We start from the raw sequence: 58,951 nt of genomic DNA on the forward strand, positions 1-58,951 counted from the left end.
TCATATGGAAAAACAAAAAACCCAGGATAGCCAAAAGAATCCTGTACAATAAAACAACCTCTGGAGGCATCATGATCCCTGACTTCAAGCTCTACTATAGAGCTACAGTAATAAAAAATAGCTTGGTACTGGCATAAAAAACTGACATGTGGACCAATGGAATCGAATTGAAGACCCTGACATTAATCTGCACACCTATGAACATATAATTTTTGAAAAAGAAGCCAAAAGTGTACAATAGAAAAAAAGAAAGGATCTTCAACAAATGGTGCTGGCATAACTGGATATCAACATGTAGAAGGCTGCAAATAGATCCATATCTGTCACCTTTCACAAAACTTAAGTCCAAGTGGATCAAGGACCTCAACATAAATCCAGCTACTCTGAACCTGCTAGAAGAGAAAGTAGGAAGTAGTCTTGAACATATTGGCATAGGACATTACTTCCTAAATAGAACACCAGTAGCTCAGACACTGAAAGAAACAATCAATCAATGGGACCTCCTGAAACTGAGAAGCTTTTGTAGAGCAAAGGATACAGTCAACAAAGCAAAGCGACAGCCTACAGAATGGGAAAAAGTCTTCACCAACCCGACAACTCACAGAGGACTGATATCTAGAATACATAAAGAACTCAAGAAATAAGACATCTAAACGACCAACTGTCCAATTAAGAAATGGACTATAGAACTAAACAGAGAATTCTCAACAGAGGAAACTCAAATGGCTGAAAGACATTTAAGGAATTGCTCAACATCCCTAATCATCAGGGAAATGCAAATCAAAACAACTCTGAGATACCACCTTATGCCGGTCAGAATGGCTAAGAACAAAAACACTGACGACACTTTATGATGGAGAGGATGTGGAACTAAGGGAACTCTCCTCCCCTGCTGGTGGGAATGCAAGCTTGTACATATATTATTTTATTACATATATATAAAATATATATATTACAGGTTCTTGAAATATTTGCTAATCCAAACTCAAGTTCTGTAAAATAAGGCAATTTCTGTGTATGGCTCCAAAAATATCTCAGGGATGTTTCAATGGTCTTTGAAATTGAATAATGATAACATCTGATGGCCAGTCATTGTACTCTAGTTTTCCATGTCAGATTGTTTAACTGTAAATCTACTAACAGACTTTGTAATTTGTGGTGATTAAAACAAATGATATGGCCAAATTTTTCATTTTAAAAGTAGATCATTTAGAGTATCTTGAAGCAAAACAAAGTTGAGAAATGATTTCTAAAAGAATAGTTAGCAATTCCATGATATTCTGACTCTTCAAATGAGAACTTTTTGGCTGCTTGTATGTAATCTTCTTAACTGCACACCACTTGTGAATATAAGAACATTCCTTTTTTCTCTAGAACAACCACAGTCATGATCTAATTTTCCAAGGTATTAGAATTACTTTTCCTGATTCAAGGTATTCAAAGAGCCATCAGAGTATACACAGAACCAAAAGGGTAGACACAGAACCATCAGGGTAGACCCAGAACCAAGATACTATGATTATTTTCCCAGGATAATTCAAGGGGAAGATTTAGTCTGTTGTTGTGATCATGGAAACTTAAGAGAGGGATTTCTGAATTATCTTTTGGCATTGTTCCATTTGCTATCTTGAATGAAACAAAGAACTATGAAGAATGATTTTTCTCCTGAGTTTCTCATAGGTTTTTGTGCATAAATTAAGAAAGCACCTATGCAGATGACACATAATACCATATTCTTAACTATTATCATTCCTTCCCAGCATATTACAAAAAGATCGAGAAAGTGGTCTGTTAAAATGTCTTTATGAATACTTTACATACATGCATGAAAAGGTCATAATGAAATCTATTATTTTATACAATTAATATATTGTAATGAAATTTAAAATTGTTTAAGAAAAATATATTCAATGACAAATTTCACTTATAGATTATCTTGGAAAACTTAATTGTAAATATCCCTTAGAAAATTGTTTATATTTTTGAAATATCCTCAATTGAGTCTCCATTCTAAACTTCCCCTAATATTAATGCTTCTAAATATTTCACAGTTGGAACAAAAGATTCAAAGGCTGCCTACATGGGACTTGATCAACCTGTTATTCATACTAATTATTCCTCAGCCCAACTGAATGAATGATATACAGTGAGAAAGGACGAGAGGAATCACCCTTGTCCAGTTAACATTGTCTCTGATTCTACCTTGACAGAAGTTACCATCTCTATACTGGAAACAGCCTACATACCCCAAACTTATAACATTATCCAACAATATGGTGTCAACATTCTAAAAGCAGAAAGACATAAATACTTGTGCTTAGTTTATTCTTACATTTGTGTTTGGAACAGGACACCATCCCATAGGAACAGTGTTGCGAACACTTAGGGTGGGGCTTCCTAACTCAGTTAACCTACTCTAGAACTTCTCTAACAGGGATGCCCAGAGCCAAAGCTGATCTAAATAGTCCTTCAAAGGCATGCCCAAGACTCATTACCCAGGTGAGTCTAGGTCATGCAAATTAACGACCTGTGTAAACACAGACCACAATCAGAAATTTATTTTACACTTGAACAAAGAGCAGTGGGAAGTGTGAGGATAATCCCAGAGTGAGGAAATGCATAGGATAGAAGTTAAATTGGTCAAATCTGAGCCTGGAATATACCTCAGGAAGAGGAAGGGAAATTTTAGATTTTTAGGATTCTGGAATCTAGGAGTTTGGTCCTGCCTCTCTCCTGGTTCCCTCTGAATCTCAAACACTATCTTTAAAAGGAATCCCACTGAAGTTCTGCCATAAGCACACAGAAGAAGGCTCTATACATGCCTGAATGGATAATTCACTTCTCTTCAAGGTAAATGAATCAATCTACATTGATTAAGAGAGTCAATAAAAAGACATAAACTGAGACAGAGGAGTGATATTGTTGATTTAAATGACTGAAATATTAAAGTAGCTCAGGACCAGAGTGACTATTAGAAGCTGAAATAATTTTGAAGTTAGTGCTGAAATGGTCTGTATTTCTAAGAATAATTAGTGACATCCCAGCTTCAAAAAAAATGGACCAGCCATAGGGAGAGTATGAGTCAGTGATCTGCATTGAAAATGACACTTGAATTACAGCAATAAAGAAAAACTGCCTTGGTGATGTCATATGGGACAATGAGCAATGAGCTGATGGAAACTAAATATCAACTTTGTTGTTAGTAACAAAGACCTGTCTGACTGTATCTATACTTGAGGATGTCTGGAAGGGAGCACTTTCCTGTGATGACTCTACACATGTCCCTAGAAAATATATGAGCAGTGAAACATTTAGAAAGCTCCATAGATTCCTACCTGCTTATTGTCAATGCAGGAAGACAGAAATGATAAGACATGGAATCAGTTTGCAGCGAGCAACTGACCAGAAATTTTTGAGAAACTCCAACCAGGCTGTACATGTGCATGCCAGAAACAAACACATTTTGTCTCTCCACAATGTTCTGATGTCTTGACTAACAATCAATACACAAATGTATGTGGAAAGATTCCAGTGTGTTTTGTTCAAATTTGCTTTATTTAAAAAAAAGGTTATTACTCCCATATATAAGCCAGCCATGGCATATCAAGTTGCAGTAAGACTAGGTACCTCCTCTCCTATTAAGGTTGCATGAGGCAACCCAGTAGCAGGGAAGGGTCCCAAAAAGCAGGAACCAGAGACAGAGACAGCCCCTGCTTCCTCTGTTAGGAGTCACACAAGAAGACCAAGCAACACAACTGTAACATATGGGAAGAGAGCCAAGGTTAGTCTCATGCAAGTTTTCTGGTTGGCAGTTGAGTCTCTGTGAGTCCCTAAGAGCACAGGTTAGTTGATTCTGTGGGTTTTTTGTTTTGTACTTGGCCCCTCTGACTCCCATAATTCTTCCTCCCCATTTTCCACAGGATTCCCCAGGTCTTCCTAATGTTTAGCTGTGGGTCTGTATCTGTATGAAGCCTATAAATCTGGACTAGGGAATGACCTATGGGTATAGCAGAATATCATTAGGTTTCCATTTCATTAACTTTTTCCTTCTTTTGCCAGTCATGTGTGGTTCTATCCTAGGTCTCTGGGCTGTCCAGCCTCTGGGTTGTTGCCCTCCATCCTGTGTCAGGGGTGGAATGCCTCTCATAGTATCAGTCTCAAGCTCGATCAGTCAAATTATGTTGGTCACACCCATAATTTCTGCTCTTTCTTTGTCCCAGCATGCCTTGTAGGCAGGGCAAATTTTAGGTCAAAGGCTATGTGGCTGGGTTGGTGTCCCAGTCACTCCAATGGAAGTCTTGCCTGGTTACGGGAGATGGCCAGTTCAGGCTCCATATCCCCCAATGCTAGGAATCTTAGGTAGGATTACCTTTATAGATTCCTGGGAGTTTCCATTCCACTAGGTTTCCAGCTCATCCCACAGGTGCCCTGATTCCAGTTGTCTATTCCAGTACTCCATCCTCCCCCAACCTGATCCTTCCTGTTCCCATGCCTATCCCCCAATCCAGACCTTTTCCCCATCCACCTGTGATGTCTGTTCTATTTGCCCTTCACAGTGAGATTCAAGTGTCCCTGCACTGAGCCTTCTTTGCTACATAGGTTCATTGGGTCTGTGGATGGAAGCACAGTTATCCCTTATGTTATGGCTAATATCCACCTTTGAGTGAGTACATACCATGTTTGCCTTTCTGGGTTACCTCACTCAGGATTAGTTTTTCTAGTTCCATTGATTTGCTGGATATTTTCATGATGTTATTGTTTTTAACAAATGAATAATACTCTGTTGTGTATATGTACCATATTTTCTTTCTTCATTCTTCAGTTGATGGACATCCAGGTTGTTTCCAGTTTCTAGCTATAACAAATAAAACTGCTGTGAGCACAAAAAAAAAGGTTATTAAGCACACATTTTCCCTCTCCCAGGAACCCCCAGAACCTCTGCACCTCCCAAAAAACTAACTCTACAGTCTCTCTCTGTCTCTCTCTTTGTCTCTCTCTGTCTGTCTCTGTCTCTGTCTCTCTCTCTTTCTCTCTCTCTCTCACACACACACAGCAATCACACACACACAGCAATCACAAGAACACCAAATCAGAAACTAAAATATACAAATAAATGTTGACAAGACAATAAAAAATGCCCAAACACACCTGTATGAGACAAAGACACTACAAAACATCACTGTGATGGTTTTGTTTTGTCCAATCCCTGGGCATGGAAGTTACCCTAAAGTGTGGTTATTAAAGTCAGTGAGATTTCTTGGAAGACTACTAACTTTTCCCTTGTAAGTGGGTACAATTAACAGGTAGCTTCTTGGTTAGAAACAAAAGCCCAAGTCCTCTTCCTGCTCTCAGCACTGGGACCCATCTGGTTTGAGGCTATTTAAGTGCTGCACTTGCTTCCACAGACTCTGTGAGTTCATATGAGCATCAGTCCTAGTGTGATGGAGGACACTGTTTCTGTGGAGTCATCCATCACCTCTGGCTCATGCAATCTTCCCACCCCCTCCTCTATACTGGTCCCTCAGTGGTTAGGGGACAGTTTGATGAAGACAACCCATTTAGGACTAAGTGCTCCCATATCTCTTACCCTGTACATGGTGTCCATTCTGGCTTTCTAAGATAGTTCCCATCTACTGAAAGAAGTTCCTCTGATGATGGATGATTTGGCATTTATTAAGTGTATTTATGGGAATGTCATAGGAAATATTTTATTGCTATATTCCTTTATCAGAAGAGTAGTATTTGATTTTCCTCTAAGTCCATGGCCTACCTACTTCGATTATTAGCCATGAGTCTTATATCAGGAAGTGGGCCTTAAATTTAATCACAGAATGATTGATGACATCACCAATGTTTGGAGCACTGTTGTGCCAGCGTGTCTCACAGGCAGGTCACCTTTGTAAGTCACAGGGTTTGTAGCCAGGTTAATTATTAACTTTCTCCTCCAATGGCATGCAAAGTACCTTCCCATACTCTGCATATTAGTCAATAGAAACAAGCATCTAGTTAGACACCAGTTCTACTTCTCTGCATTCACTAAATCCAAAGTGTTGTCTTCAGTCAGGTGGTCTTATCATCAGTTTGTGGAGAGCAACCAATAGCCTTGGCAATATCCTGAGGTATTTGGGGGATAATGGGTCCGTGGGACTCCTATGTTCAAAGACTCAACATATGTGTGCTGATTCACTGATGCCATCTTCCCCATATCGACTTGTTAACTGAAGGCAAACATTACAATAAATTGGAATAAACTACTGTGGGGATGTGACACCAAAACCTGGGTGAAACCACTGATCTGAAGCACCTGGTTAGGCACCAGATACCCTTTATGTTTATAAAGCCAAACAAAGGCAGACACTTATTTCTGAACATCTGAAAAGGGACCTAGCAGGAAACCAGGGCTCTGAAGCTCAAAGTCAAGAGGAAACCCCAGAGGCTAGCAGGAAAGATGTGCTGCACCCACTACCACCTGGTCCTGTATTAGGAAGAAATGGAGCTGAGAACCAGCCTGAAATATTGTACAGCTGACAACCGAGGCTGTGTCAATGTGCTGGCGAGCACAGTAGTATGTGGCAGTATCTGCAGTGTCCACACTGGTGATCTTGAGGAATACCTGGTTTTTGGAGGTGTCCTTGGAGATTGTGAGCCTGCTCTTCAGGGATGGGTTGTAGTACTTATCATCATCCCACCAAATACGTGCCAGCCACTCCAGACTCTTTCCTGAGGGCTGGCGGATCCAATTCACACCCATACCAGAAGTGCTCAGTGAAAACCCAGAGAAAGAGCATGTCAGACTGAGAGTCTGGGAGGGCTGCAACAGCCCAGGGCCAGACTCCCTCAGGGTAACCTGGGACAGGACATCTGTGGGGAAAAGAAAGCAGAGGGTAAAGTTGGAACAGGGTGAGCATATGGAAGTTCATCCCTTAGAGCCTTGGCACTCACAGGCAGGGACAATCAGCAGCAGGAAGGAGGAAGCAAGCTTGGCCATGGCTGCACACCAGTGAGTACCCAGGCCCAACTTTGGCTTTTGAACCCAGGGATGGGTGGAGCCAGCAGAGATTTGCATTCCCTCTCCAGGTGCTGACTCTGATGGTGGATTTAAGATTTAGGACTCAAGAAGAACCAGTCCATGATGGGGCACACAGGAGTCCTCTGGGGAGTTCATGTCTGCACCCCATAGAGAGTAGGTAACACATGAGACCAGGGTCCTCAGTACACAACACTTCCAGTGAGTCAAATGCAATGCAGCAAAGTTGAGAGCAGAGACCCTCACTCTAACATGAAGGGTTCTGACTCTGTCACTCGTCCAGGGTTTGTTACACTGCATTTTTGAATGGAAAACATGAAGAGCTCAAAGTGTTGATGTTTCTGCCGCTTGTATGATGCACTGTGACTGGGGCTAAAGAAGAGTTCCTAAGTGTGTCCTCTTAGTATATTTTTTTTTCACAAAAAAAGGTAGAGATTCTAGACTTCCTGTATAGGGTAAGAGTATGTGCAATCTGCAGACTTGCAATTACAAATGCTATCTTAGAATGGAAGAGTGAAGTTTTGTTGAATTTATTGATCTATCAGTTTCCTGCCTCATATATTTGTGATTTCTGTTTATTCAGTGGTCAGTGCCTTCATCTTGATCCTGGCTGCTGTTTCTGATGACTTTGAAAATAATAGCAGAAAATACAGACTGCAGACAGAAACGTGGTTTGTTTGCTCAGTTCTCTCTGATTCCAAGGAGAGCAGGTCAGAGAATGCTGTAAAGTCACGGCTCACAGGCCGTGATTTGGATGTTCTTAACTGATGCAGAGACATTCACCCACGATGTACTCTTCTTTGTTCTTGTCACTATTGATGTTTTAAAACTTAAAAGAAATAGATTTGCCTAATGTTGAGCAACTTGTGCAGTGACTTGTTGGTGTGAGCATGATTGAATATGTGGAAAGATGTTTGAATGGTCTATTGATTTTATTAAAGTAAGCCACACCAAACACAATCAACTCATTTTATGACTAAAACTTACTCATGTTCTTAAAATGTTTAAAAGATAAAGATATCAATATGTGTCCAAACCATGAATATATACTTGCCACAAAGTGTAACAACACTGAAAAAATTAACCAAACCCATAATGCTGAGTGCAGGCCGAGGCACTGAACTCCTTGGACAGGATGGGCAATTAGAGCTGCACTAAACTTGGGTTCCTTTTCCAGGGGATGTCAACATTACAATGACTTTTAATCTATGATTAAATTATGTGTCTTGAAATAGGAGATTATCTGATTTTTCAACGAGATTCAAAGATCATCACAAACATCCCCATCAAAGACAGGCAACAAGAAGGGTCCATAAGTAGGAAAAGATCCCGGAATGGATGATACAGAGATGAAGTTGCCAGGTTTGAACAAAGGGTCCAAATGGACAGAGATTCAAGGACAGCTGATTCCTGAGTATGGAAAAGGCAGGCACTGACTTTTCTGGGGAAAGAACTTAATTTCTAGCCAGGAACACTGATTGTATTTCACGTGCTTTGTCTATGGAGGGAATAAAAGTGTAATGTTCTGACTTAAGTCTGTGATATGAGCAGCAGTGGATGTAGACATTTTCTGAATCTTTCAAATATACATGGAGTACTTCGGGGTCTGAGTCTTAAAAGTGCAGACAGGTATGAATTACACAGTCCAAAAATTAAATTACCTAATTTTAATCCAACAAGAATTTATATAAATGTAGATGGTAAGCACCTTGCCATTGAGAGCTCAAAATTGAGAAGATATTGCTCTAAATTTGGAGTAGATTAACTCATCTGTTCAGAACATTTCATTGAACTGCTTTATAGCTTTGAAAATTCCAAGCCTCAGATATATACAGGTTGGGATTTTACTTACTATATTTCCAATCTCTGCTGTAGGCATGATTGCCCCCCCCATTCATCACAGTGACATGTGAGATGAAAAGCAGTGCACAAGGGACAATTGTTAGATAAAATGGAACCACCAGTTCATCCTTCAGAAATTCTCAATCACCTGGATTGTAAATGATGGTACTACTTTGTGATTCATGTGAACAGCGCATGCTATATGTTGTTTATATGAGTAATGGGATTCAACAGATGCACTGTGTAGAGCAGCAACCAAATTCACTTTTAAATGACATGTAAAGTCTGCCTTCAGAGCCAGGATCTAATCTAATGTCATGCAAAATCATACAGCCATTAATTGCTGAGTCTAGAAAGAAGGGAAAGAAAGTAAATCCCTATGAGAAATCACCACTGATCTCAGGAATCTCTCTAGTAATCTGAAATTCTACATATCCAACATTGGAGCTGGTTCTTAACCAGATAATGAAATGTTCTGGGCGTAAATCTGAACACTAAGATGGATGCAGTACATACACCTGGGACATCACACCAGTCTGAAGAACTCTTGTCCTTAGCCAAGACAGGACAGTGATGAAGCTGATCCCATGTGAGGGAACAGATGGAGTTGGCCTTGATATCCAGGAACCAAGTACATAGGGAACATTGTCTAAACACACTTGTGTGGCAGCAGCAAGTTGTATGGGGGAGGACATCACTTTCTCCAACTTCAGGATCCTCAATATCCTCAGGAACAGTCTACAATTAATTTACTTTCTTCTAATCCCTTCACCTAAGTCACAAAAACTGTATGTTACAGTTTGATATTACAAATTTAACTAAAAATTTTAAATATTTACAAAAAATGGGTGATCAAATGAAAATATAATGAAGTCCAGACTATGCAATTATGCCCAGCTTCTCCTTCTCTCCTTCCCCTGAGCTGAATACTTCCCATGGCAGCAGATGATGCAGGGAGATGTCTTCTGTATACTTTGAATATATGCTGTACTCTTTGGTTAATAAAGGAATGAAGGAACAAAGTCTGTCACTACAAAAACATGGAGAGAAATATAGAGCCTCCACTCTGGGATCCTGTTCTGAAGTCCTTCCATCTCTCTAGTCCTGGATATGACTCTCTACTGACTGGGGTTGATACTGGATGAAGAGCCTTGAAATTGCCTCTCCATGAGACCAGGTTGTCAGGTCTTAGTTTTCCAGTTGAGGGACTCACTCTAGTATGAGATAAACTGTCTTCAGGGTGACTTGTAGTAGGCAGCTGTTCCAGTTTTGACCTTGAACCTCCAGGGAGACATGGGGAGATCTGCTGCCACCATGCTGCTGCCTCCACTTCTCCACACAAACACACAGGATACTCTGCTCCCACCTGCAGCTGAAGCCAGCCAGTCTTCAGCAGGACCTTCTTTAATGCTACACCTGTGACACCTGCTGGCCAAAATGTGCTACTACACCCAAAAAAAAAACATTGCAAGGATGGTAATACAAGCAAGCCAGTGTTTTATTTCAGGAGAGCTATGGACATCTGTATGCTGTGAATGTGTTGCTCTGTTTGGTTAATAAATGAAGTGCTTATTGGCCTGTAGCCAGGCAGAAAGTATAGGCAGGACAAAGTAGAGGAGAATGCTGGGAAGGGGAAGGCTGAGTCAGGAGACGCTGCCAGTCACCCCCGCCAGGAGAAGTAAGATGTAAAGTACCGGTAAGCCACAAGCCACATGGCAACTTATAGATTAATAGAAATAGGTTAATTGAAAATATAAGAACTAGATAGCAAGACACCTGAACCATTAGGACAAACAGTTTAAATAATATGAGCGTCTGTGTGTTTATTTGGGTCTCAGTGGCTGTGGGCACAGGTGGGACTGGAGAAAACTCCAGCTACACAGGTAAGAGTACTTGATAATATTACACCTTGAAACTGATTAACAAATTTTGAATATTTCTTATAATATAGCAAAAAAATATTACTTCACAAGAATTTTAAAACTTTTTTGCCTGTCTGATGAATGACATTTTACTAGAAATATACGACCTTCCTAAGGCATATCTGGCCTGTACCATTTTGCCATTTAACATAATAATTCACACAGCACTCAAATACTGGTTTAACAATAATATCAAAAATGAGTCATTATTGTGACTGATACAGGCTTTACAAGATAGCAATGAAGGCTTACATAAAAAGATTCTTTCTCTGGAATCTGCTAACAGGAAACACAAGGTAGTAATAAAGATTTACAAAATGGGCTCCTTAGTTTGGAATCTGCTAACTTATTATAAGAACTTCAGTCCATTACTAATAAATGTATAGCCAGATTTGATTTTACTGATAAAAATGTGAATACTTGATAGAACAATAACTCTCCATGGTGAAGTTGTCACTACTCAGACACTTTATAAGGAAGAAAGATTATCATTAACTGATAAAATAAGGTCCATGGGATCACATGTTTCAGAAAAACATGAAAGGTTGCTTGATTCCATGAAATCTCTGGAATCTCTTACAACAGAGGAGGTACATTCGCTAGAACAGACCTTAGGTGCTCATCTGCAAGTCCTGGAAGAATCTCTTAGTAAAGATGAGAAGGGACCTAATAAGCAGAGGGCATGACCATACATGTTGTAACATCTCCAAATGGGTCTCATAAAATGGCTTATCCTGTCATCATCCATGAGAAGCCAGCAGATGATAGACACCCTGAGCCGTATGTAAAATATACATTACAACCTACTCCAATGAGAGATTTTTTAAAAATATGAAGGAAGCAGTAGTCATGTATAGCATACACTCAACATTTGTAAGACATGTTAAATTTGTGATCTACCTCAAATAGAATCATACCAGATGACTGGAAACAGTTAATTTCAGCTATTCTAGACTATAGCCAGCAGTTGCAATGGAAAAGCTGGTTGAGAGAGGAGGCTAGGAACCTGGAATAGCAGAGTAAGATCTGAGATTTTGAGATCTCACAAGATCAAATTCTTCATGAGGGATGTTTCACTAACAGGAATTTACAAGCCACTTATGATAAGCATACAATATCCCTAGGCTGTACAGCAAATGCACATACTTGGGAAAAAATTCCAGTATCAGACACCAACTAAGATATACACAAAGACATTCCAGAGACTGCAAGAATCTTTCAATAATTTTTTACAAACTCTGACCACAGCTATAATGAAAGCTGTGTCAGATAAAGAATTAAGATAAATATTAACTGAGTCCTTGCCATTTAACAATGCTAATACTGAATGCAACAGAATACTTGCCATTAAAGGTCAGATCAACTCCTTTGGAAGAACGGATTCAGTATATTAATGGTGTTGAGTCTCTTAACTGTAGTAATGAGGCTTGGATAGGAGAGGCAATTTGCAGAGGTAGATCAAGGCCCTGGGGTACCAAATACTTTAAATGTGGTACACCAGATCATATAAGTAAAAACCGTACATAGGGTGCTCCTAGAAGAAATGTTCCTTCTACAAATAACCCAAATGGGAGACCCCAAACCTTCTGGATTATGTAGAAGTTGCAGCAAAGGCCAACATTGGATCAATGAGTGCAGATCAATAATAGATGTATGAGGCAACCCTTTAACATTGGGAAATACCTCAGGTGCCTCTTGCAGACCCCCAAACTGAATGTGGACCAAACATTTCCAGCCACTGTGGAAGAAATTCCTCTCCAGGACAATTAAATAACCCAGTGTCTAGTGTAAAGAGCAATACTGCACTGGATGATAAAACAGCTCTGATAAATAAATCAAAAGTTCTAAAGAACATAATAAAACAAATATTTTGGCAGACTTCCATAAATGAACAAAGACCAAAGCTTAGAATTCAAATTAATGGCATTGTTCTGGAAGGCCTGGTAGACACAGGTGCAGATATGACTATAATTACATCAAAATCACAGCACCTGAATTGACCTCTTCAAGAGGTAGATGTCCAATTCGTAGGGATTGGACCCTATCTCAGATAAAGCAGAGTTCGAGATGGGTTGAATTCATAGGGCCAGAAGGACAAAGAGGAAAGCTGAAGCCATATGAAGCAAATGTAGCAGTGAATCTTTGGGGCTGAGATCTGTTACAACAGTGGAATACCCAGATTAAAATTTCTACACTCTAAGAAAAGGAATACAGACCAATGCATGTTTCTAGGAATAATATCATAACATGCTATAAGAAACAGTCACCAGCCATTCAGGCTGTACACAAACAGAGCACAAGTGCTGTTGAACTCTCAAAAGTACCAACTGTCTTACCTTTAAAATGACTAACTAACAAACTGTCTGAGTTGGACAATGGCCTTTGACAAAAGAGAAGCTACAAGCTTTAGAACAGCTGGTTCAAGCGCAGTTAAATGCTCAACACATTAAAGAATCTGCCAGCCCTTGGAATTCTCCTATATTTGTTATAGAAAAAAGTCAGGTAATTGGGGAATGGTGGTAGGTCATAAAGCTATTAATAAAGTAATTCAGGCAATTGGCTCCCTACAGACTGGGATACCCTTGTCCTCTCTGCTACCCAAAGAACGGCTTATTGCAGTTATTGACTTAAAAGAATGTTTCTTTACCATAGCTTTACAAGAAAATGATAGAGAAATATTTGCCTTCATAGCACCTAACTATAATAATTCCCAGCCACTCAAGAGATATCAATGGAAGGTCCTCCCAAAGGGAATGTTCGAGAACCCTACCCTGTGCCAATATTTACTCCAAAAACCATTGGAGATAATTTGTGTGATGTTTCCACAATCCATAATTTATCATTATATGAGTTATATCTTATTAGCTGATCCAAAGTTGGGCATATTAGAAAGCATGTTTGAAGAAGTAAAAAAAGTTTTGCCTCTCTGGGAACTGCAAATTGCTCCTGAAAAAATACAAAGAGGAGATTCTATTCATTACTTAGGATGTAAATAAAGCTACAGAAAATTAGACCCAAAGATACAACTAAGGAGATATCAATTGTAGACTCTTATGATTTTCAAAAGTTGTTAGGAAGCATTTCCAATTTGCTGGTATCATGGGAATACCTAAAGATGGACTACAAAATTTGACTAATACTCTAAAAGGGACAAAGAATTAAATAGACCAAGAGAATTATCGGCAGAAGCCGAGAAGGTATTGGCTCTAGTAGAAAAGACAATACAAGAAATACATGTGGAACATGTGAATCTAGAACTTAAATGCATTCTGGTCACACTCCCATCCAGACATACCCCCACGGGTATTTTGATTCACAGGTAAGATACTATATTGGAATGGATATTTCTACCACATAAACCAAGTAAGAAGTTAAAGACTTATATAGAAAAGGTCTCTGATTTGATTCAAAGAGGAAAATTAAGACTTCACCAATTGACAGGAATGGACCCAGCAGAAAGTGCAGTACCTTTAACAAATGAGGAAATTTCCTCACCTTGGAAAGATAATGAATACTGGCAGAGAGCCTGCAGTGACTTTTGGGAGAGATTAACAACCATTATCCCAAAAGCAAGAGAATAAAATTCATAAAGATGACTGAATGGGTCCTTCCTCACATTGTATGACAATAGCCAAATTCTGAAGTCCTCACATTCTATACTGATGCAAATAAAATAGGGAAAGCAGGATACAAATCAAGAGACTTAAGTGAAGAGCTTCAAAGTCCATACAACTCTGTGCAAAAAGCAGAACTGTATGCCATTCTTATGGTACTGATGGACTTCACAGAACCCCTCAATATAGTCACTGACTCCCAATATATAGAGAGAGTTGTTTTACATATTGAAACTGCTGAATTTATTCCTGATAATACAGAATTAAGTTCATTATTAATACAATTACAGGAAATCATCAGAAATAGGGAACATCCTATATATATAAAATCATATATATATATATATATATATATATATATATATATATATATATATATATATATAATATACACATATCAGATGCCATCCAGGTCTGCCAGGACCTCTAGAACAAGGTAATGATGTGATTGATCAGTTACTAATAAGAAAAGTTCTAGAAGCCTCAGAATTTCATAAGAAACACCATGGAAATAGCAATGGTTTTGTTGTTAGTAACAAAGACCTGTCTGACTGTGTCTGTGCTTGAGGATGTCTGGAAGGGAGAACTTTTCTATGATGACTCTGCACATGTTCTGAGAAAACATCTGAGAAGTGAGACATTTAGGAAGCTCCATAGATTCCTACTGGGTTATGGTCACTGCAGGAAAACAGAAATGATAAGACATGGAATTGGTTTGCAGCAGGCAACTGACCAGAAATTTTTTTTGGAAATTCTCCAACCAGGTTGTACATGTACATGCCAGAAACAAACACATTTAGTCTCTCCACAATGTTCTGATTTCTTGAATAACAATAAATACACAAATGAATGTGGAGAGATTCCAGTTTGTTTTATTTAAATCTGCTTTATTGAAAAAAATTTTTTAAGCATTACACATTTTCCCTTCCCAACTACTCCCAGAACCTCTGCACCTCCCTACAAAACAAACTCTACAGCCTCTCTCTCTCTCTCTCTCTCTCTCTCTCTCTCTCTCTCTCTCTCTCTCACACACACACACACACACACACACACACACACACACACACACACACAAAACATTCACAAGAAAACATACAAAAAATATTGACAAGGCAATAAAAAAATGACCAAACATACCTGTATGAGACAAAGACACTACAAAACACCGTTCTGTTGATTTTGTTTTGTCCGATCCCTGGGCATGGGACTTACTCTAAAGCGTGGTTATTAAAGCCAGTGAGACTTCACTGAAGAATCCTAATTTTTCCTTTGTTAGTGGGTACAAAAAACAGGTAGCTTCTTGGTTCAGAGTGAAAGCCCAAGTCCTCTTCCTGCTCTCAGCACTGGGACCCATCTGGTTTGAGGCTATTTAAGCCCTGTGCTTGCTTCCACAGTCTCTGTGAGTTCATATGAGCATCAGTCCTGCTGTGATGGAGGGCACTGTGTCTGTGGAGTCATCCATCACCTCTGGCTCTTGCAATCTTCCCACCCCCTCCTCAGTACTGGTCCCTCAGTTCTGAGGGGACAGTTTGATGAAGACAACGCAATTAGGACTAAGTGCTCCCTTATCTTTCACTCTGTACATGTTGTCCATTTTGGCTTTCTAAAATAGTTCCCATCTACTGAAAGAAGACCCTCTGATGATGGCTGATTTGGCATTTTTCATGTGTATCTACAGGAATATCATTTGGAATCATTTTATTGCTATATTCCATTATCAGAAGAGTAGTATTTGATTTTCCTCTAGGTCCATGACCTATCTACTCTCTGCTTGTTGGCCATGGGTCTCATCTCAGGAAGTGGGCCTTAAATCCAATCACAGAATGCTTGGTGACATCAACAATGTTTGAGCCCCTATTGCACCAGCATCTCTCAAAGGCAGGTTACTATTGTAAGTCACAGGTTTTGTAGATAGGATGGTTATTACCTTTCTCCTCCAATGGCATGCAAAGTACCTTCCCATACTCTGCATATTAGTCAATAGAAACAAGCCTCTAGGTAGACACCAGTTCTACTTCTCTGCATTCACTAAATCTATAGTGTTGTCTTCAGTCAGGTGGCCTTATCATCAGTTTGTGGAGAGCAACCAATAGCCTTGGCAATATCCTGAGATATTTGGGGGGATAATGGGTCCATGGGACTCCTATGTCCGAAGACTCAACATATGTGTGCTGATTCACTGATGCCATCTTCCCCATATCCACTTGCTAACTGAAGGTGAACATTACAATAATTTGGAATAAACTGCTGTGGGGAATTGACACCAAAAACTGGGTGGAACCACAGCTCTGAACCACCTGGCTTAGGCACCAGATACCCTTTATGTTTATAAAGCCAAACAAAGGCAGACACTTATTTCTGAACATCTGAAAAGGGACTTAGCAGATATGACAGGAAACCAGGGCTCTGAACTCAAAGTCAAGAGGAAACCCCAGAGGCTAGCAGGAAAAAGTGTGCCCCACTCACCACCACCCTGTCCTGTATTAGGAAGAAATGGAGCTGAGAACCAGCCTGAAATATTGTACAGCTGACAACCGAGGCTGTGTCTCTGTGCTATCCGAGCACAGTAGTATGTGGCAGTATCTGCAGTGTCCACACTGGTGATCTTGAGGAATACCTGGTTGTTGGAGGTGTCCTTGGAGATCGTGAGCCTGCTCTTCAGGGATGGGTTGTAGTACGTATTATCATTCCACCAAATATGTGCCAGCCACTCCAGACCCTTCCCTGAGGGCTGGCGGATCCAGCCCACACCAATACCATAAGTGCTCAGTGAAAACCCAGAGAAAGAGCAGGTCAGACTGAGAGTCTGGGAGGGCTGCAACAGCCCAGGGCCAGACTCCCTCAGGGTAGCCTGGGACAGGACATCTGTGGGGAAAAGAAAGCAGAGGGTAAGGTTGGAACAGGGTGAGCATATGGAAGTTCATCCCTTAGAGCCTTGGCACTCACAGGCAGGGACAATCAGCAGCAGGAAGGAGGAAGCAAGCCTGGCCATGGCTGCACACCAGTGAGTACCCAGGCCCAGCTTTGACTTTTCAACCCAGGGTTGGGTGGAGCCAGGAGAGATTTGCATTCCCTCACCAGGTGCTGACTCTGATGGTGGATTTAAGATTTAGGACTCAAGAAGAACCAGTCCATGATGGGGTACACAGGAGTTCTCTGAGGAGTTCATGCCTGCACCCCATAGAGAGTAGGTAACACATGAGACCAGGTTCCTCAGTACACAACACTTCCAGTGAGTCAAATGCAATGCAGCAAAGTTGAGAGGAGAGACCCTCGCTCTAACATGAAGGGTTCTGACTCTGTCACTCGTCCAGAGTTTGTTACCCTGCATTTTTGCAAGGAAAACACATGAAGAGCTCAAAGTGTTTATGTTTCTGCCACCTGCATGATGCACTGTGACTGGGGCCAGAGGAGGCTTCCTAAGTGTGTCCTCTTAGTACATATTTTTTTTTTCACAAAAAAAGGTACAAGATTCTAGACTTCTTGTATAGGGTAAGAGGATGTACCATCTGCAGGCTGGCAATTACAAACGCTAGCTTTGAATGGAAGAGTGATGTTTTATTGACTTTATTATTCTGTCAATTTCCTGCCTCACATGTTTGTGATTTCTGTTTATTCAGTGGTCAGTGCCTTCATCTTGATCCTGGCTGCTGTTTCTGATGACTTTGAAAATAATAGCAGAAAATAAAGACTGCAGACAAAGACATGGTTTGTTTGCTCAGTTCTCTCTGATTCCAAGCAGAGCAGGTCAGAGGATGCTGGAAGTCGTGGCTCACAGGCCCCTTGGATGTTCTTCACTGATGCAGAGACGTTCACCCATGATGTACTCTTCTCTGTTCTTGTCACTATTGATGTTTTAAAACTTAAAAAGAATATGATTTGCCTAATGTTGAGCAACTTGTGCAGTGACTTTTTGGTGTGAGCATGATTGAATACATGGATAGAAGTTTGAGTGGTCTATTGATTTCATTCTCACGTGGGCACCAGATATAGTCGCAATTAATGAGGCAAAAACACATAGTTTACCTTGTAATTAAAAGAGGTTTATTTCAGGGGTAATTTACAACCAATAAGGGGTTGATTGCTGGATCCAGAAGAGATGATGTATAGTCCAGCATAGTTCTCTGGTGAACTCTGACTTAGTCTGCAAATCCAGCCTCCAGGACCATGAGGAGCTAAGAGCGGGAACACATTCACATCTCCTGTCTTAAGGGGTCTCCTCTTGGCCACACCCCAGGTGCAGGTCATATGCAGGTTTGGCAGTTACTTGCTGCCACACTAGGGGCAGTGTTTCAAGGTGAAAGTTGGAACAGGTTCCCACTACACCAGACTATGCAATTATGCCTGGCTTCTCCCTCTCTCCTTCCCCTGAGCTTAGGGCTTCACATGGCAGTATATGACACCTTGGGACCAGGTCTCCTACACTTGTCCAGCAGAGCTGCATGAACTCAACACTGTGGATAGAACATCAAAGCCTGAGACACCAACTCACAGTCATATATTCCAGCTGTGAAACTTCTTTCAGGAGAAAGAAGTTACAGATAGATTTACAAATGCTGTTGCTGGTGGTTGTGACGATGATGACTGGATGTTTGACACCTCATGTTTGAAAACTTGTAGCCTTTTTATATGTATGTGCACTTGATGTTTGTCCTTCCAACAAGGTTCCATGTAGTGATTAAACATACATGCAATATCACGTAACAAAGAATTTTTACTGTATTCACACGCAGAATAGTCACAGTAGCTACTTCACATGTACTATATGGTCTCTGAATTTATATGAGGTTAGGACAGGAAACCTTAGAGTCTCCTAGGACTCACTCCCTCTCCAGATGTTTCTCTGCACCTACTACCTTTTCTATCCTGGTGAAATATGGATCTACAGCTCCCCCTGCTGGTCCTGAGCATCCTCAAAGTGTGGTTGTTACTGAGCACACAGTGAACCTGCTCACTGTGTCTGCTGCACAGTAATGCAAGGCTGTGTCTTCAGTGGTAGAAGAGCTCAGCTTCGGGGTGACCTGGTTCTTGAATGTGTCCACTGACATACTGATGGATTTTCAGTGATAGCTCTTCACTTTCTACAGACCTTTATCCTTTTTTCTTTCAGGACAGGCTCTTCCTGAAGGTTCACAGCCAGGAGAAGGCTCTCAGCTCCCAGCAACCAGAAGCCACAATCACCCAGCATAGGACCCAACCGTACTTTATTTTCTGATAGGAGACAAGGAATTATCTCAATTTTTTCACATTTGTTGAGAGTTAACTTGTATTCTATGATGTGATAGATTTTGAGAAGTTTCCATATGAGGAAAAATGTATATTCTGTATATGTTAAGTGGAATAGTCTGTGTGTCTGTTAAGTCCAGTTCCTCCTTCGTACATTTCAGCTCTGAATTTTCTCGTTTTTAGTTTGGAAGACATATCTAAATTTTAGAGTGGGATATTGAAGTCCCAAATTATTATTGTGTCAGGACCTATGTGGACTTTTGTTATTTAGTATTTGTTTCATGAAATTGGGGAATCCAAAACTTTATGCATAAAGGTTTATAATTGTTACATCTCCTGGATGAATTCTTTATTTTTCTAATACGTAGTGCCCCCTTTTAATGACTTTCAGTTAATTTTAGTTTAATGTTTACTTTGACTGATATGAGGGGAGCTCTAGCAGCCTTTTTATGTTTTCCAGTTGCTTGGCAATTTGCTTCTCATCCTTTTATATTGACATTTTAGGAATCTTAACTGATTAAGTGTTTCTTGAACACAGAATGTAGTTGGTCCTTATTTCTTTTTAATCTCATCCATTTGTATCTTTTTGTGGTGATGTTTGAGGCCATTTACATTTAAGGTAGTGTAGAACGAGGTTTGCTATCTACCATAAATTTGATGGGTGGTGTTCTGTTTTCCTAGGATACTGGGTATTTCTTTTCTTGTTTCCTTATTAGGTTGACAGTTTGATGAGCTGCTGTGTGCAGCATGGCTGTTTCCTGCTCATGTCTAGTTCGTTTATCTGCAGTCAGCCTGCCTTTGTTCCAATAGTGTATCAGCTAAGGACTTCCTGCAGTACTGACTTACCTGTCATGAGTTTCCTTAACTTGTGTATGCCTTGAAATGCCTTTTTTCCCACCAGCATTGAAAGAGAGTCTAGCAGGATATAGCATTCTTTGTTCAGAGTTGTTTCTTTTCAGAGCTTGAAAAACTGCATTTCATATCCTTCTGGTCTTCATGATTGCTGATCAAAATTCTGGGGTAATTCTGATATTTCTGCTTTTGTGAGTTGTTTTTTCATGTTTTTAGTATTGTTTCTTTACTTTGAATATTTGACATCCTGATTGTAATATACTATGGTTATGTCTATTTGGAGTTCTACACACCTCTTGTATTTCTCTCTACATTAGTCAATCTTTTTCATTCAGTTTTTCCTCTGCTTCTTCTTCTACACCATGAATTCTTAGGTTTGGCTTCTTAAACATATCTTGGACTTCTTAGAAATATTTTTTTTCTTTTTTTTTTTTTTTTTTTTTTTTTTTGGTTTTTTAAGACAGGGTTTCTCTGTGTAGCTTTGGAGCCTGTCCTGGAACTCGCTTTGTAGACCAGGCTGGCCTTGAATTCACAGAGATCCGCCTGCCTCTGCCTTCAGAGTGCTGGGATTAAAGGCGTGTGCCGCCGCCGCCGCCGCCGCCGCCGCCGCCGCCGCCGCCGCCGCCACCACCACCGCCTGGCTATGGTCTTGTGTGTTAATGATAACATCTGTTGTGGGTTTTATTTGGCTGATCATCTCCTTCATTTCTATATTCATTTTTATAGTGATTTTTCAATGTTTTAATCTCCTTGCTATTTTTCCTCCATATTTTGAGCTTTGCCCTCAAATTTATTTAATATTCTTATTAAATTTTTTAATAAATGTATTAAATGTTTCATTCACTTTGGAGGCTGTCTGGTCAAGATCTTGGATATATTTCCTTAACTCACATGTCTGTTGGCACTTCTGTGTGATTGTTAGTTCTTTTGAATAGTTTGACTCTGAATTCTTTCTAAGACATTTCAGCTATTTCTGTAATTTTGCATTCCCTCATAGAGGAACTGGCTGCTTGGCATTGGATCTTGGGTGATGGTTGTGTCATGGTTTTTTTATATTGCTTCGTGTCTTATACATTTGTTTAAGTGAGTATGTTTATTTCATCTTCTTCAGAGCTTATTGTGGTATTAGGGTTTTTATGACTCTTAGAGAAATATTTACACAAAGTTCAGCTGCAAGGACTGGAGAAAATGGTGTTGATTATCAAAGGAGTTGTTTAAGTGATCGCATCTTGGCATGTGTCAGAATGACTAAGTGAGGGTTATACACATGCACCAAGGTAACTAGATGAGGTCAAATCTGATCATCCCTGAATTCTATGAACCTGCTGGAGTCAGGCTACCAAGCTTCATACCCATTGAAGTCCATTTACTATAAGGAGTCTGTGATTAGAGTTACAGGACCCAAATATGTCTGGAACCACAGAATGTAGCAGGAATCTTAAAGAGTCTTATTAATAAAATCAAACCTGGAGCTGGGTATTTGGGGTGAATGCTGGAAGATCAGAGAAGCAGAACAAGCCACAGCTTCCTCACCTTGCCAATTCCTCAGCTGATACTGTTTCCTCAGACTGGAAGCCTCTGAGTCCTCATCCAGAATGGCTCTCAGCTGAACTGCTGCTAAAAGCCTAAAAACTTAACCAGGCTTTAGTTCCTGGTCCTCACACCTTATATACCTTTCTGCTTTCTGCCATCACTTCCTGGGATTAAAGGCATGAGTTACCATGCCTGGCTGTTTCCAGTGTGGCTTTGAACTCACAGAGATCCAACTGGATCTCTGCCTCCCAAGTGATAGGATTAAAGGCATGCACCGCCGCCGCCACCACCGCCTTCTTACCCCTCACTGCCGCTGCCGTTCTTCCCCTCAGAAAGAGACCTACTTCCTGTATATCTGTCTTTTTATTGACTTTCTGTTCTGCCTTCTCATTGGTTGTAAACCCAACCACATGACCTCCTCGTCACTGCCTGTCTGTACAGACCTCCAGGTCTTCTATGGTTGGTATTGAGATTAAAGGCTTGTGTCTCCATGCTGGTGGTATCCTTGAACACACAGAGATCTGACTGTCATGTGATTGGGATTAAGGGCGTGTGCTACCACTGCCAGACTTCTGCTATGGCTTTCTATTAGCTCTGACCCCCAGGCACTTTTACTTATTAACATACAAATAAAATCACATTTCAGCACAAATAAAATATCACCATAACAGAAAAATAAACATCAGATTCTGTAGTGACATTTAGCATGTCAGATATCAGAACTCCCCAGTATTCTCTATTCATTCTCTCTCTATGTTTTAGAAGGAGATGAGTTGTGTTCAAATGTCAGTCAACATATCAGATTTGACTGAGGGCCTTATCATTTCCTATTTCATTCCTGTACTTCATTTTAATATTTTATTTGATGATACATGAGACTTCTCAGCTAATGGAGATGATTTATGGCAAACTCAAGAACAGTATGGATTATGACTCCACCACAAATGCAAGTCAGGAGAATTCCTTCCACAGAAGTCTCTCTAGAGCAGGCTATTGGTGTATTTGTGTGATTAGCACTTTCTTGCCCATATCAGAAACAATCAACATTTATTCCATTCTTTCTAGCCTGCATCTACAATCTTTACTCTGTAATCTACAGTTATTTGCATGTGCTTATACATTCTATGATTCTGGCAGGCTATCGATGAGGTAATAATGGATTGATCAACCAGGTTCTCTATGTCACATTTTTACCTACCAAAGATACCATACTGTAGTAAACCCTGATGTATAGACCATCATATCCAGTATGATGCCTTAAGATCTAGGTCCACATTTGATGTGATTCAAGTTGAATTCAGCGTGTATCCCAAGACTATTTACAACTAGGTATTTATTATGTTGGCTGGACTAGAAGTCTGACAGACTGGAGTTGTGTCTGTCCTAGAGGCCTCCCACTGGCAGGCCTGACACTATGGCCAATACCATTTACAGATGTTCTGATCTTTTTAAACATTTTTGAGAATTTCATACATGAGAACTATATTTACATCACTTCTACTCCTGTCTCCTTTGACTCCAATCCAACCTCACTTTCAAATTTTTAACCTCATCTGTAATTATTATTGCTTCATGTCATGTGTGTGTGTGTGTGTGTGTGTGTGTGTGTGTTCATGCACGCACGCGCATGCGCATGCATGTGCATGTGCATATGTGCATGCTGGCCAGTTGTGAGTTTTTACATTAATCATCATCAACTTTACTAATCTACAGGTAGAGAGATACAAATTTAGAGGTCAGTTTGATAATATGTCCATTTAGTGAAATAATAGTAACAAGTTAACCCAGGGACTCTGAGGTACTCAACCATGGGTTCTTGGCCAGATTTATGTTACCAGGCATGTTGATGGGGTGTTAAATCCAATCAGAAAGTGTTTGGTTATACTCACAACATTGCACTTATTCATTACTTATTCTCCAGAAAAAAAAAATATCTATTTACAAAATCTTCTAATTTCTCTTCCAGAATGTGATGAACATAAAGTTGAAGCTTTTTGGTTGGGACAGCAGGGACAGGAAGTGAGCAAATGTTGTTTCTAGTGGTGTTACCCAGTGCAAGAAAAATGACTCAGCCTAGTTGGCGTGGTGGACACCAACTCCTGGTACTCATGTAGACTTTGCAAGGTGCCGGAGATTAGAATATATGTATACATACATATATATATTCTATATAGAGAGAATTCTCTATAGGTAGAATATATATATATATATTCACATACATACTCAGGATGATCTAAGAAGTATTAAAAAGAAAACAGGTGAAAACCATGTCTTGAGAAGAGACCAATATGACTGGTAGTTAAGAAAATATTGTAAACTTTCAGCAAACTGTTATATGTTTATTGAGTTAAAAAGTGATCTTGAGGTTTATGGGCACAATATGGAATGGTTACATCAAGATTATTAATGTATCTGTCACTTTAAATGGCATAGGCACATTTAAAACAAAAAACTCATTTTCACAGTATAAAAAACACTATTAAAGTGGAATATTTGAAATAAACTTGCATAGAGAGAAGTCACAGAACAAAGTTCTGTATGAGTCAGATAATTTATGTTTATTTAAACATTAAATTTTATTGTTTAGGAAAAATTTAAATAATAGTTGTGTAAGTTATCTAAAAAGTCTATAACTTTATTCATATATTTATTTAAATATCTATTTACATATGGATATAACCCATATATAAAGATTATGTACTCTCTGAGTAATTTAGTAGATGTTGATAGATTTCTGTAAATAAATATAGACATATAAATTAACATTATCAGAAATTACTAGTGCGTAAAATGCATATTCTCCCCCTTAAAATGCATTTTGCATCTTACTTTTTCTTTGACTTAATACCCAAATAATAAAGATGCATTGTAATAGCAAAAACAGTTCATAAACTTATGACCCTAGCATACAAAAGTCATGAAACTTACATCCACTTCCTGTCCCACCTGTGGCTACAGCTAGTCCCGAGCGCCCCCTGCTGGTTTTGAGCGTTCACTGGTGGCGAACACCACTTGAGGGAGGTTTTTGTCTGGGCTCACACTACCATCTACTCACTGTGTCTCTTTCTCTGGCACAGTAATACATCGCCGAGTCCTCGGCTCTCAGACTGCTCATGTGAAGGTAGGCAGTGTTCTTGGAATCATCTCTTGAGATGGCGAATCTCTGTTTCACAGACGCAGCATACTCCGTTGTGTGCCCCCTAGGTTTGTCTCTGATGAAACCCACCCACTCCAGACTCTTTCCTGGAGCCTGGCGATGCCAGTGTATGTAGAAGTCACTGAAGGTGAACCCAGACCCTTCACAATAGAGTCTCAGGGAACCTCCTGGCTGAATAAAGCCTCCTCCAGACTGCTCCAGATGTACTTCACAGTGAACACCTGTGAACATAACATTGGTGTGCTTAAGAGGTGCTCTCTCTCTCTCTCTCTCTCTCTCTCTCTCTCTCTCTCTCTCTCTCTCTCTCTCTCTCACACACACACACACACACACACACACACACACACACACACACACACGCATGCACTGGATCCTCTATTTCCCCATTAGATTACCATACAAAATTGTCAAAGCAAGAACCCAGCTCTGCCCAAGCTTCATGGTAATGTCTTCTGAATTAATCCAGTGAACAACGGGAGGCTATGGAGACCTCAGAAATACTGGCCTCTCTCTCTTTCTCTGGGCTGTAGGAACAGCTGCTGAGCTGTTTATTAGAGAATAGAATGTTTTATTTGCATATGCTCCTCCCATTCATTTCAAACAGATAAAACTCCTGGAGGAAGGCCCAGAGGTTAACATCATCTTGAGCAGCCCCAGGATAGTGGCCAGTTGGCACTACAATGTATTTTCCTTAGTATTTCAAAATAGAACTAGTGTCCACTTCAGAAATTTTATGTTTTGTCTTCTGATGCTGACAGTATCTGACTTTCATCTGAACATTTTTGCACACAATTCTCCACTGCTCATCTTCACCATCCAGTTTGCCTGCTCTCACATTAATCCCATTCAATTAAGACATTTTACTCAGTTCAATAATAATTTCCTTTCTCACCCTTTAGCATTTCTGGGCAGTATCCCTTTCATGGAGCTCAAGGGCGATGAATGATGGGGTCATTCTATTTCTGTCTCCTTGGAGTGACTTCCCCTGAGAAGTTCCCATTGTATTGTGTGTCCTCGTGTGTATTGGTGTGTGCGGTCCCTCTCCAGTACCTATGTCCTGTTCATCTTTGTAAATACCACCACCATTCATTTGGGATTGAGCACATCTTTGCATTTTCCAGCACCCTTGAAGAGAAGTAAATTTAGTTGTCAATGTCAGCCCATAAACTGAAGTTATGAGAAGCATGAAACCACAGCACACCTTGCTTTGAAATGTTATAGCCAGATTTTCAGTCCCTCTGTGCACCTGAGAATGGCCACATCTGGAGAAATCTCAGGAACTAATCTGTAGATGCCTTCAACCTGAACAAGCCTGGACTTATCAGTCCATTACTGATCCTCAAAAGCAACTGAGTATTGGTGTGTTCTAGGCACTCTGTGCCCATACTGCCCATGGTCTACCTCAGAATGATGCTCAGGACGCCTACTTCTATTCTTAGGTGCCTTCTTTTAAAGCACAATTTTCACAGGAATTCAAAAGTTCCTCAGACAAATCTAAGTTTTGTCTTCCTATGAACTTCACTCCAGAGTCCTCTGTTAAATACTCCATGAGGTATTTATAAACTTTCTTCTCCATGCAGAAGGGAAACAGCATTTCAAAGTTTAATTAAAACTTAATTTAATTTGAAATTTTGTAATTTGTACAAGTACCAAACATTACATCTCTTTCTCTTCAGATTTTCCTCATCTTCTCAAATTTCATTACAGGCTGTACTGGTATTTCAATTAATTAGGATCACTTTTTTACTATGACCTCTGAATGTCTCCAACTTAGTAAGACCAAATGAGACCCTGTCTAAGCTCATGTCGATTTACATCTTACAACTTCCCACTGATATTAGTAAACTCACAACAAAGAAGTCTAAAGCAAGCCTGGGTACTCACTTTTCTAAAATCTTGCCACATGATTTCACATTATTGCCAAATCAGGCTTTGGGGCACATGAAAGTTTACTCCCGCTGCACCCCAAAACTACACCTCTATACTGCCCAACTTTGAATTAATTTAAGTATATTTAGAGATAAAACAAAACCCCCTACACTTTTGGAGACAATTTGTTAGTATTTGAGGCAAATACTGGTCAACTTATGCAGAATATCTCAACTCTAAAATCGCAGTCCAACATAGATGGAACATATATGGGAAATGGACACCCTCTAGTGGTTCAGGGTGGTACTACAATGATACATGCATCTTTCTAAATTTTGCATCATTCCAAGGGACATAACATCACAGTTACTCCTTTTGTCAAGACTAGGACAAACGTCACACATCCAGTATGGAAAATGTACACTAATTTGGTTGAGAGGATTTCAAACTATCAATCAGGCAAATGGCAATGTCATATGTATATCCACTGTTATATAAACAAACTTACAATGCTTAATAAAACCAAATTTATTTGAACTAAAACCTGAGGCTGGGGTTCAAAACAACCCAGATAATACCAACTAGAGCAGGTACATAACCTGATAATTACAGACCTCAGAGCCCTAACTACCAAATTTCATATGAAATGATCATATAATGAATCCTTCATCCATTAAAACTCAGATTACACCCCAACTACATTAAAAGGAGCCACACCATATGTGGCTTCATGGATTAAAATATTCAAATTTATGGCACTCTGACTCTGTGCCATAAATGGTATGAGAATTGGCTAGTCTAACTGAAAAATCATCATCTATATTCAGCTACAATCATTATCACAGGTCACCTCAATAGAATTCAATGTAACTTATTGCCATACTCCAGATGATTCTATTATAACCTATAACATGGGCCTAAGGTGCTTAATTAAAAAGAAAATGTCTTGGTGGGATCCTTTGGACTTAACTATGACAATTTAATTACTAGCTTGCTAACTGCGTCTTCTTATAAATTTAATACCATCCAGCCTTTTAATGGTAATTGGAGTAAGATATCCTGGATAACACATGTACCAACTACAGGTATTCACTCTTCCCACAACTTTGTTACACCTATGTATTTTAAATACACATCCTTCACAGATTGCCTATTGGGGAAGGCTACCCTGAACCCTGAGGGATGATGTACAGGGGATGTAACCAGACAATAAATTATGTACTAAACATTGAAAACCAAGATATGCCCACAGACAACATGTGAACCCTAAAATGCTATTACAATACTGGACTATTGTAATATTCTACAGCTCCAATATGTATTTTTCTGCAACATATTTTGATATACAGAACATTTACCCTAAATGTTCAAATTTTCTCAGTCTTACAGAATTCCTAGTTTCCCTATTCAACAAAACTGGAAAAGATGGTTACTTCAGTTTGATATTGCTGCTACATAGCACTTAGAGCTTTAACCATCTCCAAAGCACACTGTCTTAGCAAGTTGGGGAGGAAAGGGTTTATTTGGCTTAACTTCCAGATCATAGTCCATCTTTGCAGGAAGTCAGAACAGAAATTTAAGCAGAGCTATAACCTGGAGGCAAGAGCTGATGCAGAGGCTTTCTCAGCCTGCTTTCTTATGGAACCCAGGACCACCATCCCAGGGATGGCACCACCCACAGTGGGCTGGGCCCTTCCCATCAGTCATCAATTAAGAAAATGACCTCCAGGCTTGCTTATGATCTGATCTTGTGGAGGCTTTTTCTCAACTGAGGCTCCCTCCTCTCAGATGCCTCTAGAATCTAGCCTGTGTCAAGTTAACATAAAACTATCCAGCACATGGGTATAAAAGAAGGTAAATAATTCCTTTCTCAGGGCATAGAAGATATTGTTCAATGAAGTCTTATGTCCCAGTTTCTCTTTCCCTGGGTCAATGTAAACAATGCCTGCTTGTTCTAGCATTGCACTAAAGTCCGTTTTGCGACACCAGTGAGTTTATTGAACTTGTTTGTAGAGGAACGTGTGTGAGGGGTACTTTTTAACCCTTCGGTGAACTGACAGTGAAGGACCTTATTGTCTCTTGCTTATCTGTGACTCTCTGTGAGGTCTAAATGCACCTCAAACTGGAAATGTACCATAGATATTTGTTTCTTTAGATTCTCTCCTCTGATTTACTTTAATTTTTAAAGAGCTGATTTAGCATTCATTGACTGTCTTCATCACAGAACAGACAGTCTGTTCTAATAACTAAAACATTGATTGTTATGTGGATTTCTGTGGGCATTTGTTTGCTGATTATTGTTTCAATGACTTTTTCCTTTTGTTTTAGCTCCTTTATACAAGAAATAATGCAGCAGCCTGCTGCAGTTCCTATTTGCATTACTGTTTATGAGAGAATTTAGGACCAAAGGCATGAGCCCTTGCTATTTTCTAAACCATCCTCCTAGCCATAGTCTATAAACTGCTCATCAATTACTAAATTTTCTACTAATATATTGGCAAGTGTCGTTAACCTTGAAGGGCCTTCATAATGTTTCCATTAGAAACTGTATTACGTGAAATTAAAATGCAGCATCTTCAAGCAAGCGTAACACAAACAGCCCCTCTCGGCCGGCCGGCATCATTTTAGGCGCAATCCTGTTCCCACCGCCTGGTTGTGGGACCCACGTGACACTTCCCTTTCTTAAACCTGATGTTACTGGAGGGGGGGGGGTCTCCTCCTAAGCTGATTGTGAGGGAAGGGTCCATCCTCACTGGCCTCTGAGCACGTTAATGCCTGTCTAGCACCTGGATAAGAACCGTGGTCTGGCATAGGTAGCTCTTTTAATTTCAGTTTCTAAAAGTGAACAAACACTGGAATATTTTAAATTGAACCTCTCCCTCTCGTTCGTCTGCACTGGACATTGCTGACTCGGGAATGCCTTCCCATCTCAAACCCAGGAGGCAGTCTCCATCAGAACAGAGTCCAGGCAAGTCCTAGGGAATGGAAAAATGATCGTCGTTATGTTCTCTGCACTGGTCGATCATGTATGTGTTACACGTACAACTGATGACTTACGTGACATCACACAGAAGGGGAAAATGACAGGTCCCCCTGGGAACTAAATCCCCAGAAAGCCCTCCTCTTAAAAACAGCTGAGAACTTGTCATTCCGACCTCATCCAGCCACGGGTGCCGTGCGATGTCAATCAAGGCCCGGGGGCAGTCGCCTGAGTCGAAGTGGTGTTGGTTGAAAAAACTGCCAATCAAGCTCACAGAGCGAGGGGGCGGGCCTTGACAGTCTCGCGAGCCTATACCCTTTGTGTTTGAAAATGTCTTAGGGCGGGTCCCAGCTTGGAGCCCCGGGTGTCCCTGACGAAGTCGCTGTTGCTCAGGGAGCGGCGGGTGCTGGAAATGCACGAGGACCATGGAGCCGGTGAGCGACGGTCGCCAGGCTGCGCGGAGGGTTAGGTAGGGGGGAGTCTGCGCTCCCGGGGGCGCCGGGCCAGGTCCCCCTGGCCTTGGGCGCAGCTGGGTGGCTGCGCGGACCTCGTGTCCTCCGGTGCCCCGGAAGGGAGGAGCTGGGCTGGAACACGGATTTTGCAGCCTCCAGTCCCTTGCCCTGCGGCGGCCTCTTCCCCTGTCTGCAGCCGGCTTTGCAGACTGCTGGAGACGGTCTGAAGGAGCGTCAGAAAATCCAGTCTCCGTGGCGGACGTTCCCGCCGGAGAGCAGCTGGGTTCTTCCTCCTCCCAGAGTTTTCCCTTGAGCTCTCGGAATTTATCGGAAGTAGGACCTCAGATCCAAAACCCTTTCTCCAGCCTACAGGGCCTTAGTCTGGTAATTAAATCCTAAATCCCAAATATGTGTGCCCTTCCCAAGACGGTATTATCAGTTGATGTATTTCAGTTGTGTGTATTTCAGTCAGACAGCTTTATGTCACTATTCTCCAGATAATAATAAATGGCACTTTATTGTTTTAAAATTTTTATATTGGTATATATTATACTTAGTAATGGGTTTCATTATGACATTTTCCTACATGTTTATGTATTTTGAGCATGTCCTCTCTCTCCCTCCCCCCTCCCACTAATCTTCTTCCCTAGTAATTATACTTTCATCTATCTTTTGGGGAACCCATGAGCTTCGTTAGGGTTATTTACTGAGAGGTTATTTACCGGAGCCTGGGCATCTAGTTAGTGGCAGCACTAATAGAGAAAATATCTCTCAACCCCTTATCAGCTGTAACGTGCCCACAAATCCTCAGGGAGGGGTGAGGCCCCATGACACCCCACCCCTCCACCCCCTACACACAGAGTATTGTCAGGTCCAGTCGTGTGCACTTAATCACATCTGACATTTTGGGTGCAAAGGCCATGTCCTGCACGTGGCATTTCATGTGGGTGGCATTTTATAAGGATTTGTCTTTTGTTTGTTAACAATTCCCCTTTCAACACCTGTTTCTAAAAAAAAGTATTTTTTGTTGATTTGATTTGATTTTGTACTCTCCTCTTTTTGTCTTCTAGGCGACAGACATCTCAGTGTTTTGGGATTGAGTTTTCCCCTTGGAGAGTTTACATGCTCTGTGCTTTAGTTATTTCCTGCACCTGGGCCTGGCACCACATGTCCACAGCTGCTGTGTGCTTATCTAGCGCATATTACCACTGCATCCTCTCCTCAGAAAACAACCTGAGGTGTGGGGTGCAGTGAGGGAGCAGCTGGATGCCCTGAGCCTGGAGGACTCTGATCTAAGAGGCCCTTTTGTGGATGCATGTCTTGGCCACTGAGAACGGTGTTGTAGTCAGTATGGTGGAGTAGCCATGTCTTCATCACTATGACCTCAGTCCTTTTATGACTGCTAGGTCACGGGGTCATTCTGTTTCATGTTTTTAAAAACAACTGCACTGAATTTATATCTTAAACAATTCCAGGCTAAGGTTTCCTTTCTAACATACCCATGGCCACTGGAACACTTTTTTTTTTTTGTCTCTCTCATATATTACATCCCATCTGCAGTTTCCCCTCCCTCCTCTCCCCCCAGCCCCTCCCCTCCACCTCCCTTCTCCCACAGACCCGCTCCTCCTCTGTTGCCCTTCAGAAAAGAGCGGGCTTCCAGGGATGTCAGCACAATATGGCATAACAAGTTACAGCAAGACTAGGCACTTACCCTCATTTCAAGGCGAGCTGAGGCAACCCAATAGGAGGAAAGGGGTCCCAAAAGCAGGCAAAAGAGTCAGAGACAGCCCCTGCTCCCACTGTTGGGAGTCGCACAAAAACAAGCTACATGCACAAGAACAAGCTACACAACCATAATACATATGCAGCAGAAGACCTAGGTCAGGCCCATATAAGCTCCCTGATTGTCACTTCAGTCTCTGAGCCTCTGTGAACCCTGATTAGTTGATTCTGTGGACCGTGGAACGCCTATTCTTCAAGCTGGCCTGTCACCTGTTGGCTGTGTTTTGAATCACTGATTCAGGTTATTAGAATCCATACTGTCAGGTAGCCAGTGGCAGAATGCATTGTACAACTTCTTCCTGGAATAAGCTTCAGTTGGTGCTTATTCCATGGAAAATGTGTCCATCAATTTGCATGTACTTAGTTCCTCTTTCTCCCAGAGCCTAGAGGCTCAGGATATAGCCCACTGGAAGGTGTTAACTTGGGTCCTTCACTGCATGAACAAACTGCTTCCAGGAAGAATTGGTAGACCTGGAGTCAGTAGTGTGACCAACTTGAAAGGGCCTGGGGAGTAGGGAGATCGCATTCAGGCTTCCAGAAGCCTGTTATTGAGTAAGACACAGGGATTTAGAACTGAAGGCATGCCTGGGGCCTACAGGTGAGACTGCATCTCAGACCAGTAAAGACAACCTCACGAAGCTGACAGTGAGGTCGGTGACCCGACAGACTCAGGTAGCTGAGAGAGTGGTAGCAAGGAGGCTCATTCGGATGTCTGTCACAAGTGCTGACTTAACTCAGGGCTCCAGTCACGGAAGACTCGGCCCTTCTTCACCTCAACCCTGAAAGCCTTTTCTTTCAAAACCTCCATACTTGGTTGCATTTCTTTTCCTTGGCAGGTGTGAACAAAAGTGTGATTAACCAAGATAGGGCATCATGAGTACAGTAAAACATAAGTTCCACTGAACCTCACTTTATAAACCATGAATCCGTTGAGTTTATAGGAGCGTGAATTGCAAAGCTGCTGTACCATCAAGAAGTCTTATCCCAGAAAGTGTGTCCAAAACACAAGAGTTGCATCATGGAATCCCACTTAAACTTTTCCGTTCCTATATATTCTAGCATCTTCTATGGTCTTGTGCAACTGAGAGGCAAGAGGATGGGGTGGGTGGAATCCTGAAATCAAGTCCTGAGATTCTCCCACCTCATTCTGTCTTTTAGGGAGTATGAACAGCCACATTGCCGTTGTTATAGACCTAGTGGTCACTGTACTTCGTTTTCTTGTCATGCCTTCCTGGCCACTGTTGACTTAGTCTTGGTTATCTGTCCTGCACCATGATAGTGGAAGAGCTACAGAACACCCTCCCCTCTTGCCTTCACCACTCATGTGGATTTTACGTAAGACACTAGGGCTCCTGGAGCTGTGGGCATGCTTAGCAGGTCTCAGAGACTTCAGTGTTAGCTTACTGACTTGTGCTTCTCGGTTCAGGATCCTTGAATTCTTCCATCAGCTTCATAGTTCACAGTTGGTTCTACTTACTATTCATTCTGTGGCCTGGGGTTGATAGTCACCTGACAGCAGCAGTAGAGGACTTGCCAGCAAGGGGAGGGGAACATGGCTAAAGCAGAACGTAGGCTTCTTCCCTAGGTTTGTAAGTCTGGAGGACTCCCTTTCTGGAATACGTCTATCTTTGTTGAGATAGGGGTCTTAACTGTCTGTTGTTTATGCAAACTGTGTGTTCTGTATCTTATATATGAAAAGGATTGTATTGTCAGTATAGCCTCATCTGAGCCATGTTCTGACCTAGGCCTACATCTTAGTCTATGAAGAACTGAAGAAACACTAATAAAATGTCTATTAGCTTGAGAATGTATCATGTGGGGATGGCCTTGATATCTGATGTAGGATCCAGCTAAGTAAACTGGAAACTTCCTGAGAATTCCCTGCCTGTTGCAGTGAACCTCTACAAATTGATCCCCCTCTCCCTATGTCATGAGAGTGGTTTGTCAGAAGCATAGATGGACACATTTCCAAAGTTGCATTTAAAAAATAAGCCAGTCTTATTAGCTGCATCTACCAGGCAGTCTGATATTCTTTGATAGCTGCCATTAGCAACTATAGGTTCTCTTATAATATGAATTACTATTATAACTATGTGTAGATATAGATTACATAATGGTTACAGAAGGGTTAAAGCTCAGAGTTCAGAGGAGCCAGAGATAAAAAGCTGATACATATTAAAAGGCCTTGAAGATATTAGCAGCAATGGGATGTAGGCAGGAAACACAGTTCATGCTGATTTTTGTAGCAGAAGAGAAGTTCTTCTCAGTGACCTCTACTCTGGTAAAGGGGGGATACTTTTATCACAGAAAGAAATTTCTGGATGAGCCAGTATGAAGCAGACTTAGAATTTGTTAGAGGTTTTAACATAGATTTTGAGCATGAAGGTTAATAGAAACAGGTTCTTAGATAGACCCATGTGTGAATGTAGAATTCTTTACAGTCTCCAATAATTGCTGTACAGTAAACAGTTACTTAAAAGATTTCAGAGCATTCTGAACGTGCATCGCAAAGGGTTGCTGAAGAAGTTAAATAAGATCTTAGGCTAGTTCCTGATATGCAGTGGATAACAATATAGCTTATGAGGTGAAACCCTTAGGCATGAGGATTGCTTGAATAGTTAAGTGTTTTTAATGTGAATAAAAGTTAATAATCTTGTGAAATTCTCAGAAAATACCTGGGAAAGGTCTTAAGACCTATTTGGAGGTTGACTATACTTAGGTCTTAAGCACTGTTCATTGCTGTTGTAATATTTTATTTGATCTGTATAAAAAAGGAATTGTGTCTCTGTGAAGGCAGCTTTCATAGTAAATTTTAATTGTTGTAATTTGTGGCCTTTATCTGAGTAGAGACATTGAGCAGACTCCTTTAACTTTCTTTGTTCCCTCAATCTTTTCAGGATTTGTTTCCCCCTTCTTTTCAGTTTGATACTGATGAACCCAGTAGTAGAGCTGCTGGAGACACTTGAGAGCCCTGCGGTGGAGGCGTGGCTCCTTTTTGCTAAGGAGCAGGATTATGTAAGAGAGGGAACGACTTGAGTGGCCCTAGTCATGGAGTGGGGACCATGGAGAATAGAACCCCAGAGAGCCGTCTGGGCTCTTTGGTGGTCCCTTGACACACACTGAGTGCTCCTGGTAGCTTTTCTATCTTAGTGCTTTCACTCAAAATGGAGCCACGCAGGACAAGGCACAGCTTGGAAGCCTTTATTTTACACGTTATATAGTGGCTTAGAGCAGCTTGATGTCCATGCCTTGTCTCTAGACTGCAGGAACCTGACTCCCTAAAGTAGCAGGTCTTTACCCCAGAGGGATTCTACTCTCATGAACCAACCCACCTCCTGATTATTCACATTATGTACATTGCTGTAACCTTGCCATCACGTACAGAAAGATTTCTGTTTCCCCTCCTCTTTTCTGTCTTTTCCTTCCCTTTCCCTTTTTAAAATTTTATCTATCTCTGTGTTTATGTATTGTTTTTGTTCCCAGAGTTGGTGTAGAGTGCTTTGCTGCCCTGTAGACAGCTGTCCAAATTCCCAGAGAAAACTGTCACCCAAAGCACAGAGCAGCATGGAGTGATGTGAAGCTTGTTTGACCAAGCTAACAGGACGGTGACAGAGAAGGGAGTAGATCGTTGCACAGTTACTGCCAGACTAAGGGGATCTAGCAAAGTGCAGGGGAAGCTTGGCCCTAGGACCCCTCTGTAATGTGTTGTGGGGCTGGGACAATAGCTAAGATGCTTGATACGGTAGTTTGAATGATGACGTACCCCAACGGGCTCACATGTTTACATGCTTAGTCCCAGGTGATGAACTGTTTGGAAGGATTAGGAGATGTGTCCTTTTTGGAGGAGGTGTGTTGCTCGGGGTGGACTTTAAGGCTTCAGAAGCCCTTGCCTGGCTCAGTTCTGACTGCAGATCAGGAGGTAGTTCTCAGCTACTTCTCCAGCACCATGCCTGCCTTCCTACCAACATGCTCCCTGCCATGTTGATAATGGCTCACCCTCTGAAACAGCAAGCAAGCCCGCAATCAGATGCTCTCTGTAATGAGCTGCCTTTGTCGTGGTGTCTCTTCCCAGCAACAGAGCAGTGACTAGAGCACCTGGGCGCGCTGGCCCTGCACCACTGCTGCTGGGTGCATCCGTGTCGCAATGACAGTGAGAAAGAGATTTCTTCTTAGAATACTGTCCCGGGAGCAAGCCCAATTTTGAATGTCTTTCTCTCCCTGTATCTTCCATATGTATGGTGTGGCTAGTGGGCTGTTGTGTCTGGTCTGTGTCTGATGTCTGCCTGCCTGCCTGCCTGTGTTGCGTGTGTTGTGTGTGATGTCCTTGTTGCCTGCCTGCGTTGTTTATCCCTAACAAAGGGCTTTGCTTTGTATCTATTGAACAGCATAGAAAACATGCTAAGAGACTGGAGAGATGGCTCATTGGTTAGAAGAGCACAGACTGCTCTTCAGAGAACCCAGGTTAGATTTTCAGCACCCACGTGGCACTCACAACTGTCTGTAACTCCAGTCCAGGGGATCTGATGACCTATTCTGACACACACATATAAAATAAATTTTTCAAAAAAAGAATGAAAACATGATATGGGAAAGGAATGAGGAATACTTCTACTGGTATCTTTAGCAGAATTTTACAAAGGAAGAAGTTACTGTCGTGAACCCAACTGACTCAAAATAGAACTCAAAACCACTAACAGATTTTATCAACCTATATCCACATAATGCTTCCAACATTTATGGGGTTTTTGTTTTGTTTAAGGCCTTCAGCAAAAGATCACAACACACCAAACACACATACATTATTCTGAATCAGGGATGTGAGGAATACATAATGTAAGATTAAAACTGCATTCAACTTAGGATATAAAAGCTGATAACATGTGAAATGCAAGGCATAGTAAGGCTGGTTACCTTGTTTTCTTAAAGGCAGGGTAAACTTAAACAGGCTGAATACACAGCAGGATATCAAATTGAATAAATAGTCTTAAAAAAAAATCACCTCTCAAGGCATAGTACTGACTTGCTTGCAAGAGAGTTTAGTCTCTGAAAGCAAGATATATTTTCAGGAAAATATGTTAGTACAATTGGGTACAACTGTGTTTCCCCAGATTGTGTGATTTCCACAGGATATATCATGAAGGGAGAATCCATGTGTTTTGACTTTCACCAGCCTATGCAGATCTGTATGTGAGACCTGGATTCTGAGAACCTGAAAGAATGGGGGCTTGGGGAGGGAGAACCTATGGTAGATAGCCTTACTTCAGTTTCAGTGCAGTGTACTTTTATACAGGAATGTAACTGAGAAAGCAATGATCCAAAGGTTGTTCGATTCAGAAAAACATGTAAATAATGGTCAGTAAGCACATATTAAATTTTAACAGAGCAGCCCTTTCCCAGAACTTTATCAGGAAAGTTTAAACCAATTTAAACACAATGTCTGGCTCTTACTATAGATTATATCTTCTTCAGAAAATACAAAAGCAAGGCAGAAGACCTTACCCAGATTCAGGGTACAATGAAGATTGGGTTCTAGAGCTATGTCCTCACATCCAGCAAGAATAAATATCTTATAAAATGAATGTAAATGATTGTCGCAGGAGGAACGAAATCACATCTAAGAACTGTTCAGGGAACAAAGTGCACCTGAGGTAAAAGGCCCTTTGCCTTTTTTCCTCATGGTCCCCAAGGCATTGTTCACCATGGCCATTCTTTTGACCCCTGTTCCTACACATATGGTATATGGGGTTTCTGTGTGTGGCGTTGAGGCCCTAATTTCTTATTAGGAATTAGAATCTTCTTTAAATAGAATATAATTCAGGTTTACACAAGTTGGCCTCTAACAGTGTGGAGTTAAGGATGGCCTTGAATTTACATTCTCCTGCCCCACCTCCCAAGTGCTGGGGTTAAAGGCGTAACACACACACACACACACACACACACACACACGCACACATATCTTGGTTAAGCAGTGCCGGGAAGTCAGCCCAAACCTGTGTGCATGCTGGGCACACTCTACAGACTCAACTACGTCTCCAGACCCATATTTCTCATGTTTGATGTGAACATTTCTACTCTTTTTATGTTTGGTGTGTGTGTTAATCTGTCCTCAGGAAGAGCCCAGGGCCTTGTATGTACTAGGCAAGAACTCTGTGACTGGGAAATGCACACAGCATAGTGTATTGCTTTGGATTTATAGCTACTGTTTTTATGTGTAGAAATAAAATATAAATAATATTTGATCAGTTTTGTTTTGCTGCCTTCTTAACACATTTCCATTCCCAATCTCATGTGAAAGCTGCTTGAAAGTTATTTTATTTTTACTTTATGTTTCCATCTGAATTCTGCAACAGGTACATTTGGTCAGAAACTAGGCTTAACCATTTGCTATAGATTTGGCAAAATGATGTAGAAAAAAGAAACATAAAATCATGGAAGACAGTAGTTTTAAATAATCAAAAAGATTATTCTTGCTGTACTTCCTATTATAATAAAATGCGTGATTACTTTAAACGTCAAATTTGCCAGTGAATTCTTCCACTAGTGTCTGCCTCGTGGCTGCTGGTGAACAGCACTTCACTACTGAGCTGCGTCCTCAGAAACGCTGCCTCCAGTCCAGAACTCCTGAGTCAGAGCCATCATCCATGTAATTCACTTTGACATTCTCATCTGAGAAATATACGCAGTGTTGTAGAATATTAGTTTATATCGTGAATATTTTGATGGTAATGCTTTGCCTTGACATGTTAAATGTCATAAAGCTGGAGTGTTGACACTGATTCAGCAGGTGCTGTGCCATAGTTAGACTCGGTCAGGTAAGGTCTTGTAGAATATCAATGTGATACCAAAGCACCTTACTGAACAATTCTAACTGCCCACGTCGTCACCAGTTCTAACTCTTCCTTCTCCTTAGGTGACACTAAAACTCTGATCAGCGTGGTATTTATTTCTGTTCATTTTTATTTCAGGACCAGTTGACATTCAGCGATGTGGCCATTGATTTCTCTCCAGATGAGTGGGAATGCCTGGACCCTCCTCAGCAGAATCTGTATAGGGATGTGATGTTAGAGAACTACAGAAACCTGGTCTCTGTGGGTGAGGACAGCATCCCTGCAGAGCTCCCGACACACTGCCAGCATTTAACAGTCTTTCCTTTCAAAAATGTCTGTTGTAGCCTGTGCTTTTCATGACCAATACAGATCTGTGCTTTAAAGAACAGTTGCGGGGTCCTGGGCACACCTAGAGTGTTCCCTGCTTTCGTAGACCCTAGGTAGGACCACCTGCCAGGAATGGTACCACCCACAATGCACTGGTCTCTCCTAACATCAATCACCAGGCATGAAAATGCCCTCCAGGGTTGTCCACAAGCCAGTGTTATGGAGACATGTTCTCAGTTGAGAGTCCCTCCTCTTGGAAGACTCTAGCTTCTGTGTAGATGAGGGGGGAAAAAACTTGCCAGCATGGTTATTTTCTGGCTTAAATTGTATCTTCTTATCACACAACTGTTTTTGTCTAAAATGTTTTTTATAAGATAATTATGGCCATGCCAGCTCTTTTTGTCCCTTACTTCATGATTTTTAGCATTCCTGAATCCTTACATCTAAAAGAGTCTCCTATGATACAGCATAATTTTCCTTTTTTTTTTTTTTTGTATTTACTAATGACAGTGTAATTTCCAGTGCATAGAAATTTTCTTTGTAAATACATTTCCCTTTCCTGTGATATTATTGGTATTAGCTGTTTTATTTAGAGTGTGTCTGTGCATGTTAACAGAGGTTTATTATAAAGCTTTTACACTTGTCTTTTAAATTCTCTTTAGAACCTTAAAGTGTTTTTTACATCCTCATAAATCTGTGGAATTCTGATGCTCTGTATTTGATTTTCCACAGAGCTTGAATTTTTCTTTATTTGTGTTGCCTGGTAACAGTCGGGCAATCTAGTGTTTATATATCCGTGAATGAGTTACTTTCCTTCACTTTGAAGATGGGTTGATTTTGTCCCTGCAGTGTATTCTCTGTGTTCTCCTTCTTATGTCTGTGTCACAGTGCGTCTTCCAAAGCTCCTCTGGGGTCACAGAGAGCATCCTCACTTTGCTCTCCAGATTACCTTTGTGACTTGTGAAACGTGAACTCCAAGCGTGCATCATTTTCACTCTCTGTCTTTCAGCCTGCAGCAACTAATTAAGCTGCTTGAATTTTGATGTGTTTCTTCATCATATTTCTAGTATTTCCACCACTATTTCTTACTAAATTTATTATCTATGCTATTTGCTTATGGTGTCTGTTTCTTTATATTCTCATTTTCTTGATTTTAGTGTTTTATTAATCCGTTATCTTTCAGATGGTTGTTTTGTTTATATAATTCATAAATCTGTTTTTGAATGATGGGTTTGCAGTATTTTTCCTGTCCTTCCCCCTGAGTCAGCACCCTGTTTCTTTGTGTACTGTGTTAGCATTCATGGAAATTTGTCCTTTAAAAAAAGAATCAGCAAGAGATTATAGCAATGGGAGTTGACAGCATGGAGGCACCTTAAAACTGTAAAAACCAAAGGTGCATTTGTTCCAGCCACCCCAGGGACTGAATATTTCAGCAAACAAAATTAAATCATTCGGTTGAGAAGATCGCCAATAGTGCAGCATGATTTGAAGTAGCCAAAAGTTAATTTCAGTACAAACAAATGATTTGGGGGATGAAGAAAGAACACATACTAAATAACAACTAATACTAAATAATAACTTAATAACACAAACTGTTCTTGCTGAGGACCAGAATTTGGTTCCCAGAACCCACATTGAGCACCCACATCACAACTGCCTGTAACTCCAGCTCCAGAGGGATATGATGTTTCTGACATTCACAGGCATCTGCGCTAATATTTTAAAAAGATTATGGGGTTCATATGCACAGTGGTTTACTATTGAGCTATATAAAAGAAAAAATCTCATTTTATGCAATATGTGTAAAAGTGCAAGACTTAAAATGAAATCAAGCAGGCACAGGAAATGAACACCTCAATGTGCAATCTGGAAAGTTAATCTCAGAAATAAAAAGTGAGTGTGGCTGTCAATTTGGGGGTTACTGAAGTAGTAGTGATCAAAGGTGAAAAAACTTACTAAGATAAACATAAGGCTACTCTACCATAGCTGTTTATTAGAGATCTAGATTTAATTGAAAAAAAAAAAGGATAGGCATAAGAACATACAGAATTGTATAGGTCATGAGTATATTTAATATGTTTTTGAGAAAATACTATGGAAATTGATAGGATGTGTCCAAGTACAAAAATTATAATTATATGAAATGATAATGTGTTAAGAAGATAGATTTAGTCATTCCACCATAAATCCATACTTAAAATAGCATGCTGTATGTACATGATGAGTAGATTAAATTTACTTTTCAGTGAATTGATAAACAGCAGTAATTTGTTTACATTCAGAAAGTTACTTTTTCTCTATAGGATGTCTTCATCATGTTTTTGATTATTGAGGACTCTGAAACCTGTTCTCAGGACATCTGTTATATGGAGTTATGTTTCTATACAGATTTCATTAGCTACTGTGGGCTCTCTACCCCTGATCACAGTTTGGAGTATAAAAACACTATTTGCCTTTGGTCTCAATTGTACAAAGCTGTCATGTAAAATACACCTGGTATCTCCTACACTCTGTCATTGTAGGTAGCCAGGTTTCAGACAGCCCCTACCAAAAAAAAAAGCCTCATTCTCTTTTCTCTGTTGGAGATGGAGGTTTGGATTTCCCTAACTGCCTGTGCTGTAGAGGGAGAGAGGAGCTGTGGTTGACAAAAGTAACAACTTTGCTTCCAGCTACAATCAAACTGCCCTTGGTTTTCTGCTTACTTGGGGTGCTGTGATTTCTTAACTGGTTATGGGAGGGTACACAAGTTTAATTTGGTCGGTATTTTTTTTCTAAAGTTAATATGCAAGAGAGTACTAAGAACCTTTGGTCCTGTGGTTTCCCACTGATGTTCCAATCTGGTATAACTTTACATATATTTATAAACCGTAATCACCAGAATCCATTAAATTAATTTGTTTGTTTTTATTTATTTCAGCCCTCTCTCATCATTGTACCCAGAACTTTTCACCAGAACAGATCCTAAAATATTCCTTCAAAAAAGTGACTCATGGAAGACCTGGAAGTTATGGCCTTAAGAGTTTAAGAAACTGGGCAAATGTCAGTGAGAATAAAGGTCAAACAGCCTGCCGTGGTAGACGTAACCAGTGTGCGATCACTAGCAATAGCAAAGATGTCATTGACAACAGAGGTCAAGAGCAGAAAACAGCTGTGAAAAAAACCCATGCTGGCTCAGGTGCTTTTGATGAGCCATGTATCTATAAACAAAAATACCCACAGGACATTGTTCAACATAACTTAACTTTGAAAAGAAGTTTGGAAGATCTGAAAGAGGGATTAGTCTTTCACTCAAACATTTCCATAGACCAAGAATTGAGAAACAGAGAACTGATCTCTAAAATTGATCAAATAAAGACTTCCTGTCCTGAAAGATCCTCACTCTTCAGTCAACAAGTAGATCTTTCCTATAGCCAAATGCACAATTGTGGACTGCTTACTACGGATCCATTATTGCACAGCCAAAATTCAGATACAGATATTTGGAAAACCACATATATGTGTAAAGAAACTAGCAAAACTTTCAGTAATGGCTCTACACTAAATAATTGCAAGGATATGGTTATTGTAGAGAAATCTGGTCAGTTTAACCAAGTGCATAATAACTTTGACAATGGCTCAAGTTCCAACAAACATGAGTGTACTCTGTTTCCAAAGAACCTTTTCAATTGTGAAAATTTATTTACTCAGTGCTCAGAGTTTACCATCCATCAATGTAACTATATTCAAGATAATCATTACAAGCATATTGATTGTGACACAACAGTTAACCACACCGCAAACCTTACTACACATAAAATTCAGAAGGCCCAGAAATCCTACAAATGTAATGAATGTGGCAAAGCCTTTAAGTATTGCTCAAGTTACAATAAACACAGCATAATTCACACGGGAGAAAAACCCTACAAGTGCAAAATATGTGGAAAATCCTTTACACAGTGCGCAAGCCTTAAAAAACATCAGAGAATTCACACTGGAGAGAAACCCTACAAATGTGAAGAATGTGGCAGAAGCTTTAATCATTGCTCGATTCTTAGTCAGCACCAGAGAATTCATACAGGAGAGAAACCCTACAAATGTAAACAGTGTGGGAAATCCTTTACCCAATGTGCAAGCCTTAGAAAACACCAGGTAATCCACACTGGAGAGAAGCCCTACAGGTGTGCAGAATGTGGCAAAGCTTTTACCCAAAGCTCAACACTTAGTGAACACCAGAGAATTCATACTGGAGAGAAACCTTACAAATGTGAACCATGTGGAAAGTCTTTTACCCAATGTTCAAGTCTTAGAAAACACCAGAGAATTCACACTGGAGAGAAACCCTACAAATGTGAAGAATGTGGCAAAGCCTTTAACTGCCGTTCATCTTTTACTAAACACCGGAGAATTCACACAGGAGAGAAACCTTACAAATGTAAGGAGTGTGGCAAAGCTTTCATCCATTGTACAAACCTTACTCAACACCAGAGAATCCATACAGGAGAGAAACCGTACAAATGTAGTGAATGTGGAAAATGCTTTAGTCAGTGTTCAAACCTTAGAAAACATCAGCGAATTCATACATGAGTAAAACCAACAAATGTAAAGAATGTAGTAAATCCTTTACCCATAGTCAAAAACTTGTTTAATGTCATAATTCAAAGTGGGGATGAGTCCGACAGAAGCAGTGAATGTAGCAAAGTCTATGACTTACCATTCACAAGGTTCTCAGTATCAGAAAATTAATTCTTCCTGTGAGAAACCATACAAATATGAACAATACCAAATCCTTAAATGTTTAATAATTCTTTACTAGGCACCACCATCACTTTAGAAACACTAATGGTATTTTTTAATGTGGAAAAATCTAAATTGTTGCTCATCTCTTACTGAACATTGGATTCACATATGAGACAAAAACTAGCAAATATCAGAACCTGGCAAAGCCTCTATAGCTCTTCAACTCTCACTAAACACAAAAACTCACCCCTGAGACAAACCCTACAAAGTGTAGGAAAAGTGCCAAAGACTTCTACCATTTTGCACACTTTAACACCAGAGTTCATACTTAAATGAAACACTATAAATATGCCAAATGTGTCAACACCTTTAAATCAAGATACAAAGTTTTTCTAATATCAGAGAACTTTCAAAGAAAGTTCAAAGAATTTTCAACTTTGTTCCAAATGCACAAGGGTAAATAATGTTGGAAAACCCTTTGTTGCTTCAAATTTGCTAGATGATATTAGTTGATCTGGTAGAAAAAAACAGCTCTGAAAGAATAGTACCAACAACTCACTTCTCAGAATATATTATTATATTATATATTAAAAGTTTCTAAATAAGCTCACTCATGAAAACTGGAAAAAGCAACGTTCTTACATGTCAGCAGAACAAGACTCATTTCTGAGTGTAATGAGTTTTTTTCCAAAGACTATACAACACACTTTCCTTATTAGAGATAAAGTTCTAGGTGACAAATACTACTAATATATTATTGGGTAAACAATGGAATGTTGTTCATTTCCCTCAGGAATTTTTTCCTAAATGGATAAAATGTGACAGGCTGAGAGGTTTCAGAGTACTGTGGACTGAACCTGCTGTCTGCCCAAGTAGGGAGAGAAAAATACTCATGAGGTTCTCATGCAGTGCCAGCCTCTGACTGTGACTAGCTCCAATGCAGGCATCTCCTTACTGAACGTCCTTGTTAGAGTAAAGGCCACACACCAAGGATAAGAGCAATTCTGAGGTCTTGGTGTTTCTTGGACAAACCAAAAGGTGGTACCAACATGGCAGCTCAATATAAAATAGTTGCTGCTGCTACTATCTGAAGTCAATTATCCTAGTAGAGTAGACAGGCTCAGTCCACTGCGAAATATACGCATATGACTGTTCTGGATTAATGCCACATGCAAGATTAATATGCTGTGATGCCACTTACCTAACCAGGAAACCAGAAAGGACCACACATTCCAAAGTGTCCACAAAGGAAGGATGCCAGGGCAGCACAAGCACCCAAGACCTGACTCTGCTGGCCCAGGTAGTTTTGGATAGGTGAGAGGTGCGAGTTGTTTTGAAATGTAAAAAGCCACCTGCTTGAAATTTCAACTGACCTCACAGCAATGCAGTGACCATCAGAGCCATTGGTTCTTCGTTGTTGTTTTGTTTTGTTTTGTTTTTGTTTTTATCTAGAAAGGCACTGGAAGCAAAGGTGCATGGAGGAGAGGATCAGATGGATTCACCTAGTTAAACCCTGATGAATGGATGATATGTAGGATCTGGCTAGGTGGAAAGGTCGGATGTGGTATTAAATATGCCTCTAGGTTGGGATAAGACTACAAGGGTCCTGATCTGAGCCTCAAGTTTTAGGGCATCCCAAGAGGTGCCCAGTCTATTTGGGGACACTGGATGTGAGACCTAGTCTAGATGAGGGTGGAAGGGAGGATCAGGTGGTCAGCCAGGCTTACCCTGGTGAAGAGTGTAGGATCTGGCTGGCCAAGACGTTGGGTATGACATGGGAAGGGGCTATAGGTTGGGAGCAACTGACTAGGGTCCTCCAGGCTGTGAAGTTGTACAACTTAAAACATTTCCTCCTCTCTGTCTCCCTCCCTCCCTCCCCTTCCTGCTGTTGTATTTTCCCTTTAAGTTTTGATCAAGGAATTTTACCACAGCAACACAAAGGAAACTAATACAGGGTCCTTGGGTCAAACACCCAAAACAAACAGCCGAGTTTAAAGACATTTGGCCTTTTAACAAAAAAAGTTATAAAAACAATGATTATGTCTCATTATTCATAAGTATGAATCACAATCATGATAAATGAAGTGCAGGTGGACTCAACCCTTTAAAGTTGCAAAGCTTGAGAAACTTCCTTACACAGGGTTGCAGGGTAGTGTCTGTTGCCACTGGTTCCTGTTAAATAGTATTTAAATGAGACTAATAAATGAATCCACTAGCATCTCTCCCAATAAGATCTGAAATGGATGAGCACATGTGCACTTGATAGGTGGGTTGGTTTTTTTGGTTTTTTTGGTTTTTTTTTTTTGTTTTTTTTTTTTTTTAGCATCAGTAACAATAAAAACAATGTAGGAACCCATTAGAAGGGATGGAGTAGAGTGGTGTAAAAAATGTGGTCTGTTTCTTTTAACTATGAAGATTAGCTGTTTTGTTTTGGTATTTTTTATTTTGTGTATGAGTGTTGTCTGCATGTATGTATGTCCATCACTTATGTGTCTGGTACCCACAGAAATTAGGAGTATTGCATCCCTTGGAAGTGGAGTTACAGATGGTTTTGCACTAACGTGTGGGTGCTGGGAATTGAACCTAGGACATCTGAAAGAGCAACAAATGCTCTTAACAACTGAGCTATCTCACCAGCTCCTATTTTTTTAAATAAAATATTGCATGTGTAGTTGTTCCTGATAACGTTATTAGGGGACACAGTTTACTATCATAGAGGTTTTCTTGTTCCCATCTTGATATTCAACACATTAAATCTTAAAAAAAAAAAAATAGTTAAATGTGAAATAAAAATTAACAACTTGGACTATTAACTCTAGAAAGAGTGAGAACACAATGTCTTTTATATTCATGAGACAGTTTATATTTTTGTCTAGATACCCACATATTCAATAGAAAGAAAGTAAAATTGGAGAAAAATAAAATAATAAATTATAGAAGCTATTTTCACTTGAGCAAAATATGTATGAATTTTGTACTGATTTTGGACTAACATGTATCATTGGGTACATTAATGAGATTCAAAATTGGTAGCTCCACACATGCACACAGTGTATAGTCATCTGACCAACTCAAAGTATATAAAAGAAATATATTCAGGCCGGGCAGTGGTGGCGCACGCCTTTAATCCCAGCACTCGGGAGGCAGAGGCAGGCGGATCTCTGTGAGTTCGAGGCCAGCCTGGGCTACCAAGTGAGCTCCAGGAAAGGCGCAAAGCTACGCAGAGAAACCCTGTCTTGAAAAACCAAAAAGAAAAAAAAAAAGAAATATATTCAGGATGAGGTCTGTCCTCCATACTTGGGATCTCTAAGATTAAAATAGAGTTGTGCCACTATACCTGTAGTCTGCTATCACTGGGAAAAGATCAGTTCATTTAAGGAAGTAGAATCTGATTCATGGCTGTGGTACTGCAAATGAGGGGTGTCAGAAGTTGGCCTCTCTATGGTCCAAGCAGTTTTGTAGTAAATCATAATTTTCTGGAAGCTAAAGAAAGGCAAAAATAATTTTTGGCAAAGTCTAAGGAGCCAATTTGAAACTGATAGGTTGTCGGCTAAGAACATTTCTAGACCTGGGCTCTAGTATTTCGAGTAGAAGCCAATGATAACAATATGAAAGATTTTTCTGTATTAAATTTGAATCACACTTGCCAATGAACTTTCTGAGTAGTTCACACAAGAACAGGCAAGAGGTCTTTGTGGGTAAACTGCTACGGTGTTTGGTTTTTAGTTTGTGCCAGTTGTCTAGTTTTATTTTCTAGGATTCAAGTGTTTGTCTTTCATGATACCAAGTCAGAGTAGTTGGAGAAAGTGGAAAGTATTTTTTGGAGAGTAGCAGCAAAGTTGATACAGGGGAATTGTCCACATGGAAGGTAAATAAAATGTCTGAAATAATAAGGAAATCAGAGTAAGGTCAAATTGTTGGAAAAATAAGTTTTAGACTTAATTTCTGTATTAGTCACTTTTCTGTTGCTGTGCTAAAACACTCTGACTACACAGCTTGAGTGTCTTTGGGCTCACAGGTGCAGAGGTGCAGAGGGCTGGAGTCTGCAATGGCAGGAATTGCATAAATAGCAGGTAGCAGGCGTGCGAAGGTAAGAGCTCACATCTTGGAGTGTAAGCACAAAACTGAGACTAAGCCCTAAGTAGTGAGTGGATCTGGGCTCTGAAAGCCAGCCCCAAGTGACAGGTTTCCTCAAAGCTGTACCTCCTAAACTTCACTGAAACAATGCCACCAACTGAGGACCAGTCATTCAAATATGGGAGCTTTTGGGGAACATTTTTATTCAGACAGTTATATTCGACTCCCATGAGCTGTTGGCCATGTCATAATTCGAAATGCATTTAGTTCAGCTTCAAAAACCCTCAGTCTTTCACAGACCCAACACTGTTTAAAAGTCTAAAGTCTCTTCTGAGATTCAAGATAACATTAATTGTAAACATACTGTCAAAACAAAACCCTCACAACTTATTTCTAATATATAATAATATGGAATACACATTACCATTCCAAAAGGGAAGAATTGAGGCATAGTGAGGAAGTAATAGACCAAAGCAAGATGGAAACCCAGCAGAGCAAACACCAAATCTTTTACCTTCGTATCCAGTGTCTGGGACTTGAATTTCAAAGAGCTTAGATGGCTGCAACTATCCTGTTTTGCTGCTTGCATCATACATCTCTCTCTTGGGATGTTTTCACTCTATATGAGGCTGTTCTTGACAGAGATCTCATGGCTCTGCCATGTCCAATGTCTTAGGGTCTCCACTACATCCCAGACTTCACTTACACAGCTTTACACAATGGCATCTCATAGCCTCTTGACCTCTCAAGGATTCCACATAGGGTCTTCCCCTACCACATTTTGCTGGGCCTCGGTGGCTCTCTAAAATCATGAAGAAAGAATACATGAGCCCTTCACTCTTGCATCCTTCATGCCTTTAAAAGCAGTACTATGTAGAAAACACTGCCAAGTTATGCAGCCAGCTTGGGATGAATCTCACCCCTCTTGAATCTCATTAGTAGAAGCAGTTTTACTCAGTTGCTTTTTAGGAGCAGAAAGTGCCCTAGGCTCTTCCACAAATTAGAACCTTAGCTGGATGGGCTCTTGACCTGAGAGCACCTTTTCCTTTATTGAAGTGCAGAGAAGGAAGCCTCTCCATAAAGGTACTAACCTTATCTCCTTCAGTACATGCTTGGCTGCAACATTAAGTTTCCTGGTGCTCGTCTTCTCTTCACACTGTATTTTCTGGTTTTTTGAGCCCCACTTTCTATTCCGCATTGTGGAGCTGCATACCAGTCATTCATAATAGCCACGCCACAGATCAATAGGATGCTACCTTGAGGTTCATCCAAGAAATGAGTCCATTACTTTTTAATTTACCCTCAGGCGAGTTCTTGGGAAAAAGACAGAGCAACCAGAATCTTTGCCAGAACAATCATATAAATAGCCTCTAAGCCCATTTTTAAGATCCTTTTTTCCCTCTGAAACCACTTGACAAGCCTCTAACATCTGCATTGCTCTCAGAAATACTGTCTTCCAGGCTCCCACTAAAATGTCTATTTAAACTCTGCTTACAACATTCAACTGCTTTTCTAGTTCAAAGGTCCAAAGTGTTCTACACTCCTTTAAAACCCCACATGGTCAGGTTCTTCACAGAAGCAGCCCACACTCTCTGGTACCAACTTCTATATTGGTTACTTTTGTTGCGATAAAACACCATGACCAAGACAACTTACAGAAGAGTTGGGGGTTGATTGGTTTTGATTTTTGCTTTGTTTGGCTTATTGTTCCAGAAGTTTAGATACTATAATGGTGGGAATTGTATGGTAGTGGGAATAAGAAGCTGAAAACTCACGTCTTGGATTGCAAGCACAAAACAGAGACAGCAAACTGGATGTGATGGATTTTGAATCTGAAAGCCTGTCCTCAGTGAAACACTTCCTCCAGCAAAGCTGCATCTCTGAAACCTTCCCAAACAATGCCTCCAACTAAGAAACAAGTGATCAAATACGAAAGCGTATTGAGGAACATTCTCATTTAAACTCCTACAGCTAGATTATTTATTTACCTAACTACAGCAAGAATAACAATGTAGGCTTTTAAAATGTAAATTTGGGTAATGCTGGATAATGAGCTTACTCTACCACCCAGTCATACTGGTGGTTCAGAGAGGTCTGGATTTTCTGTTTGTTTGCTTTTCTTTGCTTGGATTTCAAACAAACAAACAAACAGCTTCAGATTAAACTCTCAAAAGTAGTTTGAGGCTAGAAAACCAACACAATACTTAATATATCATCAATTTCATTTGCAGTTCATGGGATGGGTTACCCTCTTTCTGAGCTCCCCAAATTATCTCAAAGCATTAAGGCTGTCAGAAAATGACGTTCTCTACTTACTGCAAGTCCAAGGATTCTATAAGAGAGTAATAACACAAACAAGGTGACCAACCATTTATTCCAGCAGGTGCTCATTAATACTGGGTGATACTTGATATGAGGCATTCTGGTTCATATTTTTATAGTATAATCACTGTTTAACCAACAGCGTATTTGTTTTTCTTATTGTGCTTTGGATCAAAGCAATGAATTTATGAATGTTAGTACACAGTCTTCTACTGAGCTTTCTACAACACAGTTAAAGAACAAATCCTTACTAAGGAACCTAAGGAAATGGCTATACTGTAAGAATGATAAGCCATGCCGGCGGTGGCACTAGTTACTGCGCCAAAAGGTCGTGGTCACAACAGAACCCAGTATCAGTATCAGAGCTTTATTAGGAGGAAGAGGGGTAGGGGAAGAAGAACCAGACCTGGTGGGGACACATGTGTGGAGAGCAGAGAGAAAGATGATGGAGGGGGAGAGAGAGCATAACAAAGAGAGGGAGTGGGGTCTGAGTCATGGCTCTTTAAGGCACAGGTGGGCTTACAGAGCTATGCCACGCATGTGCAGATTTGCCGTGAATACATAATCACCAGCACACACTGATGACATAAGACGCAAGACCCTTTGCTTAACTCCTAAACTTTGCATGTGCGGTCGTGCAGCTGGAGTGAGGGCAGAATTCTAACATATACCAAAAAAAATTAGAATATTTATTGGTAGTTTTTAAACATGAGGCATGACCATCAACCGGGGAGAAAAGTGAAGTTTGCTGCTTGAATGTTGAGAATATTCAAACAGTGATTGCAGCTATGAGCTAGAAACAATTTCTTTCCAAGATCATAAGCATTAAACTAACATGACAAGACCAGAATGGGACTGGAGGCCTCTCTTCAACATCATGGAGGAAGACAGGAACTCAATGAAGACAAGTACTGTTCCTATAAGCTATGAGCTAGAAACAATTTCTTTCCAAGATCATAAGCATTAAACTAACATGACAAGACCAGAATGGGACTGGAGGCCTCTCTTCAACATCATGGAGGAAGACAGGAACTCAATGAAGACAAGTACTGTTCCTATAAGGTCTGTTTGGCTGAGCTCAGGCTGAAGGCAAACGTGGAACCTCCATGAACAAGGCACCAAACCCTTGCTGAATCCCAAACGGGCTAATTAGGCAATATAGGCACCCAGGCCTGTCACACACCAGAGAGGTGTCAGAGACTCAATGAAACTCCGTTCTACTTTAGAGTATCCTTGGAAAACACTGTCTGGTTCAGTATCTGCTTACACCCGGGACTCAGATGTTGTCCTGCGGGTTTCTACTGTCATTTGATGCAACCTAGAGTCACCTGAGAAGAGAGACCTTTAACTGAATTGCCTACATTAGTCTGTGGCTATGTTTTCAAGAAAGTGTCTTGATTGTTGAATGATACTGAGGTTGAGGGGTACAACCCATTGTGGGCAATGCCATTCCCAGGCAGGTGGTCCTGGATGTATAAGAAAGTTCTCAGCTATTGGTTCATAGTTCATGTGTTTCCACTAGTTTGGCTATTTGTCCCTGTGCTTTTTCCAGTCTCAGTCTCAACAATTCTAAAACCTCATCATTTTACAGGTAAGTTCCCTGCCTTACCCAATACATCACTTTCTGTCTTCTCAAAGGCTATTAGACTTCCTGTGCAGTATACCAAAGTGGACAGATGTTTTGAAGATATTCTGATCAATCCAAATTAGGAAATAGGTGTTTGAAACTTGCTGTATAATCATCGTGGTTGCAAAACTTGGCTGTGTGACTGGGTGGAACACAGTAACAAAACACAAAGCATTTTGCTACTTCTATGTGACCTGATCTTGTTTAAGAGAAAGGGATAAAATGACAAGTTGGCTTACTTCAAATGCTTTGATCTCTTTGTGAATCCTGTGAATGCTCATGTCTACTTGTTGCTTATAATTAAAGAGCAAGCAATTCTTTAAAAAAAGAAAAGAAAAGAAAAGAAAAGAAAAGAAAAGGAAAGAAAAAAGAAAGTTCTTTGAATGTTAGCTAGTGAGCAAAACAGTAACCAGTATTCCTTTCTGGTTATTGCCTCTGGGATCCTGCCTTGAGTTCCTCCCTATCATCCCTCAAACATGGACTATGAGATGGAGGTTAAAATTAAATAATATAATTAAAATTAATTAAATAAAATAAAATAAATAAACTTTCTGCCTCAAGTTGCTTTTGGCCATGGTATTTCTTACAGCAACAGAAAGCTAATTAGAATGGTCATCAATGGATCTGCATATGGAAAACATACAAACATACTCTGAACGCATTTGTTGTTTATATCTGAGATCTGAAACTTGTTCACTCCATGACTGTCCTTGTCATATTGTCTTGTTTCACCTTCTTTACTGAAGAAAGCCTCTTTCCATGCCTTGTCAGAAAAATGAGTACATTAAAAATGAAAAACTCATATTTATTTCAAGCAAATCCAAAGAGCTTCCTCGTAAAATATTCAGTGTCCAAGTGCAGTGTTAATTGTCACACACAAAAAAAGGTGAAGGCATCAACAAGTATGAATACAGGTTTTTTTTTAATGCCACTGTGGTGGTTTGCATGAGAAAAAAAAAACCCATATCCTAATATATTGAATACCTGGCCCCCAGTTTGTGGAACTGTTTGTGAAGGATTAGGAAATGTGACCTTGTAAGAGGTGTGTCACTGGGGCAGATTTTGAAGTTTCAGAAGCTCATGCCCTTCCCAGTGACCTCTCTCTGCCTTGTGGTTGTGTCTCATTAGTGAGGTCTCTGCTACTGTTCCATCATCATGCCTCCTTAACTGCTGACATGTTCCCCTTGCCATGAATTCCAAACCTGAAACCATAAACTACAGATAAACTCTTCCATCAGTTGCCTTCATTATGGTGTTTAATCACAGTAATAGAAAAGTAACTAAGAAAGAAGTTGGTACCAGGGAGTAGACTATTGCTATGACCGGCCTGACCATAATGGGTTTTGGAGGGATGTGGAAGACTTTGAGACTTTTTAACTAGCAAAGTGCTTAATCACAGTAAGCAAGGCTTAATAAACCATTCTAATAGGAACTTGGAAGACAGCAGCATCAACAGCAATGTGGACTATGGAGGCTCACAACAGGCTTAGAGGAGAACAGCTGTGGGAGTCCCTACAAGCATGGTGGCCGGCAGTGAGATGATCCAGGTGAGGTCAGGTCAGTACAGCTTAGCCAGTGCTGGTCATACCTTCTGAAGTCTGATGCCAAGTGGTTTATTTTACACATTTAAATGCAGTAAAACTTTGGGGGGAAAAAGTTTCCAGGTGACAATTATCATCACAAAGCTTTAGGCATGGCACACTTGGTAGCATAAGCCATTTGGTACTGGCTTTGGAGACATGAAGGATACAGGCCTTAAAATGTTGTGGAGTCATCCTCTGTGAAGCCACTGAGGACAGGGATGTGGCATGGGAATCTTTCATGAATTCTCTGAGAAGCCAAAGCTTGAAGGTCTGAAAGTGAAGGTTACAGTTAGGATTAGGGCTGGGATTAGAGGGTAGAGTGTTAGTGTTACGGTTATTGTTAGGGGTTAGTGTCAGGGCTCATGTGTTTGTACAAGTATGTATATGTGTGTTGTATGATTATTTGTATGTTTATGTGTGTGTACATGTGCATGTTTATATGTGTATATTTATGTGTGTACATGTGTATATTTCTGTATTTACATGTAGGTGTTTATGTGTCTATGTACATGTATATATTTATACATGTGTAGGTGTGTTTATATGTGTGTACATGTGTATTTTCATGTTTATGTGTGTATATCTATACTTGTATGTATATAAGTATATATTATGTGTGTATGTTTATGTATGCTCATGTGTTTATTTATATGTGTACATTATATATTGTATGTGTGCTTGTGTGTACATGTGTATATTTGTGTGTGTGCATATGTGTATATTTATGTGAGCATATGCATGTGTTTATATGGATGTACATGTGTGTGCTTGTGTATATTTATCTGTGTGTATTTGTACATGTGTATATTTGGGCCTCCTATCCAGTGGGAACCTTGTAAAGAGATGTCACAGCCAATTCCTGAGAAAGGACACAACATCATGTTAATTCTTTTCTGTACTGGGTCTCAGTCTCAAGCCAGGGATTTCTCCAGGAGTTATAACAGAGCAGAGTAGATTCTACCTGAGTGAGATCATGCTTTTCTTTCTGTGTCTGCCTCATTCCCCCCTTCCCCCCCAGAATAAAGTCCTCTGGATCTATCATGTTGTGGCAGATGACAACATTCTCTACTTTTAAAATGCTGAGTAGTATTCCAGTGTGTACTTATACTGTTTTCTTTATCCACTCATCTGGATAGACATGTGGACAGTTTTCACTCTTAGCCTGTGGTACGCAGCAGCTAACAGGAGACTCTGTTTCAAATGAAGTGATGGACATCTGAGGTTGTTCTCTGACCCCCACATGTATGTCCACACTCGTGTACAAAAACACATAGCATGTACACAGCACACACACAAAAGAAAGAGTAGGGATATTTTGTCTGAAATACCTGGGTAATTATCTCAATTTCATTTTACTTTTAAAAACTAATTTGAGACCAAAGCTGTGCTGTGGGGTATTCAAAAGGCAGCCTGGCTCATGGACAGAAGAAGAAAGGAGAGGAGGAGGAGGAGGAGGAGGAGGAGGAGGAGGAGGAGGAGGAGGAGGAGAGCTGACATCTTTCCCCTGGCCTGGCTGGTGACCTGCTGAGCCAAATCACCTGAATTGGAGAAAGGAACCTGTGTTCTCCCTAAAGAAAAGAGACAGGAGGAGGGGAGGAGGGCACTTTCCATCAGCAAAATTTTATATCGGTTTTCAGTTTTGTAGCATTTACTTGTCCTTGAACCCATGTAAATGTCTAAAGCATAAAAGAAAATCCCCAAGTCTATTCCAAAGAATTCCAAACATTAAGCACTGGAGTGACAGGCGTTCTTGCAAAGGGACCAGGGCTTCCTGCATGCCACCTGCTCCCGTGATGAAGCTCTTTCCCTGTGACGAAGATGCCAGGCTTAGGAGTGCTGATAAATTATGAATATGAAGTGAGTAGACACGTGCACCTCCAGAGACACATACCACAACACAAAGAGTCTCATCACATCACACAGACACATACACCACAACACACACATCATAGCACGTGCATGGATAAATACACACACACACACACTACAGCACAGACACATGAACCACAGCATACACCCCACACCAGACAGATACACACACACACACACACACACACATACACACACACACGCATGTACGCACGCGCAAGCTGCCAGCTACATATGCCACAACACAGACACATCACAGCATACAGACACATACACCACAATGCAAACATCACAGTATATGCATAGATACATGTACACACACTTCAGCACAGACATATGCACCAGACACACACATTCACAAGCTTCCAGCTACACACGCCACAGCACATCTAGATACATGTATCACACCAGACACACATCATACCAGCTACACACGTAAACACATGCCTCACCACAAACAGACACATATTCACACCAGCTACAAATACATACAACACATTCTACACCACCCCTACAAATACACCCACCATACCAGCTACATACAACACAACTACACACACACACACACACACACACACACACACACACCCCAGCTGCATACACGTATTCATGCCCCACTACATTCAGATCGCCATACCAGCTATACATGCCTATGTGCACACATTACCATGCACACATAGACGTGTACCACACCAGTGACGTACACATACGCCCAAATAGTCATAGGTGAATGACAGCTTTCCTATCCTGAGAGCTTGACTTATAAAGACAAGTGTCATACTCAACTATTTTAATCTACTGAGTTTGAGTCTACCACTACTACTGTTTCCCTGAGTGATCACTGACCTTGATGTGGCACTTCCTCCACCTCTAGGATGTCACAGCCCCAACATATACAGCCAGCTTTCAATGGAGGCAGGTCTCTGCGCTGCCCTCTCTCACATCTGGCTGACATCCTCCCTGGAAAATGCTTGGAGCCCAGGTGCTTGGTTCACATATACCGTGCTGCCCTGTTGCTGGGGAAAAGGCGGGTTCCTCCTGAGTGACGCTGACAATGGCTGGCACAGGTGCTGGCTTCTCAGACCTTGTGAAGGACAGTGGTGTTCCTCTGGCCCTGTTGTCAGGAAGGCAGCACCCTCAGTGCCCTCCCCATGCTCAGGTGCCCCGTGTTTCCCCTCTACCTTGGGCAGCTCCTGCTGCCTTGGAAGATAGTGTGAGGCAGACACTGTCCACTGAGGGGCAGTACTCCCCTGGCCAGGCCACTGCAGCCTCGGGAAGCACCCATGAGAAAGGCCAAAGGGAAGATTTCAGACACCACCACAGGGCATTGCATAGAGGGAACTGGGTTGGGTGAAGGGCAAGATGCAACCACACTGTCCTGATTGTGAGAAAGGACATGAGTATGGGTAGGTGTTACCCAGGGACACTAGAGTGATTGTCGCTCCGGGGCTCCAGCATGAGTGCCTTCAATGCAAGGCTGGGAGCACAGTGTTTGCTGTGCATAAATAAAGCTTGGAGCACTTCCTGGGCTGGGGAGGGAGGCATCCATCCCATATATTTTAACTTAGGAACAATGTCACTGGGAATGAGAAGGGTATCTTTTGCCACCGCCAGTGTTCCTAGTCTGGGGCTTGGGTGCGGGTGATGCAGCTGCAGTACAGCATGCCTATTGGTCTCTCAGAGCAGCTGTCCTCTGCCGAAGAGGGAAACAAGTGGGGTTCATGTCCTGCACAGCAAAACCTCACTCTAACCTGAGAACCCAGGTTGTCCTGGCTGGTGAATCGCAAGACTTCATTTTTACATTTTCTTAAGAATCTCATTTCTAGAAGATTGCATTACACTATTACTTTTAAAAGAGCATTTCCTGAGAAGAAGTGTAAAAAAATGTTGCTTTTCCTCCTGTTTGCAGCATCAGGGAGGAACCAAGGGCTTCATGAACAAGTACTTGCCATTGACTCCCGGCCCTGAATATTTTATTATTCAAAGAGAATGTAGTACAGCATCAAAAACTAAAGGCCACATTGGCCTCAGGGCTCTTTAATTTCACTTGCTGAACTCTGTTTATAGCTTTAAATTGAAGTTTGCTAGGAGCTGATTCATTCTTTGGTATTTTACACATTTTGGTAATGAAATAAATTATGACTAAAACAAGATCTTTTTCTTCCACCAGGAAAACAGGGTGGGCAATATCTGGTGGACAAGGTACAGGCTGATGTGTGTGAAGTCCCCATTAGGGGTCACCTCCATGGTACTAGCTAGCCCTGGTAGTCTCATCTGTCCTGGAATAGAGAGAAAACTTAGCATCTTTGGACTCTGATTCCAAATTCAAATCATTATTCTTTGAAGAAAACATCAGCTACCTGAAGACAATTGCTATACTGTGACAAAATGCCATCTGTTCAGCTGGATTGTGAAGGGAAGTCATTTAAAGGATCCTCAGCATCAGGAGGGTATTTACACTGGAACAAGGTGCGTCCTCCGGGAATTCAGGAGTCTGCTTCTGATGCCACAGCTCCCCAAGTGCTATTTGATCATGCTTAGGGACACTCAGACATTGGATGGCTTCCATGGACTCTAAACTGATGAAACTATGAGGATCCAGAGGCCATTATAAAGTCACCCAAAAAGCCCTAGACAAGAAATACATTGAGAAGTCAACCAAAGTCTGATAGATCAATGGCTGTCATACACACTTTCTCTTAGGTGGCAAAACAAATTGTCTTCCTGATTAACTCCCTAACACCTATAGACAGCATAGAGAAGAAAGGAAAAAAAAAAAAAAAAAAAAAAAAACAGGATCAGATCATAGCATCTGAGTTTTGCTTTTTAGCTCCCTCTTCTGGTTTTCTTCCCACCTTCCTTTATTATGCTTGCTGACCCACCTTTTTTGTGCAGATGGCAACTTCGCTGTGAAGACAAAGCAGAGTGTGACTGCTGTCGGGAGAAAGACAGCTCAAAGCAATCAGCCAAGTGTCCTCGATCATGGCAAAGGGGACTTAGCAGCAGAAATGTGGGCAGCCCCATAGGCTGGCCATCCTTCCTGCTCTTCGGTTACAGAGCATCAAAGCAGAGCACTCAGCTCTAACATCCACTCAGGAGGCCTTGTGTTAAAGTACAATGTTATTTTACTTACTCTCTGCCCATCTGACTGTTTGGCTGGTTCAGCTTATTAGAACAGAGCTACAAGAATGCATGTTTGCTCGCTCTGTGACTCCTGTGTAGAGACTGGCTTCAACAGACAGCATGCTTCCTAAAGAACGAGCATGGGCTCTGTTCCCATGGCCAAGCACAGCACCCGGAACACATGTGGTGCTGCATAAGTGCTTGCTTTTGATTGAATGATCTAT

At 40.7% G+C, this 58,951-nt stretch overlaps 1 protein-coding gene and 3 gene segments (V, D, J or C); 1 reads left to right on the top strand and 3 right to left on the bottom strand.

Moving 5' to 3' along the window:
• Window positions 1-6,436: 6,436 nt before the first annotated feature.
• On the bottom strand, window positions 6,437-7,006 carry LOC114701042. The segment is given in 2 exon segments: window positions 6,437-6,861; window positions 6,943-7,006. Coding segments are annotated over 2 exon segments (471 nt in total).
• Window positions 7,007-13,924: 6,918 nt separating this feature from the next.
• Window positions 13,925-17,442, bottom strand: LOC114701012. The segment is given in 3 exon segments: window positions 13,925-13,932; window positions 16,872-17,270; window positions 17,352-17,442. Coding segments are annotated over 3 exon segments (453 nt in total).
• A 7,345-nt stretch (window positions 17,443-24,787) lies between these two features.
• LOC119089069 lies at window positions 24,788-25,685 on the bottom strand. The segment is given in 2 exon segments: window positions 24,788-25,394; window positions 25,569-25,685. Coding segments are annotated over 2 exon segments (384 nt in total).
• A 4,653-nt stretch (window positions 25,686-30,338) lies between these two features.
• On the top strand, window positions 30,339-44,159 carry LOC114701017 (zinc finger protein 724-like). The gene is made up of 3 exons (XM_028880915.2): window positions 30,339-30,456; window positions 39,222-39,348; window positions 42,328-44,159. The coding sequence occupies exons 1-3, from the start codon at window positions 30,448-30,450 to the stop codon at window positions 43,971-43,973; spliced, it is 1,782 nt and encodes a 593-aa protein (XP_028736748.1). The 5' UTR covers window positions 30,339-30,447; the 3' UTR covers window positions 43,974-44,159.
• The last annotated feature ends 14,792 nt before the right edge of the window (window positions 44,160-58,951 follow it).

This window comes from Peromyscus leucopus, chromosome 14 (assembly GCF_004664715.2).
Source record: "Peromyscus leucopus breed LL Stock chromosome 14, UCI_PerLeu_2.1, whole genome shotgun sequence".
NCBI lineage: Eukaryota > Metazoa > Chordata > Mammalia > Rodentia > Cricetidae > Peromyscus > Peromyscus leucopus.

Coding starts and splice junctions, on each gene's coding strand:
- LOC114701017 (XM_028880915.2), top strand. Junction 39,349..42,327: donor CAGAAACCTGGTCTCTGTGG/GTGAGGACAGCA, acceptor TATTTATTTCAG/CCCTCTCTCATCATTGTACC.